Source organism: Saccostrea cucullata, unplaced genomic scaffold (assembly GCF_032062105.1).
Source record: "Saccostrea cucullata isolate Sc308-1 unplaced genomic scaffold, CSIRO_AGI_Scuc_v1 ctg387, whole genome shotgun sequence".
In the NCBI taxonomy this organism is placed as follows: domain Eukaryota; kingdom Metazoa; phylum Mollusca; class Bivalvia; order Ostreida; family Ostreidae; genus Saccostrea; species Saccostrea cuccullata.
Window position 1 is genome coordinate 94,983 of NW_026927209.1, and position 72,089 is coordinate 167,071.

Here is a 72,089-nt window from a genome sequence, read left to right on the forward strand (position 1 = left end):
CCTAACATTGTATAATTTTTAAAGATAGGGCTAGTGTTTTATACACAGTTAGGACCTTTCATTTGATAACAATAACTTTGACCCTTTGACCTTGACATTGGAGTTTGACCTACTTTTTAAGAAATTGAACGTTGACCATAACTTCTGAACGCTAGGGCTATAGCTTTCATGCTCTACATAAGTATTTTATGTGGCAAGACCTTTCATTTGATACTAATTACATTAACCTTTTGACCTTGACCTTGGAAATTTTTGTACTTGAACATTAGCTTACTTTTAAATTTCACAATTGTTTTCCAGTGAGAATACCCTACTTTTGGTGCCAATTAATTAAATTTGCATTTAAGAAAAGCTTAATCTTTGCTATGTTACCATACGGGGGCATCAGTGTTTTACAAACACATCTTGTTTTTAAACAGCAAAGAATTTGACTTTTTTCATATTTTTTACAGTTTGTTATAAATTTTCAAATTAAACAGCTAACATTGTAAATTGTATGAGTGTTCTATAGTTTTTTCGGCGCTTTTTTGTTTTTCTCTTTTTTTTGTTTTTGTTTTTGTTTTTGTTTTTTTTTGCTTAATATACATATTATACAAATTACTGCATAACTTCATCACCAGTTACATGTTTGATAACTGAGTGATTTTCATTGTATTGAATTGGATGTACACCCGAGTATACTTTGTAAACAGTTTTGTCTTTTTGATTTAGAAGTAACTTCTTCATCTGTAGCAGTTTGTTTTTATGGTAGAGGTCGCTGAAGTTTGTCGATAGGATAGCTACAGGCATGGCCAAAATCAGCATTCCAGAGAATGCACAAGCTCCTCCAACAACGTAACCAAACATAGACTTTGGAACCATGTCTCCATACCCCACGGTGGTCATTGTGATCACAGACCACCATATTCCTACGAAAATATCCGCAAAGGTGTCTGCCACACGAAATTCAGCGTAGTAGATAAAACTTGCAAAGAATAATGAAGTGACAAGAAATGTCAAGGAGAGAAGAAGAAGGTCTCTAATGCTCGCTCGAATCGACATCATCATTATTCGTAAACTGGAGAACAGCTTCATCAATCTAAACACCCGAAATAGCCGCAAAATGATTAAAGACCTGATCACTAAGTAAAATCGCAATGCTTCATAATGCCTCACCAGAAATCCCCGATCTTGTTCGAGGGCAGACGTCAACCACATGGCAACCACCAAGAGAAGATCAATGACGTTTAAGGGTGATCGAAAAAACTTGATTCTTCTTGGACAAGATACAAAATGAAAGATTAGTTCAAAGGTGAAGAAAATGGACGTAAACTTTTCACAATGTCTCAATGTTTCGTTAGGAAGTGATGTTCCGAGCATAACTTCTTTGGGGTTCTTCAAGTTGAGTTCTTTGAAAAAGCGAATGCTTCCGTTTGTAGTCAGGTATAGGAGTCTATCATATGTAAGCGTCTGCTCTCTGAATAGAGGGTGTAAACCTAACACAAAGGCTGCCGTGGAAACAAGTACAAGGACCAGGAAAACGTAGATAAAAGCCTGGAAACATAAATCATATATTTATGAATAAAAAAATTATACATATAGTAAATCCATTAAATACTGTTCTCTATTATAAAACCAACATATCCATGTATTTAAAATCTTGATTTCAATTTTTTTGTTTAGGAAAATATGACTTGAATATACTAGTCTACAAGGAGAGAAAAAAAATGTTATATACGAGGGTTGTCTGTAAAGTTCGTGGACAAGCTAAAAATTAAATAAAAGTTGTGTCATTGATGTTTATAATTAGCTTATTTCTTATTCTTTACTAAATGTGAAATGAAAAATGCAAAATTCAATTCAATTTCAAGTGTTTAATTACATTTATGGCTTCATAATAATATTCTCAATTTATTGTGCCAAACCGACCTTGGGAAAAGTCAAGGACATTTGTGAACTGAAACTAACACTTTTATATGTCATTTGAAACATGGAAGTGTATTGTTATTAAAAATCACAATTTGAATTACATACTTCATGCTGTGTTTTGTTGACCTCCTTCGAAATGAATGCGCTTGGAGGGCTAATTTTACACCAAGATATTTACGCGATGTTCAAATGCTATATTTCGAAACGGAAGAATTTTTTCTTAAAATACAAAATTAAGATAATACACATCAAATTTTGTTATCTATAAACATTTTTGAAACCGTTTAAGCACATTTGTAAAAGGAGTGTGGAATCTTTGATTCAATTATTAGTAAAAACAAAACAGACATAATTTTCATTTAAATGAAATTATTTTCTTTTTAACTAAATAAGTTGTATCAAATCTGATAATAAGCTAAATGATGACAATATTCCTTAAAGTGCTTCATTATTTGATTCTTTATTAATCTTCTCAGAGAAACGCACATTATTTAAAATTTAAGAAGGTAAAATATTTCGCCATTACCTGAATAGTTACGAAGTGTTTGTTTAATATCATGTAAATATCGCACATAGTTATCATACAGAAATAAAAATACAATTCAGGGAAACAATGATTAAATTATTTCAAATTATTGAATTTTATGAATTTTCTTATCTGTGTTCTTGATAAAGGGTTGAATTGAAAATTCAAGTTATTATTTATCCATAGAGGAATCATTTAATTTATGACCCCACCCCCCTTCCATCATTTAATCTACTGATCATTTCAAATGCTTAATTGCTTGTGAAAACTTTATCGTCAAATCTCAAAAACAAAACAAAGCTACCCCCACCCACCCCCTTTCAAAAGTTTGTCAAAAATTACAGTTGCATATTACATGTGCTATATAGAGCAATATACATTCTACGTTCATATAAAAAGTACCATTAAAGCTTAGACGCATACCTTCGAGAAGTTCTATGTCTAAGCAAAAACTTAAATGGGAAAAATTAGTTGCACAATTTAATACATGTATTTTTTGCAAAGCAACAGAAATGGAAATGGATTCAATTTCGACCATTTTCTAATGACACCCAACACCCATAGCCGTCTTTTTTTTTACCCTATCTGGTACCCCCCCCCCCACACACACACACACTAAATGCCTACGAAAAATGATATTTTCTTCTTCAAAATTTTTTAAGTTGACGATACACTATCAGTTCAAACAAACATCAAAATACAAACTTTAAGAAAGTTTTGTTTCAGATTTACGTTCCGAATGATAACGTGCATTACACTTAAAACTATGCAATATTAACCAATCGCTCAAAATGGAAACATTCGATCACTGAACCACTATTCTACTTGTGAATAATATCATGTCAATTCAATTTTCAAATTACACAGATGCACAAGATATTTAGTAAAAAATGTTCACCTTTGCATGTGCACTTCCATTTGCATTTCTGCACTCTTTTTACAGAAAAATGCCATTTTAAGAAAGAGTGTATTTACCCATGTTCTTCATTTTTTTTTTAAATCATAAGATTCTCTCGCAAATCTGTTCAAATAGCTTTAGAATTTAATTCTAATTTACTTGAAAACATGGTAACGTAAATATGGATAATAAATATCGGTAACGTAAATATCTTTCTGAGATTTATCGTAACTTTTCATGCTGTTCTTTAATTATTCTACTGTTAGTTATAGGCATATCCTATTGCTTGAGTGTAAGAAAATTTGACCCATATGGAACATTGTTGTTCTCTTACTAAATTTGTGAATAAATACTAACACGTAAATATCGATGTATTTTTTAACCATTAGACTCATAAGAAAAGGGGGGCTATTTTTAATAAATACAAATACACAGTGCCTTCTTTACCATTCCATGCAATGGATGAGGTGTTCATGATGTTAAAAAGTTAAAACTTAATCTTATTGAGTCAGTTCAGCAATCCTTCAAGTCCTTTTGAATTTCCAAATAGAAAAGCAATAATTTTGCGGTGACATCAAAATTTGACAAATATATTAAAATTTTTAAAAATTTGTGACACGCATATGTGTGAAGGGTGTAATATTCAGAAAATAAAACTCAAATGTAGAACAATCTTACCAAGAAAAAGATATGTAAAAGATTTAAAACTTTTTTGGTTTAAAATATAAACTACATAATGATCGGCGACAGTAACGTAAATATCGATTTCTGCTCTATAAAATGCGATTTTCTCCTAAGACAATCATTCAAGTTACAACAAACAATTGTTGTATTTTAATCAACAACCAACAATGGTTCAAATGACTGACAGAAAATAAAATTCATCTGAAATATTATATTACTTAAAACACGGTACATTATTTAAAGCGAATTGAGACTATACTTTGAGAATCAGTGAATTAGACTTGGAATGGAGATCCCGAGCACCGCAAAATTTCAATTTTAAAAACAATTACTTATCACTTCATAAATTTCATCTGTATTTCATAAAATTCTGCAAAAATCCTCAAGAATTTATCATGAGGTTGACAAAAGTTATCACGTCAAACGTGCAAAATTAGAACGTTCAAAGTTTCAAAATGGCTGAGCAATCAAAGTTAGAAGATATTAAGGGGACGAAGGATGTTTGGTCACATGACTCTGTTTAATTACGTCATAATCTGTGATAAAATATACACGAAACAAGATTGAAACAACAGTAATTGTATAATTTTTTGACTGTCTGTTTGAGTTCACCATCTTGTATGGCACGCCAAATTCACAAAAATGAGATAAACCTAGTTTCACATTTGATAAACTAGGTTTATCGACTGTAAACTATAGTTTTACAAACCGTAAACTATAGTTATAGTTTTCATCTGTAAAACTATATTCTAATGCAATTGTTTTGTAAAACACGTTTTGATTGGCTAAAACACTGATGTTTGAAGCAGTAAAACGAGCATTAACAAGACAGAAAGCTTTTCATTGTGACGTCATAATAGAGCGACGCAAAAACACAATGCTCCGTGACGTATTTCATGTGACAAAATTCAACAAAATAAGACGTAAACAACAAACAAAACGCTTGGATTGCATTAGAATGGGAATAACTGATCTTCTAATTTGGTATTTGCGACCGTTAGTGCTGATTTAACGGTCGCAAACATCCGTTTTACCGGCTCCGCTTACGCGTCGCCGGTAAAACTCAGTTTGCGACCGTTAAGGTAGGATTCTTCTCATATTTCTAATATTTAAAAATTAATGAAATGTTCACAGAATCAAGAAGACAATATCAGTAAGTGAAAGTATCAATGAGATTAAATTTGACCGTTTTATATTAGAGGCAAGGTCAGGTCAAGGTCATTATCTTTTTCCTTGACATTAAGAATAAAAAAATACTGTTGCTAATCATTTGATACCTACTTCTATTTCAAAAGTTTAAAGATTTTTCTTTTTGCACAAAAACATATTACTATATCGGGTCTATAGCATGATATTATCAAATTCATATAAATAATTTAACTAAACTGGATATTGGCTGATCCGAATTTTCTCTGTTTTTCTTCATTTTTTAGGATATCTTAGTTATTTTCATATGCTTCCTATATTTAACTTTTTCTTATTTTCACATATAATAAAGTAGTCTTATAAATGTACAAAATGATACAAAAACAATACATTTTGATCGTTTACTAAGAGAGAAAAAATACTTTTTTTTATGGATTTTTGTCTCAAATCTGCATTTTGATAGGAAGCGTTTGAAAGCTAACAAAGTTATAGTTTGTTTGAAAAATTATATTTATTTGATATATTTTGAAAGTTTAGTCCCTCATTATTAATTTAACTTACATTTGAAAATTTCTCTAAGTCTTCGATTGTGTAAAAATTATGACTAAATTCATTGTTCTATTATAATTTTGAGAGGCAGTATATATATTCATACGCCCATTCCGCCAAAAATATAGTCCCTGCTAGTTTTCAAACACAGTTTACCATTTCCATTCAAAGTTGTACAATTGTGATGAGGAAAGAAAAATATGGTCTTTTAAATTCCTTACACCTCAATATATAAAACATATATGCAAATATACTTTAAATGTTTCATCTAGTCAGAAACCAGAGAAGAATCCTACCTTAAATCAGCATTACCGGTCGCAAATACCAAATTAGAAGATAGTTATTCCCTAATTTAACGGTTGTTAACTATAGTTTACGAATGATAATCTAAGTTTATCTGTCTGTAATAAGCGTTAACAATAGATTTTGTTGATAAACATAGATTCACGTTTGTAAACTATAGTTTACAATCGTGAACTATAGTTAAGAGTTGTTAATCATAGTTTCACAAATCGTGAAACTATTTATCAGATCGTTAACTATAGTAAACCGTTTGTAAACTATAGTTTACAAATCGTGAAACTGTATTTATCAGATAATCTATGTTTTGCAATCGCAAATGATTGTTTTCAGTGTTAAGTATAGTTTACGGTTGTGAAACATAGATTATCGCATTAACTATAGTTTACAGATGTAAAATTTAGATTAACGTTGTTAACTATAGTTTACGGTTTGTAAACTATAGTTTACAACCGATAAACCTAGTTTATCGACTGTGAAACTATGTTTTGCTCATTTTTGTGAATTTTGCGTGCCATAATCTTGTATAAAAATATCTAAAAACATACAAACTTTCTTGCAAATAATATCAAATTACGGAATAGATTGATCCACTCATCTGTTTCCCAACACTGCGCGTCCAACGAGTCGTTGACGTCGAAGTTGACGTCACAGTGGATCTCTCAGTACAGTAAGATATATACACGGTAAAATGCGGATAGTATTATCATAAAAACGGGTCATGATTAGTACATGGTGGGGTATTTTGTGAACTAGAGAGCACAAAAAATATCTTTACATGGTTGTTGACGGAAATATTTTGTAGGTATGTCTTATTTCGTATATTTCGCAAAAGTGTGACGTCATAGTTGAGTTTTCCCGTACTCCAGAATTGTAAACATGACACGTTTTTCTCAAGCTCATGTCTTGTTTAACTATGTCCTTTGCAATATTGAGCTCAGCTTCACCAATCGATATTTTTACAGCTAATCAATAACATGACGATCTTCCATTTCAACGTAAATTTTCAAATATTGAATGATAGGATTTTTTGCAAATTAATTTTTTTTTGCTGTTTAAGTTGTCTTAAAAAGTACGTAAATTTCCGTCTTCAGATGCGGTCTGACAAAAGAATATTGCTTTTTCGAATTTTTAACCCTATTCATACTCTGAAATATTTTAAAAGACACATGTTAGCTGACATATCTTTTATCTATACTGAAAAAAATCCATTATGGACCGATTAATGGGCCCGGAAACATTGAGAATTAAAACTCCACGCAGACACTGTGGGGTATAGTATTTGTCACTCAATATCTCAAAAATAAGTCTAGAAATCTATTGATATATATGCTTTAAGGAATGTAGGACATACTATATTAGAGATCTACAAAATATGGAAAAAAAATTAAACGACAGGTATTTTTTCAGCTAAAGGTCCTTCTTCCCCTTAAGACATGATCGGAATTGTTCAAAAAGGGACGTTTTCGCAATAGGTGGAGCAACTGAGCAGTGATAAAATGTTGCGCAGACATCGGGAAAACACCTGTCGAGGGTTTATTCTACCTATTCCCACTTTTTTGAAAATCAGGTAGGAAAAGGTAAGAATTCATGTGGGAATAGGTTGAATTTTTGTCTAAACAAATAATTAACTATGAAAACAAATAACTACTATGTAAACAATTATCAACAATCATTAATGACTACCAGCTGGAATAGAGGACTGGTATATTTACTTTTAAGAATTATAAATAAGACTTTTTTTTTTACTAATATTATAAAGCAAAATAAGTGAAATCATTTTTCACAATGTTCATTTTTAAATCCAGCTATTTCAATGCCCCCCCCCCCCCGACAAATCTATTTATTTTATGTTCTAAAATCAAGATATGAAAGTGCTTATTCTTGTAAGACTTATTTCTTTGTTATTTTCTCAAATCCGTAAATTTAGTAATAAATGAAATAATTCATGTTTTTCATAAATTTATTCGTTATTTTCTGTCTTAAAATGTACAAAATACAGATCTATAAATCTAAGAGGGGACGTATTAAGTCTACTGTAAAAACAAATTAACTATCCAAACATCTATTGTCATTTGCAAGTGGGAATAGGTGGAATTGAAATTCTTAAAAAGTGGGAATAGGTAGAAGACACCGTGTCGAGACCAATACATTCTGTAAACAATCGGGAAAACATATTAAAAGAAGCCGTTCATTAGTATTTAAGTGGCATATAATATTTTCGGACAGAAGGAATAGTTAACAGGATGACATACGTGAAGGAAAACCATCATTCTGAGATTTCGGTGCTGTAAAAAATGAATTTACCGTATTTCCGTAAAAAATCGTCTTTACACGGACAGAGGCTGGATGATTGCAGAATATGAGGCAGGCATTGTAAGATATTATTTTACATATGAAACCTGAACATTTTGTGCACATTAATTAAAGCGACATAAGAAATGCAATGAGTTACACGGTGACTATGTTGAAAAAAATTACATGTACTCGTATTAATATTTTGACGTCGCGTAACGTCAAGAATATTCGTTTTAGTTCTCCGGGTATGAATGTGTGTCTTTTTTTAATCTGATTAAAATATAATTATTTGTGCTTTGTTTTGGTTGAAAACTTACATATTTATAAAATGAAACATGAATTTAATGAATATAATAGTTTTATACATTTCATCAATGTTTGTCCAGGCACGTAGTTTGGGGCATCTAAATCTAAAGGGAGCCCCCCCCCCCATTTTTCCCAACATTACTTTTACCATTGGAAATGTTCATTGAAATGCTAGTTGCCCCCCCCCCCCCCTCCACTTGATACTACAGAAAGTTGATATTAGGGAAATTTAGTAAGGAATGTATAAAAAAAAATTGTTACTGATAAAAGTTGGCCTCTACCCCCCCCTACAAATCCCCCCCCCCCCCCAAGAAATAGAATTTTCGATTTGGGCAATCCCCCCCCCTTCTTCTTTTTTTTTTGCTTCTCAACTTTTTTAGGTAGGTCAATTTTTTTTTCTGTGGCTGCCCCCCCCCCCACTTTCAAAAACGATGCTACGTGGCTGTTATCAGTAACTATTAATGTTGTCCACGAACTTTACAGACAACCCTCGTATGTGACCAAACTCCTAAATTCAAATGATTACAAAAAGAGTGAACAGGGCAATATAGTGACCCATAGAAAACCAGACGTGGGATATGGTGCCTAGAAGGAGTAATTATCCCTCATGCGCTGCACCTTAGCCTTCTGCGTTTTACTGTCTAATCATTAAGGTATATATTTATGAAGTTTACAAGAATATCGGAAAGTTTTGTCTCACGTGTAAATAAATGACAAACACCTCTGTAGCAAAAAAAAGAAGTTGCTATTTTTTTTTTCACCTACAGTACACAGAAAATATATATATATATATATATATATATATATATATATATATATATATATATATATATATATATATATATATATATATATATATATATATAAAGAATCTTAATTTATGTACATATTTAATCAAATGTTTAGGTTGAAACGAGTCAACAATGGTGTAACAGATTAAAAACCATGCTCATGAATAGTACAGCTGTATAATTGCTGAGAGAGAGAGAGAGAGAGAGAGAGAGAGAGAGAGCACCTTAGCTAATCTGGATGATGAAGGTTCCTCCAATGTCAGCCATATCTTCCGGAGGATCCTCTTGACTTGACTTGTACGACATTCTTCTTCAGTATAGTCCAGTACATATTCCTCAAACGTCTTCTTCAACATCTGTGTCGTCCGTATATCGGCCTCGGATTGAATATATTTTTGTAGACAACAATCTGATAACATTTTGGGAGAAAGTTCCCAAAAATCCAGTTCCTGTTTTATCATAGTCCACAGTAGGATGAGGGGAAATGGATCGATAAGATCCAAAATCGAGAGAAAAGTTCGGGGTTTCTGTTGAAAAATAACATTTTCTTTGGTTATCATAAAACTCTGATTTTCTTGAAAGTCTTCCTAGTAAAGTATCTGGGTATCGAGAGAGAGTTTGAGTTCTAGTTTCATACACCAAACCCCCTACATTGATCTTCACAACCTCCATCCTCCTCACTCACTGGGTGTAGATGAAATCTAACATTGGTAGTGCCACAACTTAGTCGAGAAATGAATGATTAATTATCATTGATTCTTTTTTAAACATTTTGAGCTTTTCATTGACATGAAAGATAAGCAGGCTTTCTTTTTTCCAAAATAAAGGTTATGATTTCAATATCCAGCCATCACTTGTATTGCAAATATAACTATACAAACTTCCGTTAAAATTTCGATAAAATAACAGCTTTTTATAGCGTTATTTGGTATTTTCGTATACACAGATACCAAATAGAACGTCAAGAAAGAAATAGAATAAAATGAGGTATGTGTTGTCATTTTGTGGTAAGAGCTAGTAAGTGGGAGAGTATTGAAGAAGTTATACTATAAACTAACAATACCCCTGAACACCCAACGGAAAATAAATAGAAATACTTAAGCAATATTGTATGGAAATAATGGCCCAACAATCTATACGAAAGACGTCAGTTAAAAAATTAATGACGTAATTTACAAACATGGTTATTGAATATTGTGAAGAAAAAAATGACTATTTAAGGAAGCATTATTTTTTTCTTTATCACCAACTTATTTGTCAATGATCTGTCCCGTTTAAGAAATCTTTCATTTTTGGAGAATATGTCTTCCAACAATCTATTGAAATTCCCATGGGTAACGACTGCGACCAGTTATTAAGTGTCCCAATTTTGTATTAATGTGACGCAAATTTTGTCCAAAATCTTTAGATATTCAGGCGACATTTAGATATATTGATGTATTGTCAGTTAACAATTGCTTCCATTCCTGTAGCGATACGATATATTCCTGTGAGCTTAAAATAAATGATACCACACAGAGTCTGACACATATATTTCATATCTGGATATTTTACTTGAAAAAGACGTTAATGGGAATCTAACAACCAAGCTCCATGATAAACGTAATGACTTTAACTTTTCTATCGTCAACTTCCCTTACTTATGCAGCAATATACCTTCAATCCCTGCACATGGAGTTTATATCTCTCAGTTAATTAGATGCGAAAGAACATGCTCTACGTATGAACAATTTCTAAAACGAGATAAATTATTGTAAAACAAGTTGATGAAACAAGAATATCAACAGTCTCGTTTAAAATCATCATTTTGTAAGTTCTATGGTAGATACAATGACCTTGTCAGCAAATACAATCTGTCGTGAAGTCAAAAGCTGACTGGCGTATTTCATACAAATGTTATGCCATTATGAACAACTAAATTATCGATGAATTTTTCCATTAATTCCTGATCATGACAGGTAGCACTTGGTGATGGAGGTGACCGGTCGACAGGGGATGCTCTATCCTCCATGGCACCTGATTCCACCTCTGATGTCCAGAGGTCCATGTTTGCTCTGCTCCGGACTTGTATTTTGAGCCTGAATATTGTTTGTTATCTTGGTATTTTCTTTGTGAAGATCACAGGAAGTAGCTTACGGAAAGAAGCATTTGCAGTGGTTTGGCTATTATTGGTTCATCGTCTGAGTATCTCCATCCTGACCACATCGTTGTTTAGTGGACGCTAAACAAGATTTATTCATAATTCATAGGCGATAGTCATAGTATATATTAAGATTTATAAAAAAAAATTTAATTAAGTATTTTAATTTAATTTTAAAATTCTTAATAATTTCAACACGCACAATGAGATATACATGTGCATTCACTGTAAAATAATGAACATCTGAAATATAATTTTTCACCGTATTCTTCATATTTTCTCTTTGCCCAAAACTGTCCGTCATTAGTCTAGTTAATAATGATGACCTTAACTCCCTATATATCTCTACTTAATGTAGATGTATATATATTAAAAATGGACCAACCATATTGGAACTCCTGCTGATCTTTCAACTAACTTCATTTCTCCATGAATATTATGAATTCAGTGAAAGATGACATCAAGCAAAGGTCCAAACATGAAAAAGAAAGACTGGCATATTGTCAGAAAGCACGGAGACTATCCAATCAATATTGAAATCTCACATCTGAAGCGATTCAATGACAATAAAAAAAAACCTCTTCTTCTATCTTCGTTTATACAGTAGTGAAAAAAATTATATTGATTACACAAGTACTGAGTATAAGTATAACAACTAATCCCAGTAAAACAGGCAATAACATTGTCTTTGTAAGTTTTTTATTCGATGTTAAAGGAGCTGGGATTTAATTCTGCGTATAGTATTCCAATTAATACCTCTTCTTTACTTTCTTCAAAGGAAAGTCTTCAAAATCATATTTTTAATATTTCCAACAATCAATCGATTTGAATACCACACCCTGTCCTGGAATCCTAAACCGTTATTTCAAAGGAAGATACGTTGCGGACTCCAGAAAATGTTCTACCAAGCCTTTATCTTTACCATTCTATTAAATATTGACCGAAATGAAAGGTAAAATTCAGAATCACAGGAAGTTTTTGTTAAGAAATGCTGTAAATCATATGAGTTGCATTTTTGAAAACTTCCTTTTGCTGTTAGAATGTGTTATTATGATGAATTTTTATGTAACTTTATGATCTAAAAATTATTTTTGACTAAAATAAATTGTCATAGAAAAAAGACTATTTATATATATATATATATATATATATATATATATATATATATATATATATATATATATATATATATATATATATATACTATTGTTTATACACAATCAAATAAACAGTTTTAAACAGAAATCATTATTGTACAGGACGACAAAAATGTAACTTTGATTCAATCGAAGCTTATAAATAATTCTTTTTGAGAATTTGAAATAACAAAATTTTGCAAAGCAAAATCGATAAAACTTAAATTTAAAATTCCTCAGAATAAATTAAATTCCAAGCTTTTTGATAACATAAACAGCCTCTTTTCAAAATTTTGAAAATAAGAAACGGAACTAATTAACTTACTTTCCTCATTATTGATCATTTGGAAAGTGACATCGTTAGACACGCTGATGACACACAAAAGTACTGCATTGAGTTGACATTGGAAATATGCTTTAATCTTTTATTTACAATTTTGGAGAATAATTCTTCTAAAAATTTGTCGGAATTTCCATGAGAACCAATTGCACTCTATTAGTATCAGTCTCTTTTTTTTATTCATGAAGTATTGAGATGATCATATCAGTATTCATGTCCAAAGTCCATTCAAAAATGCAAATCATGATGCAGAGCAAAGTGCTTGATTACTGTTAGTTTTATCCTCGATTTATACATACTATTTGTCTATAGAACGTATTTGTTTTTTAGAGAAATGGCGGTGTTCTAACTATGTCAATGCAGATATGATTATACACGTACTAAAAATTAGAAACAAAAAGATCATTTTGTTATATGTATTCTGGTTTAGGAACATATCGCTTTACGATTCAATATTCAGTTTTTGACAAAAATGCATAAATTATTGATAGGTTTTGTAGTAGAAAAATCAAAATTGAAAAAAATTATTTTTCGCTTATTTAATAATGTAAACCTGAAAAATTAAACAACGCCATAAAAAGGTCTTTTATCTTTATTTTTAAATTTTACAATGCATAAAAATAATAAACATTTTTGTTCGTGCAAATGCCCTCAGTTCACTATGGTATGGTTGCCTTCTTTGTGAGGTATAGCAAAATCCATCTGCAATTAGCTCCATGAATAAAACATTTTCTTTTACCTAGATGTTAAGATGCATGCATTCAAACATAAATCATTTGTTAAAATACGGTTTGAAAACCTACACTTTCAATTGCACAACTTTTGTTTTCCCTCCTACATTAAGACTTAATAATGAAACATAAGGAGAAAACGAACAGTATTCAATATCAAAAAACCATAAAACAATAGAAAAGAAAATAAGAAAAAAACTGGTTCATTATAATAAATTCATACCTACATGGGAAAGGATATGGTCATAATAGGTTATTAAATTTGTTTTATTTTGAAAGAACAATAAGGCAAGAATTTGAAATTTGTATGACATTTAACTGAGGTAGTAACATAGGTGTCAACTGTAAATGGTTCATATTAAGGAAGCTCACTAGAGAGCTTATATAGGGTAATGAAAATGCTTTAGTGATTGTCCTTAGAAGTAGGTTTGAAAAAATTCTTTTCTAGTCAATGAGTATTAAATAATTTAATTATTTTTATAGTTATATAAGCACCAAAAACCAAAATTAAACTCAGTATTTTCATTAATTTTCCTAAGGTAAGTAAACAACAGTGATATCTGTTCACAAGTAGTCCAATGTCTTTGAACATTATTCCTGCATAAATAAGGCAGGTACCCTATTTTATAAATGAATGAAACAGTCTCAACATGCACACCTTTATATGAAATTCTTTTCTCCAGGTCCAACAAGCAGGTTCTGTTAGTGTTTAGAGCTTCTTTACCAATTATTGTGAATTATATATGGTCTCCCAGGGAATATTTGTGTGTTAGGGCGGGGCTCTATTAGGGAATATTTAAAATGCAAGAAATTGTAAAATCATTTTCTGAGTATTTGAAAATCCATGGTGAATCATATCAATGTGGCGCATCCTCTGGACAAGTGTAGATACTTTATTTTTGTTCAAATTATTGTCTTTGTGTAAAAAGTGGTGCCTCAAAAGGCAAGCAAAATCAATATGATCAGGTTGATTGTGAAATCCAAAAAAAAAAATCAGTATGAACGTAATCAGGCTTAACAAATTGTACGAAAGACTTTGGTCAACATTCGAATAAATGAGATGTAATTTGCATACTTTGGTATTGTATCAATGATAAAAGAATTGCGAATTTTGACTTTAAACAATAGCCTTGATAGCCTTGTTATACCCCCCGCTTGAAAAGTGGGGGTATATGGTAATCGGGATTAGGTGTCTGGCTGTCCGTAATGATAATATGATGAAAATCTGTTACGCTTTGAAAATCTTTTTCGCAACTCCTCTTATATACAGATGAAATTTAATGAAACTTTCATAGTCTTTATTACATATTGCCATCGTGACCAGAATTTTACTTTTTTATTCCACACGTATTTTATGGTTTCCCATAGCAAAACATGGACATTGCCATTATATGTTTATATACGTCATATATATAGAAAGCTTCTGGATAACATGCTCCTTGAGTATTAATCAAACATATTACCGTAAAACAAATGTATAGCAACAATGGACATTATGGGAGACGGGGGGGGGGGGGGGTTCATTATAGTGAGCTCATTGCTCACAGTACCTCTAGTTTCATTTACTTGTTATGCGCCCGGATCGAAAGATCCGAGGCGTATATTGTTTTTGTCCTGTCTTTCTGTCTGTCTGTCTGTTTGTCTGTTTGTCTGCAAACTTTAACCTTCGCCATAACTTTTAAACCATGAATGATAGAGACTTCATATTTGGTATGCCTACTCCACTAATAAAGCTCTTTCAAATGACACCAGGGTCAATGACCTTGTGACCTTGACTGTGACCTATATGCTAAAAATAGAGGGTTTTTTTTGCAAACTTTAACCTTTGCCATAACTTTTGAACCATAAAAGATAGAGACTTAATATTTGGCATGCCTACTCCACTAATGAAGCCCTTTCACATGACACCAAGGTCAATGACCTTGTGACCTTGACTGTGTCTTATATGCTAAAAATAGCTTTTTTTTAACCTTCGCCATAACTTTTGAACCGTGGAAATAATACTTCATATTTGGTATGCATACTTCACTAATCAAGATCTTTCAAATGACACCAAGACCAATGACCTTGTGACCTTGACTGTGTCTTATATGCTAAAAAAAGCTCTTTTTTTTAACCTTCACCATAACTTTTGAACCGTGGAAGATAGAGACTTCATATTTGGTATGCATATTCTACTAATCAAGATCTTTCAAATGACATCAAGATTAATGACCTTGTGACCTTCACTGTGACCTTTATGCTAAAAATATGGGTTTTTTTTTTTAATTTGTTGCCGCCGGGCGCATAGTGTTTTACAAACACATCTTGTTTTTCAATGTTTTGTATTCTTTCAGAACTTGTCCGGAGAAAGAGCATGCTCTTGCGCATCGAATCACAGTGGGAAACATAAACACAGCTAAATTAACATTAATGTAAATCATCCAAGATAAAGCAACCGAGGAAGAGTTGATTTTTTTTTTAAATCCCACACAAAAGAAAATAGTTTCTCTCTTAACCATCAACTTGAAAACATATCAACGGAATTTTATCAACAGATTTATTTTTTTTAAACACGTTGATTCGATATCTTACTTAAGTCATGATAAAAGACAAAATGTACAGTCCGACTGGCAAATCTGTTTCATATTTGTTTTTTTGCTTTTGAGAATACACTTTTGGCAAGCTAACGAAAAGAGGTTCTGGTGATATGCCTAATCCTCTTTTTCACTCTTTATTTGGATTTCAGTTTCATGAACACGGGTTCTATTTAATTCTTGAAAAAATGTCCTCATGGTAAAATGATGATATATAGTTCATTGAGGTAGGACTATTGAGAAATATATAGGAGGTTTTGTCCTGCAAATAATAATCTTGCTAAATAATTAATAAAACCTGACGATTTTTTATCGACTTAAATTTGTAAAAATCATAAAAATGATACATTTTGTCAGTAATGGATACATGCCAAATACTGTTCTATATGTAAAATTATCAGACTGTTTGAGGCCCGTTACTGCTACATATAGAACGGTATGAGGCATATATCTTACTTAAAACATTGCCATTTAAATGTCCAAAAGTTACCTGGAGGAGTCGGATAATAACACATTGGGAGTTTAGGCATCAATTGAATAAGTAGACAAAAGAATGAGACAGTAAAAACAGTGAGTGAACTCTTGTTTCATTTCATTCATTCAGTGACAGTCGTTTAGATAAGCAGGACAGGGGTCCTGTGGTGAATGATTTCCCTTTTAAATTGGAACATTTTTATTTATTTTGTGCATAAATTGAAATTGTTACAGATTTCATTTTTGGTGATATTATTACCATCACCATGGAAAGTAAAAATCGGGATTCTCATCCTGGAGTTTAAGTTTATACAATGGAAATTCTCAGGTTTTAAAAGTGCAGCCATCTGGAAACAATCTTTATAAAATCAATAGATTTGCCGATTATTTCTCAGAAATGGATTAAATTCGCTTATTGAAAGAGCTGTATCAAAAACACTTTTAAAAGGTGGAAAGTATTAATTTTGAGGAAGGTTTAAACTCGATTTGTTCATAGAGTTGCTATTTTGTAGCAACTTGATTTCATTGCGATTGCTTTTCCTGATTTTTTTTCCTAACATTTTTTTTTGGTTTTGAACATATTTAACCTTTATTTCACTCTTCTTTTTGTTTCTTAACTATTGTCCGATTTTGTTATCATTGCCGTCCGATATAATATTATCAGATCTGGTAATTTCTTTTACCTAGATGTTAAGACGCATGCATTCAAACATAAATTTTTAAAATACTGCAAGAACAAAAAAAGGGCATAGACGTCACATCATGTTTTAAAAATAATTATTTGAGGAAGGTTGAAGACATACAGGTGTTAACATTTTCTGGTAATGTGATCTTGATTTTATTGATTTATTTTTTTAAAAGATTTTCTAAAACGCACCCCCAAAAAATAAATAATAATAAAAAAAAAAAAAACACTTGACAAGTCAGCAGTGCACTTTTGCACCTGATTAAATATATGCAGATAACGAACAGTACTCCAGCTCTAAAGGCGATGAAACAATACAAAATAGGAGCGGGGCATATATGAACCTCCAAAACATCAGATGTGGGATCAGGTGCCATGGAGGAATGAGCATCCCCTGCTGAGTGGTCAAAACCGTCTTGTGCTCGATCCTTGTCATAATCGGGAAATAGCGGGAAAATCCCTGGATAACTCAGTGTGTAAATAATGTCAATCAGTATGAAAAAAGTCAGTCAACATGATAAATTGTAGACTGTATTTACTGACAAGGTCGTTGTATCGACCATAGAACTTACGACTTTAAACTAGGCTGCTGAATTATTCTTGTTTCATCAACTTCTAAATACATAGAACATGCTCTAGCGTATAAAAAACAATTGAGAGATATAAAACCCGTATGCAGATGATGAAGGTATATTGCTGCATAAGTAAGGGAAGTTGACGATTGAAAAGTTAAAGTCATCTCGACTCGTTTGTCATATAAAGCTTGGTTTTTAGACTACCATTAAGGTCAAGATCTAGTAAATAAAAGGTTCCTACATATATCAAATTTAAGAAATAATTTCATTTAATGATACTTTATTACTTTGGCTTGGTCAAATAAAGTGCTTCGGGCATAATTTGAAGGTAACAAGATGAAAAATCATATTTTAAACTGTCATTTCCAATGAAAAATTAAGAAAAGCAGTCATGAAAATGGGAGGATTTTTTCCATATCAGACAACAAAATTGTATCCAGATTGCCTAGTCTTTCAGAAAACGGCAATTTGTATATTCATGACCTCTTCTTTAAAATAATGTTAAATTCAATATAGGTATATATGAATATTTCTCTGTACAGTTTGTTATAAACTTTCAAATTAAACAGTTAACATTGTAAAGAATATAGTTTAGTCATGAGTCAGCGCTTTCTCTGTTTCTGTCTCTTTTTCCTTTGTTTTTATGACTTTATTGTTTTTTTGGCCCCGTGACAGAGACATGGCATCTAGAAAATTTGACTTTTTTTATTGTTTCTGTCGTTAGTCTTTTTTATTGCTTAATATACAAATTATAGATATACAAATTACTGCATAACTTCATCACCAGTTACATGTTTTGATAACTGAGTGATTTTCATTGTATTGAATTGGATGTACACCCGAATATACTTTGTGAATAGTTTTGTCTTTTTGATTTAGAAGTAACTTCTTCATCTGTAGCAGTTTGTTTTTATGGTAGAGGTCGCTGAAGTTTGTTGCTAGGATAGCTACAGGCATGGCCAAAATCAGCATTCCAGAGAATGCACAAACTCCTCCAACAACGTAACCAAACGTAGACTTTGGAACTATGTCTCCATATCCCACGGTGGTCATTGTGATCACAGACCACCATATTCCTATGAAAATATCCTCAAAGGTGTCTGCCACACGAAATTCAGCATAGTAGATGAAACTTGCAAAGAATAATGAAGTGACAAGGAACGTCAAGGAGAGAAGAAGAAGGTCTCTAATGCTCGCTCGAATCGACATCATCATTATTCGTAAACTGGAGAACAGCTTCATCAATCTAAACACCCGAAATAGCCGCAAAATGATTAAAGACCTGATCACTAAATAGAATTGCAATGCTTCATAATGCCTCACCAGATATCCCAGATCTTGTTCGAGAGCAGACGTCAACCACATGGCAACCACCAAGAGAAGATCAATGACGTTTAACGGTGATCGAAAAAACTTGATTCTTCTTGGACAAGATACAAAATGAAAGATTAGTTCAAAGGTGAAGAAAATGGACGTAAGCATTTCGCAATGTCTCAATGCTTCGTTAGGAAGTGATGTTCCAAGCATAACTTCTTTGGGGTTCTTCAAGTTGAGTTCTTTGAAAAAGCGAATGCTTCCGTTTGTAGTCAGGTAAAGGAGTCTATCATATGTAAGCTTCTGTTCCCTGAATGACGGGTGTGAACCTAACACAAACGTTACCGTGGAAACAAGAACAAGGACCAGGAAAACGTAGTTAAAAGCCTGGAAACATAAAGTAAATATATTTATCAATGAAATATTATTCATATAGTGAATCCATTAAATATTGTTCTCTATTATAAAACCTACATGTCCATTGTATTTAAAATGTTGATTTCAATTTTTTTTTGTTTTAGAATGAAAAAATGTGAGAAAAAACGATATGTGATCAAACTCCTAAATTCAAATGATTACAAAAAGAGTGAACAGGGCAATATAGTGATCCTTAGAAAACCAGACGTGGTATATGGTGCCAAGAAGGAGCAAACAGCCCTTATGCGCTGCTAGGTGACATCCACATCCGCCCTAAGCCTTCTGTGTTTTACTTTCTAATCAGTCTATTCCATTAAGCTATATATTTATTAAGTTTACAAGAATAAAATTGGAAAGTTTTGTCTCACGTATAAATAAATTACAAACACCCTAGCGATTTTTTTTTTCACCTACAGTAGACAGAAAATATATCAAGAATTTTAAGACATGTACATATTTAATGAACGATTCAATAGTGGTGTAATAGATTAAAAACCGTGTTCATGAATAGTATAATTGCTGAGAGAGAGAGAGAGAGAGAGAGAGAGAGAGAGAGCGCACCTTAGCTAATCTGGATGATGAAGGTTCCTCCAATGTCAGCCATATCTTCCGGAGAATCCTCTTCACTTGACTTGTACGACATTCTTCTTCAGTATAGTCCAGTACATATTCCTCAAACGTCTTCTTCAACATCTGTGTCGTCTGGATATCGGCCTCGGATTGGATATATTTCTGTAGACAACAATCTGATAACATTTTGGGAGAGAGTTCCCAGAAATCCAGTTCTTGTTTGATTACAGTGCTGCAGTAGACCGAAGGAAAGTGTAAAATGCCCGTACGATACAGATCCAAAACCGACAGGAATGTATCAGGATTTCTGTCGAAGAAATAGCATTCTCTTGTGCTGTCGTAGAACTTCGATTTTTGTGAAAGTCTTCCCAGTAATGTCTCCGGGTATCTAGAGAGAGATACAGCAAAAGTTTCAAACACCGAGCCCCCCACATTTATTTTCACTGTCTCCATCTTGTGGTCTCCGTCTGTAGCTGACAGTCTAAATTCAATTGCGTAGTAGCAAAACGCAAGTCAGTTGCTAATACATGATTTATCATGCACCTTTGGTCTTTAAAAAATTATGAGAAAGAGTATTATTACATTCAACACGTAAGTTCTAAATAGAATGCTCTGGAAATTAATATTTATGAAATACATCAACTACATCTTGAAATATTGCTTTGATCCTGTTGGGTAAGAATATGACAAAACCTTTAGTATCTTTGATCCTATACAGGTTGAATGCTAACATCAATAGGGTTTAATTTTCGCATTAAATCATTAATAAAGATTATCGAAGGATGCTTTTGTGGAGAGCTGATCTCAATAATCAAGAAGCTAATGGGCCACGATGCTCGCCTTTTGTTCTTCAATATTAAAAGGAGCAAAAACAATAAAAAATTTATTCCTATCAATATTTTCAACCGTCAGTGAGGCTCCTCTTTAGCCCCAAATGGTTTATAACTTAACCACACTTGAATAAACACAAAAACTTCCATCCTATTCTTATCATGCTTATGGCCATGACTTGAATAATTTGAATATGCATTATTATGAAATTACCATAGAACTGCAGCTTTTGACTCTCATGTTAATTTTATGCAAACATCCTGAAATTGTGCAGTTTCAAAATTATTCCAATTACGACCATTAGAGTAGGGTGAAACAAAAAAAGATCTACTTGTACCTTTTTGGATAATTAGGAAGTGGAAAAGGCCATAGAAAATTAATGTGAAAAATAATGGCCAAACAATTTAGGCCAGGTAAAATTAATCTTTAGATTCTCATCCTAATTTGCAAAAAAATTAGGGCGGGTGGGCGGATTTTATTTTTTATTTTTTTATAATTGTTAAATTGTAAGTATTAACAAAACATGGACTCTTCGTACACATTTTTTCATTATGTTAATGCCAATATGAATAGATTTTATTTTTTTCATATTTTAAATATTTTAAAGAAAATTCTTGCTTAAATTATTAGATATTTATTGTTAATTAACAAATTATCAAGTACACATATACGTACGGCACACACAAAACAAAATGAGGTGGGGTTCTGATATCAGTTAATTTTGTATGCATGACGTCTCAACAGGTTTGATATTTAACATTTTCTTAGCACTAAACATTCTCTAAAGCCTGCCTACGATGTTTTATTTTTTTTTCAAATCAAAATCACACACAGTTGGAGATCGTTTAAACTTGACCAGGTGTCATTTTCCAAAATCTTTAAAAACTTGCTCATGAATGCCAGTGATGGTATCTAGATGTGTTTATGCTATCATTTCTTCTCTGCCTTCTCTATACTGACAAATAATCTTTTCCTTACATATTAAACTGATTTTATTGCCGATTTTTCTCCATTCTTCACATGGCTCTTTTGCTATAAATAGCGACACGCGACTTTTAATACAGACGGGAGATAACTCTTAAACTTCACCCAAATTCTTACTGAATAAAAATACATGAAAATGCCTTTAATAACACCCAAAAATCAAAATAAAAAACTCCGGGGCGGGACATTTTGAGAGGGGCGGGCGGGGATGAGAATCTAAAGATTAATTTTATCTGGCCTTATATGACAGACGCCAGTCAACATTTCACCTAATTAGTCCACCTGTTGGAAGATTGTATTTGCCAACAAAGTTAAGATTCACGTAACCCGCGAAACTTTTTCTTTAGAACAAGTCTGTCGATATCCTTGTTACATAAACTTATTTGTAAAGAGCTTGCCTCGTTTCAGAAATTTTGTTTGCACTGTAAAAAAATAACTAGATAATGTCACGAAGAAAACTAGTAGATTCACTGTCCATACAATCACTACCTTAATAGTAGTTTTACCAGATATTGGTATATTTACTAGATAAGACTAGTAAATTTAGAATTGATGAGTAACTTTCACTAGGTATCTAAGTATCTATACGACCCCGCTCCACAACTCACTATCTTAACCAGTAAACTGAAAGATTACTAATCACGACCAATTTGCTTTACGAAACACACTAGTTAAATTCACTAGGTTTTTCTTTCAGTGTAAAGCATAACCATGATATAAAGCATCTAGATATTGTGAAACGGCAACAGATATTAAGCAAACATTTTATTAAAATCTGTAAAATTTGATTAAATCTGTAATATAGCAACACGGACTCTATCAAAATAACAGAAGTGGGATCGGATGCCATTAAAGAGCAAGCATTCCCAACGACAGACCACATCCATCATCCACCTCCTGTCACGACTAGGAAAAAGAAACAGATGAAATCTCTCACAGACAATTGCTTTTTCAATAAAAATGGAACTTGTAAAACTTACCTTTTCAGTGGTCATCTATTTTGTTGACAAACATTCCGATTGTAAACACAAGTACTCTGAAGTTGATTTAAAAGGATTATTGAGTATCTACTAGTATTTGGTTTTTGGAGATCAGGTCTTCCAAAATTTTATTGGAATTTCAATATGGTACCTATTGCACTCCGATATTAGCAGACCTATTCTGTATTCATCTGAAGAAGAATCTGTCCAAAATATTATCAATTCTTTTTTTTTTTTTTTTTTTTTTACACCTTTAAGGGTTTTCTTTAAACTCAATTCCTTTTTCATACTTTTACACAATAATAATTACATTAGTTATGCTTTAAAATATTTTTAAAAGTTTCATATTTGGATATTCTACTTGAAAAAGACGATAGTGGTAATCTAACAACCAAACACGTTGATAATGTATGGCACGCCAAATTCACAAAAATTCGCAAAACATAGTTTCACAGTCGATAAACTAGGTTTATCGGTTGTAAACTATAGTTTACGGACTGTAAACTATAGTTAACAACGTTAATCTATATTCATGGCACGCCAAATTCACAAAAATTAGATAAACCTAGTTTCACAATTGATAAACTAGGTTTATCGACTGTAAACTATAGTTTACAAACCGTAAACTATAGTTAACGATTCGTTAAGTATAGTTAACAATTCGTTAAGTATTGTTTTCATCTGTAAAACTATATTTAACGATCGTTAACTATAGTTTACGAATGCTAATCTAAGTTTATCTGTCTGAATAAAGCGTTAACAATAGATTTTGTTGATAAACATAGATTCACATTTGTAAACTATAGTTTACAATCGTAAACTATAGTTAAGAGTTGTTAATCATAGTTTCACAAATCGTGAAACTATATTTATCAGATCGTTAACTATAGTTAACGGTTTGTAAACTATAGTTTACAAATCATGAAACTGTATTTATCAGATAATCTATGTTTTGCAATCGCAAACGATTGTTTTCGATGTTAAGTATAGTTTACGGTTGTGAAACATAGATTATCGCGTTAACTATGGTTTACAGATGTAAAATATAGATTAACGTTGTTAACGATAGTTTACAGTCCGTATACTATAGTTTACAACCGATAAACCTAGTTTATCGACTGTGAAACTATGTTTTGCTCATTTTTGTGGATTTGGCGTGCCATACAAATGATTGTTTTCGATGTCAAGTATAGTTTACGGTTGTGAAACATAGATTATCGTGTTAACTATGGTTTACAGATGTAAAATATAGATTAACGTTGTTAACTATAGTTTACAGTCCGTAAACTATAGTTTACAACCGATAAACCTAGTTTATCGACTGTAAAACTATGTTTTGCTCATTTTCGTGGATTTGGCGTGCCATATATATTTTACATCTGTACTTAACTATACTTAACACCAAAAATAATCATTTGCGATCGCAAAACATAGATTATCTGATAAATACAGTTTCACGATTTGTAAACTATGGTTTACATTTCTGAACTATAGTTAACGATCGTAAATTATAGTTTACAGACGTGAATCTATGTTTATCAACAAAATCTATTGGTAACATTTTATTACAAACAGATAAACTTAGATTAGCATTCGTAAACTATAGTTAACAACCGTTGAATATAGTTTTACAAATGAAAACTATACTTAACGAATCGTTAACTATAGTTTACGGTTTGTTAACTATAGTTTAGGTTGATAAACCTAGTTTATCAATTGTGAAACTAGGTTTAGCTCATTTTTGTGAATTTGGCGTGCCATTAAATGTGATGACTTTAACTTTTCAATCGTCAACTTCCCTTACTTATCATCAATAAACCTTCATCACATCCATACGGTTTTTATATCCCCCAGTTCATTCGATACGCGAGAGCATATGCTCTACATATGAACACTTTCTCGAGGTAAATTGTTGACAAGCACGTTTATGAAACAAGAATATTAGCAGTTTCGTTTAAAGTCATCATTTCGAAAGTTCTATGACTGATTTTAATTTTGCTTGTCAGCAAATTCAATTAATTATCAAGTCAAATGTTGACTGACGTTTTTCATACTAACTGTTAGGATATTGAATACACACTGAACTGTCGACGGATTTTTCTGTTTCCCGATCATGACTAGGAGCACACGGCAGGTGTGACAGGTTGGCAGGGAATGCTCACTCCTCCATGGCACCTGATCCCACCTCTGGTGTTTTGGAAGTCTGTGTTTGCTCTGCTCCTATTTTGTATTGTTTTATGGACATGTGAGCTTGAATATTGTTCGTTATCTCCATTATATTCCATCAAAAAGTAAAGGCCAGGAGTATTGTAAAAGTGCGCTGCTGACTTCTTTATCGTTTTATCCTTTTTATAAATTTAAGTTGATAAAAAATTATCAGGTTTCATTAATTATTTAGCAATATTATTATATGCAGAACAAAACCTCCTGTATATACATATTTCTAGTCTTAGCTGCTGCTTTTATTTCAGTACAACTGTGCTATCTTTGAGTAGTTTATATATATTGAAATATTTGTCATCAGGTAAATCCAAAAAATGGTCCATGTTTGCTCTGCTCCATTTTTTTCTTGTTAGAAGCAAGTTGAACGCGACAGCAAGTTTTTTTCCCTTCTCTTGAAGAATTTTTTAATAAATTCTGCTTCATGGGATTAGAAAAACAGGCTCCAAGACCATAAATTCAGAACAGACTTGTGTCAAAATTTCAAATCGATATAATTTTTGAAATAATTTTGATAATAAAACAGTATTTTTACCACATGTTGAAATATTATACATACCTGCATATTTTTGATAATGTATGAATAACAAATTATTCAAAATCGAAATTTTGACTTAAGTCTGCACTAAGTTTATGGTCTCCAAGCCAGGTCACCTAACACAAGAGCACAATTAGTGTCCATCAGCATTCCATCACAATATCCCAAGGACCTTTGTGCCATTCTGTGATTCCTGGTATCGATGCTCAACTCCTTTGAACTGAATGGCGAGGATAATTGAGTTCTCTTAAAACACTGATTTTTTTTTTTAAATTTGATATACCGGTATTTCAAAACTCCTGGTAAAGTATGCTGATTTTTGATGAAGATCATCTGACAATATCATGTTTTTAAACTTAGAAACTCCCAGAAAACTTAGTACAGAAAGTTAGTACATGCATATTGGTTCATGTTTCTAGAAATGTGTTCAATTCTTCCAATACTGTTACTAGTATTTTCTTTTTTCATCTTGAAAACATTCATTTCTCTTCGCCAAGGAAATAATAAAAATAAAAAAACAACCATTAAAATTAGAGCATATCATACTATACAATTATTGCTGTTTTTGAGGTCAATACGATGATTTAGCCACCTGAGGAGTACAATATTTACCGAGCCCGAAGGGAATATTGTATTTCGAAGGTGGCTAAATCATCGTTTTGACCTCCAAAAACAGCAATAACTGTTTTATTATATGATTAAATGATAGCAAACTCCTACAAGGCTTGCTTAAAATGAAAGTTTTAACGAGAAATTTCACCAAAACGCATTGTTACAGGAAATATGGAACAGAAATAGTTCCTTGTATTGACCTGCAATAATTACTTGTATTAACCTGGAAGGTCACATGATTCATGACACTGACCTGCAATAATTCCTTGTATTGACCTCGAACGTCACGTGCAGGTCAATTTAAGGTAGTATTTTTCTAACACTGTTGGATCTCAGCCAATCAGAGATGGGGAAATTATTCCATCATATAATAATCAAATTTAGAATGCTATAGAAATTATATTTAGCAGCTTGAGCAGGCTTTATTCATTTATCAGGAAGTTTTCCTTAGGCCACCCTTATTTTGGCACTCTTCCCAAATATAATATTTCATATATTGAAATTAAATGCCAATATATATATAATTTCTTAGTAGTCTACTTTTACTATCAATAACTGAAATCCAATTACAATGAATGACAAGAAGCTATGATGAAAACCATTTTTCTTTGGATTTTGGGTAGCCTTTGAATTTAAATAATGTTTGACTGAAACAAAAGATAACAATGTTACTGGTGCATTTATAGACTCTTTTATTTCTCTAAAAAAGAGTTATCTATCATTAGAAAATATATCTGTTATCTAGTACATCAAATTGAAAGAGGATGCAAATATAAGGGATACAAGGCGGATTTCTTTCAAATTAATATCAGAGGTATAAGACTATTACATTATGGGATCCTTGCTGATAAAATCACAAAGGTCAAAAATGTGCCAACTACATTATAAAAAAAAATAGACTGAGAGCTAAAAAAAAAATCCCTGAAATATCAGTGCATGATACATGTATCAATTTTTTTTCTTCAATTTTCAGCTTTGTGCAGGAAATTATTGTTGTTAAACATTTAACAACATTTACCCCCACATCCTATTAGACTTTCTTTGATCTTTTGTTTCTCTTTTGAGTACTACTGCATTGAATTCTACTTGTTATACAGAAAGAACCCCCACAAAGAAACTATTACCAGTCAGTGTATACAAAGGGCGACACTGGTAGTCATATTTTTTATACAATAACTGCTATCTAATAGAAATATAATTATTATAATCAATCAATTTTTAATGAATAATAAAAATATCATAAGAAAACACATTTTTCTATCTAAGACACTGAAACGATTGACACTAAATAGAATAAGTGCAACTTTTGATGAAAAAAAATAATAGAGGATAAAAAGTATAATCATTATGAATGATGTACTGGTTGAATTCCCCTTTTACCTTAACAAATAGATAAAGTTCCTAAAGTAAATTTTCATTTCAGAACAAGTACAAAGATTTCTGGAAAGCTGCGAGGAAAGTAGGTCAATTAAATCAGTTACAGCTAAAATAAAATTATACAAATTCAGCCGACTTCCATGGAATGTTCCAGAAAATCCATCATGGAAAACTATTTAAAAATTTATTATTTCTATGAAGAAGTTTAAAGGTTCATCATATACTTGTAAGAAACAGTCGCTAAGCACCCAGAAAGTAACCTTTACGTTGCTTGATGAAAAAGTATTATTCTAATGATTAAAGGTATACCTGAACTTTCAATATACATGAAAGAAAAATATCACAGCATATCAAATAAATATGAAATTTCAAGTCTAGTTGTAATGACCTTGACATACAAACAGAAATGTCATTTGAATTTTAATTATTTAAACTGGAATTTCAAATAATGAAGATTGTTTACTTATGATTATACATTACATTACAAATTTATCTGTCTAATGAAAACAAGGTCTATAATTATGTGATCAATTATATCTAAAAGAATCCATTATTAGCACTTACATTATTAAATTTCTACATTTCTGCTAGTTCACTGAATTATAAAATCCATAAACTTCAAAGTATACACTGAACTTAGAAAACTCTTCACTTAAAATTGCAAATTGTAGTGATCTAAATAAGTGACTCATTAACATGTGCAACAATCAACTTTGTAAATAAAAAAAAATTTACTCAAAATCAATACAATTATAAATGGACGGTTTCTACATATATTTTTAACACAACCAAATAAGATAAACATATATTGTACACTTAACTAGAATTCATGTAAATAAATAAATAAAGGTAAAAGGACGGAATGTCTCGGATATCATGATAAAAATACAATATATTTCTATACATACTGCATATTATATAAATATATTTTTATAAATGTGTTCAGTTCAAATTAACAATAAATTATTGATGATATATAGTATGCATGTGTTTACTTAAAATAGCTTATTTATAACACATTTTTCTAACAGTAAATAAAAAACATCAACATTTTAACATTTTCTGAATACTGTAGACATACTTTTTTTCATGGGGTCATAATTCCATGGAATCTCTATTTCTGTTCAATCCACTGATAGAAAATTATACGGATATCTTAAGACTCTCCTTATATTAGCATGAAGTTCCATGGGACATATTTCCGCAGAAAATTTGAGACCCCCTACATAGCGTAAATTAATACCATGCGGGAAAAAAGTACTTCTACAGTAATCAAAATATAAGGTGGATTTGAATTATTTGTTGGGGTTGAGTGCAGAGTATGTATATACAGTCTTTAATATTTTTGCCTACAACCTAAGAATTTCAAAGGTTCCCTTTTCCCATATGTGTGGTGTACATGTATTAAAAAAAAAATCATTTGAGGAGGTATTCAATACCTATTAAGATATTTTCAATAACACAAGATCAAAACAAAAAAAATGACATCGTGTAAAAATAATACTTCTCTCTTGCACAGTTTCTACCATTCTATCTATCATTCATCAATAAATAAGTTCTCTAATTCTCTGACTGGCAATAAATAACTGAGAACATTGGTTATATCACAGATTACAGTATACAGGAAGCTGTAATGACTTCTGGCTACTCTAGCTTATGCTTCGGAAATATTAGAAAATGACTGCTAATAGGAGAGGCACGTCAGTCACAAGCGGCCGGTGAGGGGGCAGTCACGAGCGACCGGTAGGGGGGCGGGATCTACGGGAGTGGGGAGACGGACTTTTCCCGTATGTACTACTGCGGCCACTGCTCCGCCCCGAGGGAATGGGAGGCTTAGCACTTGTCGGGGTCATTCTGGCTGTTCTGCTGTCCTGGAAAATATCCAAAGTATCCAAAAATAAATATCATTCAATACTCAGCAGCTTCATCAAACCATGGCCTAAACCACTTAATTGTATACCAAGGTCAATTTTGTTCAAAAAAAAGTTGGGAATCAGTGCTCTTTATCACTAGACTGAACACATCTTAAAGATCTCAAATTCCAAGCTATTGTTAAGTTCCTCTCAAATTCCTCTCATAAGAGTCTATAAATCTTTTAATAAGCCAAATAATTTAAAAACTATGAATAATTACAAAGTCAAAAGAAATTTGTTTAATATGATTTTTTTAGACAAGTGGGAGGAATTGAGAAAATAGCTGATAAATCAATTTAACAACATTCCTTTGGGTTTTTTTTTCACCTTGCTGCATCAGATTTTTTGTTGTTGCTTTTTTATGCCCTTGACCTTTGCTAATTACATTGTATACTTATCAAGCAGAAAGCAAATATTTGAAATGTATATTTTTTCTATGATATACTTGAGGAAAGATTTTTTCAATAGACATATACAGGTATGTTAAATTCTAAAATAAAGATAAGATATAGTCTAAATATATTATTAAAGCATTAATGACTTAGTATACAGCTATGATATTGAACTTGAGTAATATAAAGCACTGATACAGACAAGTGTTAATTGTAATCACATCACGTGACCCCTCCCACATAACATGCAACAACACTAACATGCTCTTGATTACAAAGGTCAAGGTCACTTACTCGACTGCCTTCTCAGCAATGTTTTCATCCTTATAAACAAAGTGTAACACATCAATGTAGGTCACTGTGTACAGTTATATCATATTAAAAATACTAAAAAGACTTTTTTCTATGTCCATTAAGGCAGCTTGAATGTTACTTATTTCCAGTAAATGTGATAAGCTGTTATTCTGTTTAAAGCAAACATGAGCAAACAACACCTTATTGAGTGCTACAGTCTACTCTAGTAGAGCTCTAAGAACACACAGAGATTTGTTTAACTACAAGGGTCAACACTAGTAACAGTTATTTTGATGATAATTTTACAACAATTCAGTACAAGTAATTTATAACTCCAAAGGTAAGTTCAACAAAGACGTATTGTCACACAGTGATAATAGTGTACCTACCTGAGGAACGGACTGTGAGAGGGCCCTTCCCTGGGCATGACCAGGACTTCGGAACCCCTGGGGTGGGGGTATAAGGGGCCCCGCTGTATCATCCTCCTCATTGATGACATCCTGTAATATGGTGTCTCCATTCTCTTCATTATGACATCCTGTAGCGTGTCCATTATAAAGGTGTCTCCATTCTCTTCATACCTAAAATAAAAAAGTTGAATACTTCTCTTCAATTTAACTGTCCATGTTACTGTTTTGAGTATAGGCAGCTAAATGTGTCACTTCTTTGTAAAATCCTATTTCTTATTTTCTCCCAATTTTGGATTGTTGCTTTACAATCTATGACATCTGTACTTTCTATTTACTAATAGAAATTTTCACATAATTAATTTCATTAAAGTCAATGGATGATTTTATCACACCAATCAGCCAAATTCATGCTGTCAATGGAATTTTTCTCTTCAAATAAGGATAACTACACCAAAAATTATATGAAATTTTGTCTGAAAAATCGTGTATACATAAAATAAACGTTAAATAGAATATATCTTTGAATAAAAAATATGAGCCCCACCTTCCACTTAACTGATACAGCATTTAATATGACTGTATAAGAAAGTTGTGTCATTGGTGTTACTATTTTTGTTTTTGCTACAAAGGAGTTATCATTCCTGATAAGAAAATATAAACAGTCCCAAGTCATATTACATCACTTCTCATCAAAAACAACAGAAACTGCTCCTTGATATTCATGATCAGAACATATTAATGGACTTCAGAAGTAAAAAAGTACACTAATACAAACTTTTTTTGTCAGTGGTGTTTCCATCGTTATTTCAAAACGATTTTAGATATTCATTAAACTCTTTTACGAAAGATATTCTTTAGGGAAACTAAAAGCAATGTTGACAAAACTTTTACTTTATCCAGGGTAAATTAGAAATATTAGATCATTTTATGACTAATACGTCATTGGTGTTATGGTCATTGGCATTACTTTCTAAAGTTTAACACCAATGACAGGAATGGTTACACCATTGACAAAACAAGTACTTTTGGATCTTATATTGAAAAATTATTTATTTGTATTCTACTTTGCAAACCTAATTTATGGTATAAAAGTTAAGGAAGTTTTAAATATCTGGTAATGCCAATGACAACTTCAGATCATATAAATGTAACACCAATGACAAAACATTTTTTATGCTCAAAAAATATATTTTCCCTTCTGAAAAATTCACTGGCCATGCATGAATGTCAGAGTTTATCACCTAAGTAAAGTAAAATTAGTCAAGTTTAACTTAGTTTGTATAAATCTCTCTACGAATAGTTAACTTCTATGGTAACACCAATGACTGGTGAAGTAACACCGGTGACAAGAGATTTTGATTAATACATTTTATCTACTAGTTCTCTAATAAAGAATGTGGGATTTAAAACATCATATCCTTCACAATTGAGACCCTTTTACCTTACAAACATTACTTTTTTTCAAACCAATGATTAACAACACTGCATATCTCTTGTCACCGGTGTTACTTCACCAGTCATTGGTGTTACCATAAAAGTTAACTATTCTGTCACTGGTGTTACCAGATTTCTTTTTGTTATAAGATCATTTTTATGAAATCCCAGAAACTTTTTTATTTTTGTATGTTAGCCATGCAGTGTATTCTGTCTTTCACATGAATTTTCATGTTATAGTATGTTTAAATGCTAATTCGTAAGTGCTAAGTCATTAGTATCACTAATTTCGATCATTGGTGTTACAGTTGAGTCAGTGGAGTAACCAACCTAAAACTTGTTATTTTTTACTTTTAATAAGTTTAAATGTAAGAAATAACTTTATATTACCTAATTTCACTTCTTGAAAAAAGTCATAAATTGTGTTATTTTGAACTGTACACACATGGCACCACATTTACAGCATAGTTTAGCGTGTGTCTTTTAATTTTTGTCTCATGTCAATGTCCAAATATGAATGAAAACTTGATTTTCATCACTGGACAATGATACTTTTGGACTTATCAGTAAACTTGAATAATCCTAGTACATGTTTATCAAGGCTTGCATTCATAAGTTTTTTAATTGATTCTACACAACAAAATTTTATAAGGTAACACCAATGACAGAAAAACACAATTTGATAACCGAGAAATTTCTGAAAAAAATAATGTTTGCTAAATGTTGTCCCAAAATAGTGTGCAGCTTTATCAATTTAGATACAAAAAAGAAACAGAAATATTTAATTGTATCTCCAATTTTCATATGAACCATTTAGCTGCTTTTTTTTTTATATTGACCCATATATTACTGATTCCTAACCTTGACTCATGCCTCTGATGTTGCTGTTTTGAGTGTACTTACCTTGACTTGTGCCTCTGAGGTTGCTGTTTTGAGTGTACTTACCTTGACTCGTGCCTCTAATGTTGCTGTTTTGAGTGTACTTACCTTGACTCGTGCCTCTAATGTTGCTGTTTTGAGTGTACTTACCTTGACTCATGCCTCAGAGGTTGCTGTTTTGAGTGTACTTACCTTGACTCGTGCCTCTGAGGTTGCTGTTTTGAGTATCTTGGTGCTGGGATTCCTGACTGTGCTCGCTGTGAGCGTATACTGGCTGAGGGGGGAGGATGCAGGGGGGCAGCATATCCCCGCGGTGGCTCTATGTCCATAGGTGGAGATTTAATGTCACTTTCTCTCTCTCTTTCTTTTTCCTTTTCTTTTTCTCTTTCCCTTTCTCGTCTCTTCTTTTTCTTTTTCTGTTCCTTTTTTTCAAACAAGTTAAAGGTTGGAGGCACAGGAGCATTCTCCAGTGGGGTAAGCATTGGAGGAGGGATTTTACGGCCTTCCACCACACCTTAAATATTATTGTAAAAATAAGTTGTAAAATAACAAGACATAGCAAATACAAGCAACTTTTCTTCTTTAAGTGTGACAATTCAATTTTTGACAAATTCCGACTTGTTCTTGCTTGCCATGCTTTCACTAGCATAGACATATATATATGTAATAAAATACCCTACTCAACATAACTGAATACTAAGTAAAATTTTACAGCAAGATTTGTAATTCTTCACACAATCATTTACCTATCTAACTTATATCTAGATGACATACCTGGAGGTTTGCTTCCTGAGTCTGGTCTATTCTGCTCACTAGGAGGCGAGGGCTTCTTTGTAAAGTTCTGCTCAGGACTCTCGGGACTAAACCTCCCCCTCTCCTGGTCTTTGTTACCAGAGTTAGGCCTCACCGGTGAGGGAGTTCTTCTGGGGGGAGGGGGTCTGGGGGGCTGCTGTCTGTAAATCTGGGCCTGGCGAGGGGCAGGTCTGGGGCGAGCTGGAGGGAAAGTCTCCTGAAGATTTACAGACTGATCAAAGTGTGGAGCAATCACTGCCTGGTTAAATTTGGGGGGAGGCTTGGGTTGCATTACTCTCTGCATTGGGAAGCCATCTTGATTTTCCTCTCTTGGTTTGTTGAAAGGTGGTCCCTGAAAAATTATTTCAATATTGAACTACATTCACTCTAAGCTCATATTCAGAAATTCAAAATCCTGATTCAAATTAATTTTTCCCTTACTGGTATTCAGGTGTTAGAAATTTTCTTAACTAGCTTTGAAATTCTTTTTACCTTGGCCAAATCACTGAATTAATATAAAAATTGATATCTTAAATGGAAAATAATTACTGAAATACTTTTACTTTTGATTGTAATGTATTGTATCAAACAGGAGGAGTTACCTCCCCTTATATAAAGATAAATTTTAAATGCCTGTGTAGTGTATACCTGTGGCTGGGAGTAGTGTTGTTTAGGTGGGCTGGGTTGGTGGGGGTATCTGGGGGGTGGGCGGGGCTGTAATGATCCCTGGCTGTTATAGCTCCTCTGACTAGCGTGACCCCCGGTCTGTCGGGAGGCCATAGACATGCTGTCGTGGTCGTGGTCCTCGTCCTCGATGTCTGACACGTCCATCCCCCCGACACTGACGCCATCAACGTCCTCCTCATCTGGAAATACAACACAGAACTACGTCATTACCTCAGTCCATACTACACAGAACTATGTCATTACCTCGGTCTTTACATCATATGTAAAATTCAACTTACAAAACTGTATAAACTGCACATCAAGATTTTAAAACGAAATTCAATCAATGCTAAATAAATTCACAAAAGACAACCTGACCTTGTACAGCTTCGTCATCTGACATCATGGGGATATCTTCCCGCTGGACATAATTGACCGAGTGGCCGTCTCCATTCATCAAACCCCTTCTCTGGTGATTAAGCTGAACCTGTATTTAGTAATGCCAAAAAATTAACATGTCTGTCATAAATCCCTAAAGAAAGGAAACAAATCACAACTTACTGGATATTGATATTAAAGAAGAATGAATTGCTTGAGGTTTCCTTTAAGCCCAAATATACAAAATAAAAATAACAAAGATGTGTACCCCAAGTACCCTGAAACAGTCACTGTTGAACAAGATGAAGTCCTCTCAACTACCATAAATCTCTTGATTTTCTACTGAAGCAATAATCCCCTTACCTCAATTCTCTCTTTTCGTCGGTTGTGGAACTCTCCCCCAGCGCTCGTTGACTGGCGGTTGTCCTCTGGGTAGTTAGAGGACTGTTTGGGTTCTGACAGGCCGAGACTCTGGGAGCGCCTGAGGGGGGTCCTGGGGGTGGACATGGTCCGGGGCCTCTTGGGGGGATGAGGAGGAGTAATTGGGGTCCTATAATCTGTGCTCTGACGGGAATTCTGTAGAAAAACATTACATGATCTATAATAGCAAGCAATTTTTAAGTATTGTAACAATACAAACACTAGAGGCCCATGGATCACAATGCTCACGTCAGAAATTATGATCCTTTTGCTCTTCATCAGCAGATTTTTTTCCCCAATGTATCACTATATAGAACTTATATCACATATTGTGACCCCACCCTATCCCAGAAAGTCATGATTTTAACAGATTGTATTATCATTACCCGGGGATGCTTCTACATAAATATATCAAGTTTTTTTTTCTTCGAAAGATTTTCTCCAAATATATTTCCTTGTATTTTTTTGTTCACCCATAATGGCCCCTCCTCCTTCCGAGTATTTTGATTTGAACAAATTTAAATCTACACAACACAAGAAGCTTTCTTGTTTATGTTTCAATTTTATGGCCCATTGGTACCTTAGAAGGTTTTTAAATGACCCCACCCATTTTTTTCACTATTTTTTAATTATTTCTCCCTGGAAGACAGTGAACAAATTTGAATCCCTTTTACCCATAGATACTTTGCCAATTTCGGACAAAATCAGCCTAGTGGTTCTGGAGAAGAGGATAAAAATAGGAAAACTTTACAACGACGACAGACACTGGACAAAATTTCAATTAGGAAAGCTGATTTGATTGAACCTTTGGCACAGATGAGCTAATATGACTAGAACTATACTGACCATCATATATTCGTAATCCAGATCTCCACTTCCCAACCCATTAAAACTGGTCATGGACAGCCCCATACGGTTTGGTATGGGTGTGCTAGGGTTGCTCTGGAGGCGTTGACGCTGATGTGACATGATGATCAGCTGACAGTAATGGAGCTGCTTGTTCCTGGCATAGTCCCAAGCTGTGGCATTAAACTTGTCCAGCAAGTTCAGATCGGCTGTAGAAACAGTCAAGTGTATGTCATATTATCATTCTTTTTTTTTTTTTACACCTTTAAGGGTTTTCTTTAAATTCAATTCCTTTTTCATACTTTCCACAATAATAATTACATTAGTTATGCTTTAAAATATTTTTCTGGCTGAAAAAAAAAAAAAATCTAATTTTGTGTCAAACTTTGCAATCTACCTCCATAGTCTAACAAGTGGTTAATGACATCCCCATGTCCATTTATAGAAGCCAGGTGTAAGGCTGACCGATCGTTGTTGTCACGGTCCACTACTCTTTGTCGTCCCGCTATCTCTAAAATTATCTTACAGGCCAGTAAGGAACCTAAGTAAATGTAGAGAAAGAGTTTACAGCAAGAAACAATCTATCTCTAAAATTATCTTACAGGCCAGTAAGGAACCTAAATAAATGTAGAAATAGAGTTTACAGCAAAGAATAGAAACAAAAAATAATAAATAAAACAAATTACAAAGAAAAATAATTCATTTAGCGATGCCGTTAGATTCAGTGATGCAATATTTCATAGTCAATATTTATTTGTCAAATAAAATTTAATACAAACACATATATGTAAATACACTAACATGTAAATTTGGCAGATTAATTGCTGAAACAATTTGAAGTAGAGTGTGATAAGATACCTGTCTCTGCAGCCAGCAACAGAACTGTTTTACCATTCTCATCTTTTATTTTCGCTGTTTCAGAGGTCAATAGAGTCTGCAATCAAAATAAGTTCAGCAATGAATAATTAGAAAGCCTACTGAAAAGCTGAAAACTAGTTTGAAATACAAGCATGTGATTTACCACTGTCAAGAATTTTAAAAAAAAACTTCATCTGAGAAAACAATATCAGATTGCATGAAATCATGGATCCTGCATTCATACTAGACCCAAGAAAAGGCTTTGTTTAGACGAATGACATACAAATGTTTTGAAGTTTTTGGTTTACCTGTAGGCACTCCAGGGGTTCGGTTCTCCTGACCGACCAATGCATCCAGGTCCTCCCGTTCAGATCTCGCTCGATACCGTCAGCCTCATCCACCGTGAAGTTGTCAGAGCTACTCAACAGTTCAAAATGTTTGATGTGATCTAGCCGACACGCCCACATACACGGTGTTATTCCATCTTTGTCCCTGATGTTCACGTCAGCATTGTGCTGTATTAAGTACTGTTATAAAACAGAAAAATTGTGCTTATTTTGTACTCAACACCTCAATGATAAATAATGAAAGCAGCTGACTTTCCTGACATCTGATCCATTACCTCCTTATTAAATTGTTTACTATCACACACTTAACTCTATTTTCCATCAGTCATGATAAGTGATAATTAGCCTTCTCATACATCTAGAGATGAATGTTAGTATGTATTTAACAATGTTTTAGTATACATGTATATTGAAATCTGTTTTGCCTGATCTACTTCCTACCTTTAAACACTCTGTGGATTTGGTTGTGACTGCCCAGTGTATGGGTGCTCTCCCATGACTATCTTGTATTGTAAAATCTCCACCGTACTGTAATAATAAACTGAGGGCCACATGGTTAGCATCATGACAGGCCTGGTGAAGTGCAGTGGAGCCATCTGTAAAAAAAAGTTATACACATGTACCATCATCATGTCTAAATAATATAAATAATCTACTTATAAACAGGGATACAAGAATAAATAATATTAAATATATTATTCATACTGTACATAAATGAAATTGGTTCCTTTCAATAAAATATCTTCTGTCATTTCTGGTCAAGAATGATCTTTATATCTTACTAGATTTTCCAGTAATTGATCTAGAAAAACATTATGGGTTTCATTCCATAAAAGTTATAAATAAAACTTTCATTTGGTTCACTTCCGTACTTTTTTGGCGGAGAGCCAAAAAGATACTATTTGTACATTTATAAGGGCAATATCCTGCAAATGGCCAATTAGCCATGTTCTTTGTAGATAATGATTATCTAAAAACTTCAATTATCATTCATTCAGTATATTATATACCATGGCCTGTAATATTGACATCTGCCTGATTTTCCAAGAGATAGTTCAGCATTTCATTCTGATGAAAATGTACAGCATAAGACAAAGCTGTCCTTCCTATTCCATCCTGTTCATCGATGCAATGAGGATCTGAGAAATATACATTATAAACTTCACAAAAGAATTCATATACTTTGTCCATATCCTATTAAAGCATTAAATTTATCATAAAAAGAACTCCGTCTAACTCAGTCTCTTACATGCTATAGCAATGCTTAACTTAATAAGTGATTTATATACCTCCTTGAACAAGCTCCATTAGTAGGTCTGAATCTTTCTGTTTCACTGCTTGCATTATTGGAGGCAGTGCAGTTATGTTCATGCTTTCATCTGTCATTATTCCTTGTAAATTTTTCAGGTTGTCCAAGTTCACCCATTTCCACTGAAATTTGTCAGGGGCATCAACAAAAGGGGTCATTGGACTAAAGCCCCTAGCTGAGAGTGATAATGTCTTTTCTGCATTCTTTTCATGAGACCTGGTTTGTAGCATGCGGTAGTACTTCTGCATGTGTAGAAGGGCCAGGTTCAGGGTGTCCCGTAACTCAGATCCCTCTGCATCTTCGTTGAGTTTCAACAGGAACTCGTTGATGAATGCAGCAGCTTTTTGGAAATCTTAAAATTAAGAGATTTTTTAGAACGTTCTCTACCATTGTTATTCCAAAATGGAATATTCTTTAACACTTTATTTTTAACAATTTTGATATGACGTACACTAACCTCGAAATAAATTCGAGTGAATAATTTAAAAATCGCATCAATAATGAATTTTACAATTTTAAACATTGTAATTTTAACAGCGCATTGTATTAAAAAATATATCGAGGGTTGCAATTTCGTATCGTCAACTGTTTACATTTGTTTACAAGACGGGACGTGAGCTGCGATACTGAGTGCTTACCTTTCCGTTTGATACCCATGCTGTTAAGGTATTGAAAATTTACCAAAACCTTCGAAATGTATGTATATAATGAACCTAGGAGGACTGCGATAAATCGCATGAACCCATGAAGGGTTTATTGACCTCCATCACATTTATGGTCCCATGCTAGGTGCCCTCGGCAGCCATTTGTTATTTTCCCATGATGCTTTAGTTGCGGAAGACCGTTCACTCTGTTATCATAATGTAGAAATTTTGCGCTGTTACTTGGATTAAACTTAATGTGTATGCATACTAACATAATAAACATACAATTAAGCGTTTATTAATTTTATCATAAATTGTTCAAACACATTGAAGTGGAAGTAAACATTAATGCACTATATTTTGTGATGTCCCTATGTTGCTATGTAATCTTCCGCCTTCGAAACGGCGGGAGACATGTAAGACGTGCAAAAAGTATTCGGACACTTTCGCTTTTCCTGATCATATCACATACTGCACCTTCTCTTATCTATTTTTGTACATTGGATACTTGGTAATTTGTTTAAAAGCTTTTTAGATGGTCATTTAAACCAAACTTTTATTTTTTATTACCATATATTTTTCCTTTTCGTCCTATCGAAATTTTTGACAGATTTTCTTCATGTTCTTCTATTTTTATCTTTTAACTATCTGCACACACTACTAAGAATACTTAAACCAGTGGGCATGGTGGGCGAGTGGTATTGTCTGAGAGATTGTTTAGTACGTCGATGATTAAAAAATCGCATTTATACCCCCTCCCCTTTTTTTTGCTTATTCCATTTCATGAAAAAAAGAAAGTTCAAGAAATACATTTCATGATCTTCCAAAGATGAATAACAACATAGATATATCATATAATCAATCTGGCTGGTAATATAACAGATAATTAAATCTTTTCATTTTCATTGGAAAAAAATATATCTGGCGCGAATAGAACATGATCGACTTATCTCGTAAACATCCTTCGTTACGTCCGCCATTTTCTTTCTTGTTTTGATTAGTGGGGGGAACCGGAATAAATCCACCATCATCTGGTTTATTTGAGCTCATTTTAGACGATTAAGATATTGAGATTGCAGTTCAGGCATTCTTGTTATGGCTGACACAGATAAACTTAATATAGACAGTATTATAGCTAGGTTATTGGAAGGTAAGTTTTGTTGTTAGATATGTCAAACAATCCACTGAAAGTCTTTCGGCTGAAAAGTTTATAACGAACGCTTTTTGCAATTCAGGTGGGAAGTTGAAGAACATATTAAAATTCATATGTCATGTATAAGTCTTACAACTCGCGTTATCTTCATTCATTGTGAAATTGCGCATTTTTGCTTTACGATGACAGCTCTGTTTTGAGAGGTAACAGGTTCGTTCGCCCGATCTACCTGTTCGCGGGAGTCCGTTCGCGCAGGGTCCGTTCGCCCAAAATCTTGTTCGCCCTATAAAAGTTTCGCCCAATACTTATATATTATAATTATATCTACTTATATATATTAAATTATTTGAAATAAAGATTAAATATATTTTTTTATTTCCATTACGAACTTGGGTTATTTTTTCTCAAACCAGGAACAATGTTTATTTAGTCTTAATTAATTTTTGATTTGATTCTAATGAATTTTTAATGATTTAGTGTTTGCACTATAGTTAATTAGATGACTAATATCAATGTTAATTGGGGGGATACACCCGTGTTGTTTTTACGAATTGGGCTATGTTTTGACAACAATTAAGGGACTGAGACGTTAATAGATCCCTTATAGAACTGAGCAGCGGATCTATATAAAATCTGGGCGAACGGACCCTGTGCGAACGAGAAATCGGGCGAGCGGACTCTGGGCGAACGAAAAATCGGGCGAACGGGATATCGGGCGAACAATTTTTAGGGCGAACGAACATGGAACCGTTTTGAGATCAAAGATAATAGAACTTGGGGTCAAGGGTATAGTTTCTGACTGTACAAAAATGGGATATGTAGTCATTTATGAAAGGAACTTATACATATGGATTTTATAATATTGGTTACTCATATATTGATTAAATAATCCTACCCTTTGAGGATGACAAATGCAAGTAAACGGTCATTAGCAGACACAGGATTGTTATCAATAAAGATACATGCATAATCTAAATGTACACAATTTTTTACCAATCTGAAAGAAATTGTTGTGCACGTTATCTTAAAATCAAAAGCCTTGGTGAACATTCAGTGTCTAGTATATTTTTGTTTCTACCAGTTACGGTTGAAAAGATTTGTATATTAATGTTAAGGAATGAATTTAATAGCTACACAAGTTATACTGTAAGTTTATATCCTTGGTTTGGACAGCTTACACATTATAAACTGTAGGGATGTGTGATTTTATCGGTATACCAGTATATCGCGATTTTTGTTGCGTGATACGTATCGTGATACGGAGACCTAAATACCGGTCTTTAGGTACATTTGATAAAGTCCAGAAAATATTCATTTATTTGTTCAATCTTTCAAAGTATAATTACAGAAAGTATAAAAAATGTTGTAAAAAGTGAAAAGAACGGCATCTTACAGTCCAAACATAACTGATTTTATATACATAAAAATTTCAAGAAAGTAAAATTTTGTTTTTCTAGCATATTTTTTAGAAAAATAATGACTTTTCATATAAAATCATTGTAAAAACTGCTTTTAAAAATATCATGATATTATCTTGATATTGTGGGAAAAAATTGTGATATATCGCGATACGAAATTTTTGGCAATACCCATCCCTAATAAACTGCTTCCAAAAATTGCGTAAACTGCCCCAACCTAGGTTATAGACGTATAACTTGTGTAGCTATCGAACTCATTTCTTGTAATTTAATATTTTATTTCATGTAACTTGAAATAAAGTCAAATTATCTTTCAAATACGTCTTTTTATATTCAGCAAATTTGAAATGTAATGTCAAGCGAATTGGTACGTTTTTGACGTAATTCATTGTGGCATAGGCAACACAGGTTTTTTTTAATCCAATCAACACATGATCAAATGATGCTTTATAACCAAAATTAAATTATATATATATTAGACCTATAGGTGATTGGTGGATACAGTTACACACCCTTTTGAATGTGATTTTATTCACTAATATGAAGCTATTTTATCTGTTTAGTAAGGGGATCAAGGCCAGGAAAGAATGTTCAGCTGACAGAGTCAGAAATCCGTGGTCTCTGCCTGAAGTCACGGGAAATATTTCTAAGCCAGCCTATATTGCTGGAGTTGGAAGCACCACTGAAGATTTGTGGTGAGTGCTTTTCATCAAGAAGTTAATGCGTTATTGTGAGAATTAAAATTTTGATGCTGACTGATTTTAAGGTTCCTTTTCTGTTTTAATAGGAAGTTATGCACCAAGTGTTTTTACTATGCAAGAGATTGGGTTAAAGAATCCAATTCTAAAGTGTATTTTAAAAACATAAATATGTAGAATAAAGTACAACAGGCAGGGCCCTTAAGCCTGTCCGATTGAAAACTATTTTATTATTGCGAAAAAGCATTTGTATAGTACAATTCTGTTTGTTCTTAACAGGAGATATCCATGGTCAGTATTATGACCTGCTACGTCTGTTTGAGTATGGAGGATTCCCCCCAGAAAGTAACTACCTGTTCCTAGGGGACTATGTGGACAGAGGAAAACAATCCTTGGAGACAATATGCCTACTCTTGGCCTACAAAATCAAATACCCAGAAAACTTCTTCCTTCTCAGGGGCAATCATGAATGTGCAAGCATCAACAGAATCTATGGGTTTTATGATGAATGTAAGTTTTCCATGTGAATTTATTTGAAGTTTTAATGAGTATATTGTGGAATGATTTCAATTCATGGGGCCAGTTTCAAAGGCAACAAAATTTTAACTGGTTCACAACATTTAAGTTACTGACCTTACTGTGCTTTTTCAGTTTTGTTGTATTTAAATTGTACACTTTTTCCATATTCACTGGACTATAACATGTATAAGATCACTGAATGACTAAGTAAGTGAAATGTCCTTTGTAAATCACCATCCGTTATTTCTGATTTTAGGTAAAAGACGATACAACATCAAGTTGTGGAAGACATTCACAGATTGCTTCAATTGTTTACCCATCGCAGCCATCATTGACGAAAAAATATTCTGTTGTCATGGAGGTTAGTAATAAGAGGTTGTAAACTTTGGAAAAGTAGGTTTAACTTAAATTCAACTAATTTTCCATTTCTGATGCATATTCAAACATTTTAATAAGGTCAGGAGTATATGTATGCAGGTATTTTAAAGATTAAACTTTTAAGGCCATATAAAATTGAAATCCTGGTTCTCAGGCCCACGTGCATCCGTTTTGAGGTAGCCGCATTGCCGATTTTATTGTATTTTTGATAAAATAAAAAGTTAGTATTGCGGACACCACTCGGGGAAAAAAAAATTCCGACCTCATTTGTTCAGTGATTGGGAAGGGCTTGCGCCACGCGCCATATTTGCATTGAAGTGAAAAATGGCGCATTAAATCAACCAATCATGGCGCCGAGGTGCGCATTCAATTTTTAGCGATGTTATTTGAAAATATTTAGTGTACGACTTTCTTTCTTGTTTTACTTTCGTTTTAAATGCAGTCAATTTAAAACAACAAATTTCATTGGTTGAACCTGTTTAAAAGTACTTCCGGTTAAACGAGGCACTTACATGAGGTACAATACTTCATTCCTTTGTATGGTAGGGCTCTTCCCTTTCAGAAACTGTCGTAATTTTAACACAAAATACGGGTCACTTATATTCTAAGAAAGTTCCTTTAAATTTACTGCATTTCATGTGATAAAAATCGGATTCGGTTAATTAAAAACGTGTTTTCTTTTGTATTTCATATTTGTTTGTCACTTTGTTATTTCTTAAAATGGCCCTTCAGATTATATTGATTGCCCATTCATTTTTGAAATGGCCCATCAAAAATGTTGACAGTTGCGCCATAGTCCCATTGACCATTTCGGCCTTCCCAATCACTGTTTGTTTCGTAGTTTAGTATTCAAATATCACTTCCGGTAGCCATTTGCAATGAGATTTTGGCTACTTCGTTTGAAAATACATTCGAGGACATTACCTACGATGTTTACACGCTGTTAAGCAATGGATAAAGCAGAAATTTTGACCAGAAATGGAAAGTATATCTGTGATTAAAAAAATTATCTTTATGTTAAAGAAAATTGGAAAATTAAAATTAAAAAAAATAACCACCCTCATCTACTTTATAACCAATAAAATGATAAATAAAATGCCGCCCTCCCGCATCTGTATTGGAGAAAATTGGCCTGAGAACCAGGGAATTAAATTTAGATAGCCTAACAATTCTTTCAATAATTCTCTTCAGAAAGCAAATCTTTCGAGTGTATGTTGCAGTTTTTTTTCTGACCTTAGGATAGCCAATTTAATGGAAATTAATTGTACATTCACGAACAGGTTTAAGTCCAGACCTACAGTCGATGGAACAGATCAGACGAATCATGCGACCTACGGACGTTCCTGATCAAGGTCTCCTGTGTGATTTGCTCTGGTCTGATCCAGATAAAGAGACCATGGGATGGGGAGAGAACGATAGAGGAGTGTCTTTCACATTCGGGGCGGAAGTTGTTGCCAAATTTTTACACAAACATGATCTTGACCTTATTTGTAGAGCTCATCAGGTAAGTTCATTATGTTTTTGTTTTCAGTTTTATTTCATATTGCCTGATGTATATACTATAGATGTGTTTTTAGAACTAGATTTACAATGTTCCTATAAAAACTTTGATGAGGATTATAATTCTGTTATGTTGTTTGTATTAATATAAGAATTGTGAAATATGAAAAATATTTCCTTGGGGATGTTTCATGTTATTAACGTCTTTTCCTTTAATAGGTGGTAGAGGATGGATATGAATTCTTTGCAAAACGACAGCTTGTCACACTTTTCTCTGCACCAAACTACTGTGGTGAATTTGACAATGCAGGTGCTATGATGAGTGTTGATGAGACACTCATGTGCTCTTTCCAGGTAATTGATCCATGTTTAACTCAGTTCATAACAGTGATGAGGCATTGTACATTTGAAAATGAAAAATATCAATATGGAATATATCAAAATAGTATTAAGTTCCTTTTTCTATATCATAATATTTGCTATTATAAAATAAGCTTCAATGTTGTTGAAATCTTTGTAGATACTTAAACCTGCAGACAAAAAGAAATTTCCATATGGCGGACTAAACGCAGGCCGACCAGTCACCCCTCCCAGGGGTCAGGCCAAAGGCAAAGGAAAAATATAAGAGACCTTCAGCATCAAGTTTTTAGTGTAGCTCTGACAACACACAGAAATGTATACACCATATCACAGATTCATAGAATTTCACCGTACTCATCTGACAGCAACATAACTTGGCTTATTTACATGGAACGGTTCAGTGAAACCGACACAGAGTTGTCATTCTTGGTGAATACATTGTGATTTAAGCTCGGTCCTGGCAGTCCGGACATAGGGGATTAATCATTTGTTTATACATTATACACGTGTTGTACAATTGAGGGTTAAAATTTCGCATAACTGTAGCTTTGTGTAGTGTAAAGTTTTGTAATATGTAGAGCTAGGAGCAAACCCTCAATAGAATCTGACATTATTAATAGTCCGTCAGAAATGTGGACCTGGTATGAGAAAGCAGATGGTTGAATTCAGTATATTTTATTATAGTGAAGGCTTGGGCTCTCCTGCTTTCTCACAGGTCCTCACTTTCTGCTGTGTCTTTATGAACTGAGATCTTGTGAAGTTGATGTTGTACTCAGTACATGTAGATAAATCTGTACACGTTTGTAACTTTTATCCTAAATATAAATCAATATTTTATTTTCTTTGTAAATAATTTTCTTCTCAGTATTTATTGTATTAACTGCATGGTAATTTTACTGCATTCCTGGAGTAACCTGTGTATTAACAAGTGCACAATGAAATTAAAGGTTAGCCAAATTACATGAAATGTAAGATTCATCTCGTGTTAATTATCATGTCCTACAGTATATTAAGCAACATGTATGGATGTACTTTGCCGTTGAAAGAAAATTTTTATTAGTATGATGGAAGAACAAATAAACAATGTTTTCTACTTTTGTTATTTTACTTTTTATTTCCATGTAATAATTGAAATGGTTGGCTCATGGAAACAGAGTTACATTTATTTTCAGTGATTGATGTGGATTTTTCACAGGTTATATGTCCAAATGCCAAGCTTTGAACTAATGTTTCTTAATTGTAAGAATGTGTATGCCCTTGTGGTTTGTAAAATATAAGGCTCAAAAAAACTTCAAAAGGGTTGTAGATGTACTTTCATGACTTAATGTTTAGGAGTATGTTTTGTGAAAGTGTGCTTGCTCTTGCCTAAGTAATTACTCGTTAAACTTGTCTACTTTGAAATTCTTTCATATTAAAACATTGATAAGAAGAGTGAAAAATTCACTGAAACTTTGGTGCAAAGACATCATAAGACATGTAGTGAGCAATATCATAGATTTGTGTATCAGTAATGTTAAAAATCTCTTTACATCACACAAGCCATTTCAAGAATCCGCTAGGAGAAAATAATGCCCCAGCTACGGTACGTTTTCCTTTTGAATATCTGGGTTTCCTGCTGGTCTTATTGAGATAATATATTGACTTTAAAGTACAGTGTAACTATAAATATGAGAAATCTTGGATTAAAATCACAGACATTCACTTTAAAATTGAATTATCTTCCTTGGATAATTGTGAAAAATGCTGCACTATTTTAATATATTTTCACCTTTGAAAAGCTGTTGTTTATACATATTTTGAATAAAAATGATATTTTGTCACAGATTGAAAATAATAAATGTGACAAAACTTCCCGCAGGCCTGTTTTAAGAGAAAAAGAAAGAGGAAATTCTTTTATTATGGTGTCCAAAGTTTTGACCAACTTGCATCAAAATCCTTAAAGATGCTGAAAGATGTTTAAAATTATAAAATCTTATTATGAACTGCAACATGGTAGTGTAAGTCATGAAGCTCTCGCACATGGATCTTCATGCCAAATCATAAAGCTGGTGCACAAGGACTTTAACTCATACAACAGCTCACCATTTCCAACTCCGTAGCTAAATATAAAGTCAGTGACCAAAAGTTCTTGAAGATCTTAATCGTCTTATGTCTCATACATTTGATTATTTCACAAAGAATTCAAGATGTGTAAGATATTTATTTACTAACTGGATATCTGGGAGACAAATTTGTCCCGGATCAAGCAGGACTTGGACTCTTCTTCCAGCAGTTAAATTATAGAAACTCTCAATCAATTTCAATCAATACAGATAAATTTTCTACAACTGGTCAGTGTTGGACTTCCACAAGATGAAGACATCATTAATCCATGTCATAGACTTCAGTCAGACTAAGGTACAGTACATTGTATTCAGCATATACAGTGTAGTCAAATGAGACTTACCTACAGCATGACATTGTAAACTAATGGACTAAGCTTAAAACACTCCACTGGAGAAATGTCTGCCCACACATCTAATAAGTTACTGACAAGGTAATGATTTTACGTTTCTCTGTGTGTGTGTCTGTGGGCTTACGTGGAAAGAAGTAGAAAGAAAAGCAAAGGATAGGACTGGGTGAAGGAACTGTGTGGCTGCCTTATGTGCCACCTGGCATGAAGAGGCCTAAGTAAGTAAGTAAGTAATGATTTCACAAGAGTAGTTTAGTTTAAATAAATTGAGCTGTAATCCCAGGTTGTTGAATAGTTGGTTTAGTAAATTAAATAACTTAAAACCAATCTTCTCACTGATTAGCAGCCATACAAAACACAACTACATAAGAAAATGACAAATTTTTATAATGAATTCAGACAAGTATTATCCAATAACATTATGCAATGTAAAAATAATTGAACATACAAATAAGAAGCATTTTGTCGGACCATTACCAATTAAATTTTATTTCTAATTTCATTTGTGATGAAACTGAAAGTTTAGTTATAAAAAAAATAGCATAAAACACTCATAAGATATACGTATTAACTGATACAATACCTTCTTATAAATTTATACATGACATACAAACTAGATATCAATGACACATTGTCCAGCTCTTTTTTAAGCCAATGTAAATGGAATAAGATTTGAGAGGAATGTTTTTTTTCCTTTTCATTTTGTAATAAAACTAAAAAATTACTACTCATATTTTCTTTATGTAGAGAAAAAATATTTAACAACAATTTAATGAAGTAATGGCCACCAGTCTGAGAATAAAAGCTTAAAATAATCACAAGAAGATGAGGGATTCATAAAAAGATCAGTTTTGACCTTGATCTCTGACCTAGAAATTAGGTCACTTTTTACCCCTGGGAACTCTTTTATTAAGGAAACTTCAACAAGCTTGGACCAAGGAAAGAAAAATATATGGATTGGACAGTTATTTTACACGTACAGTAATAAATCAAGGCTTATTTGTCAAAATATGAGTAACTGACTAATTGACAAATAATTTAAAATAAAGAACAGGAAAAGGAGTGTTTAGACAATATATAAACATAAAAATTAAATTCAAAACAATCCTCTTTGTTAAAGGAGTTCTAGTGAAAAAAAAGTTGTAGTGCAAAGTAGTTACAGTGTAATGATGTTGTAGTTGAAATGTAGTTGTAGTGCTGTGAAGTTGTAGTGTAGTGCAGTACTGTTGTAATGTAAAGTACTTGTATTTATACAGAAGTTGTAGTGTAATGTACTTGTAGTATATGTCGTGAAGTGTAATGTAGTTGTGATGTTATTTAGTTGTTATGAAGTTGTAATGTAGTTGTACTGTAGTGCAGTTATAGTGGAATGTAGTTTTTCTCTAATGCAGTTGTAGTAAAATGTAAATGTAGCTGTGTTGTAGTTTTAATAGTGCAGTGAAGATGTTATGTTGTAGAAATGTACAGTCAATTCTCGAATTATCGCCATTCGATTCATTGCCATTTTCGCAATACCGCCATGATTTCCCAAGAACGTTTTTCCTGCTGTATAAATTTAAATTCTCTTTATAACGCCAAATTCGCATACCGCCATCCGCCACCCTGTTTTCACAACAAACGTCCATTTTTAAGTGTCATTTATCTCGATATACCGCCACAGGTGCATGTGGTCAGTGAAGCGCGGCTAATTGGTTGACGCTATCCCTGTTGTAAAGCATGCAAACGCAGACAAGGTACATGCAATTAAGTAATTAAACAACAAATAAATAAACAATAATTTTAACATGAACTGTTATAATAATTTTGTTTTCTGTTTAATATAACCATTTAGTCACGGCTTCGCCACGAAAGCGGTCGTTGTTAAAGTACGCCGATAACGATACTATTTTGATGATCTCTGCTTTAAACAGTGCAAAGTTTGCTGGAAAAAATAATTATACGTTATAAATTGTGAACGTTCCATCAACAATGATACCATAAACAATGAACATATTTAAGGATCCATTTTACTTATTATCGGCAATATATAACGACGATCGGCCCAGTATGTTTTTTTTTCAGTATCGGACATGCAGATTTACATTCATATACAAATATTTGTCTTTATTTCATAACTGCACATTTTGTTTTAGTGAAATTGTACATTAAAAAAATTACTTGAAGTATTTTCAATCAGAAATATGTTTTTATATACATGTACATGTATAATAAGAATAGAAACGCTAAATGGTATTTCTAGGAACGATAACTCTACTTCTTATTTTCTAAAAGATGGGAAGTTCAATTCATCGCCAAATTCGTTATACCGCCATGATTTCTAAATTACAAAAGGTGGCAGTTTATCGAGAATTAACTGTAGTTGAATTGTAATGGTTTTAATAGTTAGTGTAGACAAATATGCAATTTAGTTGTAGTGTAGTGTTGCAGTGTTGATAGGTCTTCTCTTTCAAAGATGAAAAAAAGTGTTTTGAACATACACTGTATTTACCAAATTAAATCTTTTCTATTTGTAATGATTTATAAATGAAAAAGAAATAAACAAAAAATTGTCTTACACGAAAAAGCAACACTACTATAGGGCATGCTTTTCAGAACTTCAAAATTGAATCCACAATACAGCAGGTTGAACAAAATGAAAATTATTCCATTTCTTAATCTCATCAATTTGTTGGTAAACGCAGTCATCATATTGATCAATATTTGTGTACCTGAACCAGTACCACTGTGTTCTGTTTCCAATTAAAATAAAATATAATTCATTTTTCAAGTAGGACTAGTTTTCTCCATTTGGTCATCACTTGAAAATCTTTCCATCACAAAATATTTAATTATTTAACAATCTGTATTATGTACAACTCTGTCTGTACCTTTTAACATATAAAAATGTTCATAAAATAGATTTAAATACATTGATCAATTAAATAAAAATAATTTTTACAAGCATTAAAACTTAACAGTCTGATTACACATTTATTTAATAAAGAATCAAAGTACAATCAAATTGTACAATCACTTCAAAACATATACAGACATGTAATACCAGTTTACAGTGAAATGACACAGAGGAATGTGAAGCCCAGTTATCACAAGGGTAAATAAAAAACACACTGCCATGTTCAGTCGGCCATGTTGAGTCGGCTATGTTCCTGCCTCTTTTCGTCTCTCTTCAAATGTTTCTACAGCTGCCTGCTAATCTGAGATCAGGGACTTGATGCACAATGAATGCTGGGATTGTAAGTCACAGGGAATTCTGGGAGATTGTCATGTGGTGTCTATCCTGATCATCCTTAGCTTATAATTGTCTGCCAGCACACAGGCCGCCTCATTAGATCCACCACAATAATGAGAAGAGGAGAACACAGTCATCAGTCTACCCTGCTGCTGGACCTTTTTTCAAAATTAGAAAAAAATATTCTTATTGAACACTAGGTCCAGCACAAAAGATAAGGACAATGCAATGTAGCTGTACTCTTAAACTATATAAACGATTCTCAAGGGACAACACTGCACCCACATCTGTTAGATACATTTTACATACCTGAAAGCCATTTTCCTGCACTTCATGAGCTCTTATCACATGAGACAAGCCATTTTTATCCAGAAAAGACATTAAGGCCTCACAGCTGAAGAAATAAGCTGTTCCTCGCCTTGTGTTGTAAATAAATCCATTGTGCTCATTTAAATCCTTGATGTTATCTGGAGTCATCAAATCCATGCTACAATGTACATGTACATTAACATGAAATATAAATTTATTTCTACACAGAAACGGAATCAAATGATCAAGACAGTAAATATTTTTATTTCAAGAAATAAAGAGGAATATCATTATATTTCACTGCAACAAAATGCACATTGAAACTCTATACATGTACAGTGTAGATGTCAGTTTTCTTTGACTTGATCCAACCACCTAACAACTTTTCCACTGGAGGTCACACAATCTACACCAACTCACCTGACAAGCCAAGGTCACTCCACATGATCTACCACGTCAGTGGACTTCAACTCACCTGACTTGGTTAATCAATATGACCCCCAGACTAGGAGACTTGAACTCACCTGACTAAGTCACTCCATATGGTCTACCAGGTCAGGGGACTCTATTTACCTGACTGAGTCACTCCATATAATCTCCCAGGTCAGGGGACTTGAACTCACCTGACAGGGTCACTCCACATGATCTCCCAGGCCAGGGGACTTTCTATAAACTCACCTGACAGGGTCACTCCATATAATCTCCCAGGTCAGGGGACTCTATAAACTCACCTGACAGGATCACTCCACATGATCTCCCAGGTCAGGGGACTCTATAAACTCAATGACTCACTCCACTGACAGGGTCACTCCAGGGTACTCCATATAATCTCCCAGGTTAGGGGACTCTATAAACTCACCTGACAGGGTCACTCCACATGAGCTCCCAGGCCAGGGGACTCTATAAACTCACCTGATAGGATCACTCCACATGATCTCCCAGGTCAGGGGACTCTATAAACTCACCTGACAGGGTCACTCCACATGTTCTCCCAGGCCAGGGGACTCTATAAACTCACCTGACAGGGTCACTCCACATGATCTCCCAGGCCAAGGGACTCTATAAACTCACCTAACAGGATCACTCCACATGATCTCCCAGGCCAGGGGACTCTATAAACTCACCTGACAGGATCACTCCACATGATCTCCCAGGCCAGGGGACTCTATAAACTCACCTGACAGGGTCACTCCACATGATCTCCCAGGTCAGGGGACTCTATAAACTCACCTGACAGGATCACTCCACATGATCTCCCAGGCCAGGGGACTCTATAAACTCACCTGACAGGATCACTCCTCATGATCTCCCAGGCCCAAAATGCATAAACTCACCTGACAGGGTCACTCCACATGATCACCCAGGCCAGGAGACTCTATAAACTCACCTGACAGGGTCACTCCACATGATCACCCAGGCCAGGGGACTCTATGAACTCACCTGACAGGGTCACTCCACATGATCTCCCAGGCCAAGATCTATAAACTCACCTGACAGGATCACTCCACATGATCTCCCAGGCCAGGGGACTCAGTACCTGACTCACCTGACAGGGTCACTCCACATGATCTCCCAGGCCAGTCAACACTCTATAAACTCACCTGACAGGATCACTCCACATGATCCAGGCCAGGGGACTCTATAAACTCACCTGATAGGATCACTCCACATGATCTCCCAGGCCAGGGGACTCTATAAACTCACCTGACAGGGTCACTCCACATGATCTCCCAGGCTAGGGGACTTTCTATTTCTGGATCCTTCAGAGGTACAGGAATTTTGTTTATGTTCTCAATATTAATGTCAGAACAGGGTATCCCTCCGTGAACACAGAACACCTAGAACAAACAAAGGTCATAATGTAATGAACAATAAACATGATAAAACTACAATTTTCTTAAAATCTTCCAAAAGCAGGTGACTAGAAAACTGACCAATTGGCAAGGGTATATCTAAGAATGTGTAACCCATTACCAAAATATACAACATCACAATTCCTAAGTATCTAAGACTTAAAATTTACCTTATCATCGACAGTAGCTGCTATTGGCATGGCATCAAAACAGTCATTGACCGCCTCCCACACCTGAATTCCTACTGACTCCCCAAACTTCTGTACACACTCACTGTAACAAAGAATAGACTTTATGTATACTACTTAGAATAATACACTCATTGTAACAATACAGAACAGATAAATAGTCCGTGTAACCAAGAACAAAATTATACACTTTTAATATTAAATCACAGAGCCTGGAACAGAATGATAACCCACCGTAACCAGGAGAAAATTTTTACACTCCGTGTAACAAAGACATAAAGATTTATACACATAATGTAGCCAATAATGTTTTATTCATTTATTGTAACTATAAACAGATTTATCGACACTTGTTGTAAATATAAGCAGCATTGGCAACTTATCTTAACTACAAGCAGCTTTATGAACTTATTAACTTAAAGAGAAGTATGACCTAGAGAGTTAGAACTCACTTTTTAAATGAGAACATTTCCTGAACAGATCTGAGCTCGTGGTTTCCTCTCAGGAGATAAAATTTGTTCTGGGCAAGCATCTTTTGGGCAAACAAATAGGAAATGACCTAGATAATAGAAAAGGTGTTAGTAGTTATCATACAAGTCTGAGTTAATATTATAAAGAACATTAGGGTTCTAAAAATGAACTTTGACAGTTTATATCATTCATCTTTAACCCCACCTGAATGAATTTTTAAAAGCTTAAAATATTCATGAGAGAACTAGAGTACATGTATTGATTGCTGCTTCTGATCTCACCTCTACTCCATACTCCCCTCGGTCCACGTAGTCCCCCAGAAACAGGAAGGAGGCTGGGGTTAACAGAGGTCCCATCCTCCATAACGCTTTCTCAAAACACACCAAGTCCCTGTAGTTCCCGTGGATATCTCCTACAAACACAAGTATATCAACAGGTTAAAGCTGCCCATTGTAACCTGGAAAATACTGTAAACTAACTATTATTTGAGTCATATTTTATTCACGATTAGTCAATTTGAACTCAATCCACAACAGTTAATTTTTGGGACTCTTCTCAAATACAAAGCAAAAAAAAATTGGTTTGCAGTGATGAATATTCGCAAGATAAAGGTCACGAAACACAGGGATATTTCTCGAATGTGAATAAAAGTTGGTTTTACAATTTTGTGCAAATTATGATTGCATTTTTTATATAAAATACAGTAAAACTCGGTTATAGCGAAGTCCTGGGGACCTGTGAATTTAATTTGCTATATCCGTAATTCGTTATATCCGTATAACGAATTCGTATAATCATATATCGCGAATTCGCAATATGCATGTTTTCCTTCCAGTATTACTACCAAATATGTTAAGGAAGCAAAAATTACAAAATATAACCTTCGATAACCAAGGTTTTATTGTGAATGGAATTTTATATACAAATGCTAAAAGAAATAAGGTCAGTTCAATTTATTAAATTTTAGTATCTTAAAAAGTTCGTTATAAAAGATGTAAATTTCATTACACTTAACCTCAACGGAACTCAAATTCAGTTCACTATATCCGTAATCTCGTTATATCAGAGTTCGTTATAACCGTAAAATCTTACAAAGATTTGTTAAGAATTAAAAACTTCGCTATATCCATGAATTCGCAATATCCGTGTTCGTACTAAACGAGTTTTACTGTACCATAAAGTACTTAATAAAAAGTCACTGTGATTAATTGCATTCTGTAGAGATTTTGCTCTTGTTTTTTGTACATGCCCAAAACAATAAATGTCTGCTGTCAGTAAGATAGAAATACAAGTATCCTTTCAGCATTTATTTCCAACGCTGAGAAATTTTTTGCCAAATTAAGATATACAAAGTGATCAATACACAATTTATATCAGATGGCTGAAATATTCTAAAACCTTTCATTACATTCTTCATATACATGTAATTTCAATTAATGACTTGTTGCAAAACAAAAAAAAAGTGTACAGTAAAACTCGTTTAGTACGAACACAGATATTGCGAATTTATGGATATAGTGAAGTTATCTTGAATCCCCAGCTATATACAGTTTACTCCACTTATATTGAACTCGCTTATTTTGAAATTCCGCTTATTTTGAAATGAAAATAAATCCCCAGTTTTTGCCTCTTATATTCTTTGCATTAAAATAACGGTTATACTGAAATTGGCTATATTGAAATATCGCTTATATTGAAGCCACTGATCGGTCCCCACAAGTGATAATGAGTTGTTTTAATAACGGTTATATTGAAGTACTCCTTGGCGGCTGTTGTTTAAGTTGGCGACAGAAATTATGCATGAATAACCAGTTGATATAAAAGGTGTGAATAATTAAATTTTCACCTTATGTGTTTTTATACTGCATGCTCTTACGAAATAAACTTATTCACTGTTAAATTCTATGTTTCCACGTACATAATATTGAGAAATTGATGCTAAATGTAATATAGTAACCCTCACAGATCTAGAAAAGAAACCTTAACTTTGAAATTAAACGTTAATGGCTATTGATAAGTCTAAATTCGAAATAGCTGAGGGATTAACCTGAGCACACTTACGATGGAATCAAGCAGAGTTCGACAGTACTCAACCGTTTAAGTCCTGTGATTTTTCTTCAAAATGTAAATAAAAGCGATCGTGGAATAATAACGAGGGTGAAGATTGTCTTTTGAATGTAACAGAAAGAAATAATTTTATTTAAACTTTCAAGGACTTATATTCTATGTAATCTGTTTACTGTTAAATATAAACGCTGACAAAATTAATTTGTTCGGGTTTGTTCTTCTTTATCTTATATCGGGATTGAACTTAAAAAATGGCGACGTCACGATTTCGCTTATATTGAATTACGGTTATATTGAAATAATTTGCATGGTCCCCTGAATTTCAATATATCTGGAGTAGGCTGTAATGTTAATGGATATTTATACGGAAATAACGAATTACGGATATAGAGAAGTAATTTCACTGGTCGCTACGACTTTGTTATAACCAAGTTTTGCTGTAAATATAAAAGTAAATTTTACCGAGAATGTAGACAGGGGATTTCAGCTTTACTAATCGTGGTTCCAGACACAAGGAGTCCTTAAGTTCACGACACAAGGTCAACAGACATTTAGCGAGGGCATTAGTGTCCACTTGTCCCCAGTCAAATCCTGGCTGCAAATAAGACATGAACAATCAATGTAAGTTCATGTACAAGAATAAGAAGTCTTGAAAATTGTATCTGAAAGGACAGTAAGCAACTTGATAATTGTCTGTACAGTGTATCACTATTAACCTTTGTTGGTCCTCCATTATCTCCCTTGATCGCCCTCTCAAAATATCTCAGACCGGTCAACATTTCATTGGGATGAGATCTCTGTTAAATAAAAACAAGATGTATCAGTAATTCAAGAAAACGAGACGTTTGTGAAACACTTATCCCCCCCCCCCCCAATAAATGAATTTTTCCTAAATTTAAGGGGCATAACTCTGTTCAAAATAACTTGATCGTACCCAAAACAAATTTTGACCTAGATATTCTTATGATAAATCTGTATATCAAATTTCATTTCAGTATGTTCAACCTTAGCAAAGAAAATGAACGTAAACTGAAAAATAATTGGAATTTTTCTAAGTCCAAGGGACATAACTCTTTCAAAAATTGCCAATCATAACCAACACAGAACTTGACCTAGATATGCTTATGATTAATCTTCTTGGAAGGGGGGCACAATATTATAGAAATTCATCTTAATGAATTAGAAGTAGGCCTAACTATCTTGTTTGCAAATTTTGTTATAAGGTTTTCTTTTCAAAGCCGTCTTCGTTTTGGAATACACTTACAGCATTAAATGAGTCTATTGACGGCATCCTCTGAAATCGTGAAATGTCTCCCTCTAAATGACAGGCTGCACTCTCTGTCACAGCGGGGGTCCCTAAACAACAAACACTCATCAGAAATAAAAATACAGGACATTCTCTCTCTACACTTAGTTATTCTATCCCTAAACAACAAACACTGATCAGAAATAAAAATACAGGACATTTGATACACACATAGATTCTGTCCCTATAAACAACAAACACTCATCAGAATTAAAAATACAGGACATTCAATACACAAATAGATTCTGTCTGTACCTTGTAAATCCCAGAGTTTGACGACATCAGATAAGACCCCTGTCCGCCGTACTTTAACTGTGTGTGTGGCAAGTTCATATCGGATCTGGTGCATAAATCTCCCCGCAGATAATGGACGACCTTCTGGAAGCTTGAACACGTCCATTTCTGTATCTGTCAAAAAATGTCAATGTAGTCTGCTTACATCTGTGATATGAATGCATGAAACACGTACAGTGTATGTCTCTTTGTGATAAAAGTTTCGACTCTCTTGTTTTCTCTAAAACAATACTAAAAGAAGGGAATAGATACCGTTTTCTAGTTTTTAAGTCACTTGTTTTAATCTGAGCTTTTTACCTGTAGCATTTAACTTTCTTGGTGGGGATGATTTGACAGAATCCAGAAGTTTGGGGCGGCATCTCTTTAAGGGTGGTTCCATTGTCTCCCCCGTGTGATTTAAGTGGTTCTCATTCCTACAATCAGGTACTAAGATCAGTGTCATACTAAAGTACTCTGACAGAATTCAAAATATTGAAATTAAAGCTCAAATTTGTAGGTTTCACATGGTAAACCTTGTTAATTAAAAGTGCAGTTTAACCTTGTTACTTCATAGTGCAGCACTCTTTTTTATACACATATAAATTCACTATTTGACATATAAACTGGGACTGACACAATCTATATTGTACATGACACACTTTATCATTCAAAAGTTTAACTTTATATCTATACTTTTACCCATCAGATACAATACTTATTACAAGAGATCACCATTTGTACACACAATACATACCCTTTAAGCCCTGACACACAGGACTGGGGTAATCTGAACAGTACAGATGTCCCTCGGAACTTCAGCTGTCCCACAGCTGTCAGAAATTCTCCTAAAGGGAGCTTATTCTTTGTCTCATTTCCAAACAACCTGTACATAGAAAGAATTTCATATCATTTAGAAATAATTTAATTTCAGTGTAGACAATAAAACAATTTATCCTCCTAAAATGGCTTCAAATGGAAAATATTTTAAAAGTAATGCAAACAGGATTAATATGTTTTAGGCATAAATCATTGTGACACAGGCAACTTATGTTATACAATATAAAATAAATCTTTTATTCAATCAAATGAGATGTTACAACTAAAATTAAATTATTCATTAATATTAGACTCTTTTTCTTATATTTTAACTTCCTTCTTTGTTGAGATATTATTGGTTAGAAAACTCACTTGGCACTTTTCTGAGCATCTTCATTGACTGCTTCATCATCCAGAGACAGACCTTTGATTTTACGTATGTCCCTAACCATACATCTAGAGAAGAGAATAGGAGAACCTGTTACTACTAACTACTCATGTCCATTTTTTCTCCAAATCAGGCCATTGTTTGAATGATCAGTAAGACTATCAATCACAGGCTTTTAAAGACTTAGGTAGGAAATAATTGCTCTACCAACAAGCCATAAAACCAAATTTTAGATAATCCCAACTCTTGAGACTTTGAAACCTAATCAGACAACCATCATCTTACTTAAATTCTTCAAACTGCAGGAAGCCATCAACGTTGTGATCATAGAACCTGAAGATATATCTACATCTCATTTCTGCTGGCATTCCGCCATGTTGTGTGGAGGGCTCAAGGGCTGCCAGGCCAACTAGGACATCCTTAAACTGTAGAATCCTCTTCTTATGCATATCAAAGGCCCTAAAATTAGCCAGGAATAAAGTCATATCAAAGGCCCTAAAATTAGCCAGGAATAAAGTCATATCAAAGGCCCTAAAATTAGCCAGGAATAAAGTCATATTAAAGGCCCTAAAATTAGCCAGGAATGATGTCATATCAATTGCCCTAAAATTAGCCAGGAATAAAGTCATATCAAAGGCCCTAAAATTAACCAGGAATAAAGTCATATCAAAGGCCCTAAAATTAGCGAGAAGTCATATCAAAGGCCCTAAAATTAGCGAGAAGTCATATCAAAGGCCCTAAAATTAGCCAGGAATGAAGTAATTTGAAACATTCGAAATTGTATAAACCTCTTCTTATGCATAGTAAAGGCCCTAAAATTGGAATGAAGTATGCGCGCCTTACATATGTTTAAGTTTTGTTTACATTTGTAATACCCTTGAGGTGATTCAAACATTCGAAAATGTAGATACCTCTTTTTATGCATATTAAAAGCCCTAAAATTAGCCAAGAACGAAGTCATTTCAAACATTAGTAAATGTAAAAATCCTCTTCTTATGAATATCAAAAGCCCTACAACTACTGAGGATTGAATTTGACTCGTTTTGCCCCTATCATAATGTAATAATACTTTGCTTTTTTATCTAAACAGGGCACATTCCTCTACTGCACCTTTGAGCACAATCAGCAACATGAACAGGACATCTTTTTAATTTTCTTTTGTCCTTAAAAATGGCATATACCTGTACATGTACTTGATACTATCTTTATCCTCAACAGGTCGATTCTTACTTAAACATGGCCATCTACCCAATCTTTTTTTTGTCCCCTACAGGGTGTTTCCTTGACCCATTTCTATCCCCAAGTGTACAGTGAATTGATGTACTGTTTTTACCTGAACAGGGCCTCCACCTGCTCTTCCTTTGCCCCCTTGTGTACAATGTACTCCTTGAAGACAGTTTTGTTCATCATAGAGCAGGGTAAACACCAATCCATGAACTCCTGATACAGAAGGTCTTGCTCTTTAAAAAATAATATAAACATGGCAATGTATTACATTAAATCCAATAATATAAAGATAGCAATGTACTACATTAAATCCTATAATATAAAGATAGCAATGTACTACATTGAATCCAATAATATAAAGATAGCAATGTACTACATTAAATCCAATAATATAAAGATAGCAATGTACTTCATTAAATCCAATAATATAAAGATAGCAATGTACTACATTGAATCCAATAATATAAAGATAGCAATGTACTACATTAAATCCAATAAATCAGATTTAGAAGTGACCATTAAGGAATTCGGAATCATTAACTTTCACTTCTTATCTTATCCAGTTTTTATAAATTCCTCTTTGACTTATATTAGTGATAGTGTAAGTATGTCATCTTTATGACATTACTAACCTTTCTTGCCGAGTTTGGCCGACTTGATGACGGCCTCCTGGGCCGAGAGCTGTGATGTATCTTCTTTGTCTGTGTCAATGTATTCCACTCTCATCTCACTTAATACATTCATTGTCAAGGATGCTGAAGAAAAATGAATAAATTAAAATGATGCATTTAATAATTTATTAATGTTAACATCATCATTTTTTATTGTCAATAAAAATAACATTATCATGATTATGCAATATTAAGGTTGATACAATAATTTAGCCACCTGCGGAGTACAATTTTCACTAAGCTCAGGTACTCACTGTTATTGAGATGTTTAGCCAGGTTGATTGGCTCCAGTCCTAGCAGCCCTGGATCTGCATGAGTTTGTTGTTCCATTTCTTCCACATTACACCAAACAGCCTCATCAGAACACTACAACAAAATCAAAGGTAACAACATTATCTCATACAAAAGAATTCATTGAAATACCTGTGGCTATTTTGAGAACACTTTTAAAATCATCAAAACCTATTTTTTCAATGATATATTTTTATTGATGAAAATTGTGTTTTACATATACATGTATCAGAATAAAATCAACTTAATTTTGAATGTTTCTTCCTCATCATAACCATGATAAGAAAATGATAAACATATAATAAGTTCATTTTTAAAAGAGTGTTGGTATTTTGATATTTGCTCCTCTTGATATGTACCTTGTTTGTTTCAACATGCTACTCATTATAGTTTTCATCAAGGGATGAGATTTTTGTAGAGACAATGTTAAATGCTATAAGTTTTGGATGTTTTGTTTACCATGTCACAGTCCTCTGTGTTACTATCTATAAGTTTTCAATGCTTTTTTTACCGTGCTGCAGTCCTCAGTGTAAAGAGCTATAAGTTTTTTTGATGTTTTGTTTACCGTGTCGCAGTCCTCCACAGGCTGTGTCAGGAACACAATGTGTGTGGCAGCGGGGCTAGAGCTGAAGTGGTAGAAAATCATCCTGATGATCCCTTTACATGGCCCTAGATCCTGGCCTGTCACCTAATGATAAGCAAATATCTAAAATTATACAATGGTCAAACATCTGACAATTCCAACTCCTCTAGGATCTTAACATTCAAAATCATTAACAATGTCTAGAATGATTTCATTTCATAAGTACACGGTATGAAAGATAAAAGAAGTGTAGCAAAAATTTCATTTCCTTCCCTTAGGAAACATGGACAGGACTTGTTATAAGATAGAGTAAACAAACAATTCTGAGAGTCTCAGTTAATGAACTCTAGCTCTCAAAATACAGCAGTTTTTGTTCTACCTGGGTCGGATACTGCTTTAGTTGGGAAAAAGTGTCAAAATAGAACATAAAATTTTCTGTTATATCCGATTCAACAAATAATACTTATGTTGTGCTTTTTCTAACTTCATTACCTATTTATCCAAGTTTCAAAGAATATAAACAATAAGTATTCATTTTTCTCATATTTGTGTCCCTTGTTCTCACATTTTCAGGCTTCTATTTTGTCAAAAATTTACAACACTAGGCTGTCTACAACACATACCCAACCATATTTAATATGACTGATCTCAACTTTTAATTTGACTTTTAGAGGACTTGAAACTTTTCATCAACTTATACATTTTTTCATATGAAAAAAATATGATGTCATCATAGTTTGATCCATTGGCGGTTGAATTGGGAATTTTTAGGCTTATAGTTGGGAAAATTTGGCATTTTTTGGCATTGGGAATGATACTTATATAATAGTGTTGCATTATGCATGTACTATGCCTAACCCCCCCCCCACTTTTAAAGGATGCCACACATGGTTAACGTATAGCTTTCTGGAGGCGAGTGCACTATGTGTCAAACCCTGCCTTTATAAAATAATTTATTAGGCATAAAAAATGCATAATGCAACACTATTGTTATTATTATGCTGACTGTTGTTATTATTTATGCGGCAATCCATTTGATTTTTTCCTGAAAATAATGGTGGTAACAGCGCACTTGCAAAAACTCATTCAAAATCTCCATGTTAAAATCAGTTGCATGCTTAATAGTTATTTTGGTTACTAGTATTTTCTCTAAATAAGTCAGGATTTTCTGTCCCAAAGATCTCATCTTTATTTGTCTGTTTTGTTAGTAAGACTGATTTGTTTACAGACGTGGATTCATATTGATAATTCTCTTTTACATCCTTCAATCAAGCGCTATATAAAAAGCGTTTTAATGACCCCATGATATCAATTCATCAAACGATCTGTATGTAATTAGTTTGAAACTTTGTTGTACACATTTATATAAGATTCCTTAGAATAAATATAACTGTTTTCAAATAATATTTGTCTATTTTCTCCTTCTTGTGTCAATTGTATAAATTAAGTTTATATATTTAATAAAATTCTCCCAATCAGTGATCGTCTCTGTGGCGTAATCGATAAGGCATTTTTCTGGCAACCTCATGGTTGTGTTCTCACATTTTCCGGTGTGTGCATTGAAGAATTTTACAGAAAACAAGGTCGTGCACACATTTCGGCATAGTATGCTTACGCTATATAAATCCTTAGACCACTATGCGAGAATAGTAGGGTATGGGTTATATAGAGACAAACTGACAGAAAGCATAATAATGTTTAATGGTACCAGTTATATAAGGGGGATGTTGAAATCCATATTAAAATGTTTGTATTCTCATTGTCACTAGCTATGACATCTACATTGATCAACTATTCCAATACGAAAAGGAAGAGACAAAAAGAAAGTGAAAAATAAATCAGAAAATTCAATATTTTGTAGGCCTAGTTGGATATGCAATTTATTCTTTAAAATATGAATCAGGATTTTTAAAATATATATTTTCACCCATGCTTCACGTTTCTGAAAATAATTTTTTATACATCCTATCCCACTCATGAAATAAAGTTCAAACTTGACTACAATACATTGAATATCTACAATATACAAAATAAATGGATGTCTTGACATGAAAAGCCAAAGGAAATAATATACCTCTGTTATTAATTTATTTGCGACACTCTGAAAGGTTTCTACATCATGTCGAAATGCTGTTGGCATCCATAATCCCTTGCCGTCTAGATTTGTGAGTAAAATTCTTGAATCTATTTTCCTTGGAATAAGAACACTAACAAATTCTCGTGAAGTTTGACCTGCCATTTTTCCTTGCTACCACAAACGGAAACAGAGATGGTGTACGTCCTTAAACATTCTACAATAACAGCGAGGCTATCGTCACTTCCAAATTACACGACCAAAATATCTCTTATCTAATGTGAAATGATGAAATCGGAGATAATCAGATCTTTGGCAGCGTAAATCACTCCTGATTGATACAGTCCAAAATTGGTTTCACTTTCATGACGACCAGTTTAACTTTTGGTAATACGAACATGAGATGATTCGTAAACATTATGATATGCCATTACACGCCCATGCCCTCTAATTTTTATATAATTTCGTGACCCAAATTTAATATATAATCTTTTTTTCAAACTATATTTATATTTATTTACTGAGTTTCAGCATATGATTTGCATCAAATTAACGAACACGTTAACAACATTTACTGGTTCGCAAAGGTAAAAACGAGAAGCGGGCACCAGCAAATTGTTGCGAAGCTAATCAATCCTGAAGGCTAAGGTGCGAACAGGTGAGTATTGTACAGTATACTCAATAACTCAGTGCTACAACTAGTGATCATAGTCATTCGTGAATCTGTAAAGAATTTAAGACATCAATTTTATTTTTATTTAAAGAAAAGAAGTTGTTTACTTAAAAATATTGATTAAGAAAAAAAAAATGGGGTTCACAATCCATGTTCACGTATTCTCAAAGTAATATTTTTGTGAAGTTTGCTGTTAAGTTTGTGAAATATTTTAAATTTTCCAATAAAACCCTCTAAATGAATTAAGGGGCGTAAGGTGTTTCATAGTGAAATCTAATAAGGAGTCCTCTGCTCCAACATGATATGACCCCCCCCCCTTTCGCCCACTTCTAGTCCCCTTACCAATTCTTGGTATAGGCCTGAAATTTCATGAACACAAAGGAGAAATTTGTCTTTATTTAGTGTATTATTCAAAACTTAATAAAAATTATGCTAATATGCCATAGGATAATATAAATAGGCGAAAGGTGCAATTAATAAATTGACTGATGTGCACAAATTTTTGCAGGCTATTTATCATGCTGAAAATTTTAAAGAAATTACAAAATATAAACCAAACAAGGTATGGTTATGATAAACAAATGACTTTTCAACTTGTCCAGTATTTATTAAATCAAATAACAAAGTAGAATCAGTCAACTGGATCTATACAATTACAGCTGTTAACTGGTTAAATTCTCATTGCTTTCAAATGATGAGAATGTACATTCACAGAAAATTTGTGTGTAGCATTGTTGCTTCTATCTAATGAAGAAATGCATTTGAATTCTCCTTTTTTGCAATGTTGCAATACTGTCTACAAGTAGAAACTTAGATATAGCCCAGAAATCATGAATAAAAACTGACAACATGGACAAGAAGTAAATTTACTAAAATGAGATAATTTTATATGGAAAAGTAGAAAAGGTAGTAGATTTTAGAGAAATAAATTAAATATCAGTTTTCTAAGTGTTGTGCAGTGTGAACACTGTTGTGAGCTAGTGATGATTATAGGACCAGGTCCATATTTTAAGTTAACATCTCAACTTTTAAAGTGGTGCATATATATGCAGTGAATTGGTTCATGATGAGTAGGCCTTAGGTTTTCTTACTTAATAAGCTGTGTGTTTAATTTCTTTTATAAACTCCCTCCTTAAAATATATACATATTATGTTGCACTTGATGATTGTGACCTAAAAATAAAAGCTTAATTTTTTTTCATATTTTGCACTCAAATAAATATCTTTAAATGTGCTTGTAATTATGCCATGGCTTATCTTGTATTTTACTTCTTTCAATCTCACAGATTTCCACATTCGTGGGATACATTGGGAAGAACATTGATTTCTTTTATAGATAAGCCTGACTCTGCTGTAGCAGATAGCAGGAGATAAAAAAAAGCATTAGGAGATCAATTTCTTCATCTTAATTCTTAGATTTGCTACTTTGTATGCATTTACCCAGTTTAAGGATCACTTAGACAATTCTGTGTAAACGCCTCTGATCATAGGTAAACAAATTAATTTATATGGCTGTTTAAGATCCTTTAACATGTTTAACATGTGTTTAAAAGCTGAAGCTAATAAGGGTTACGATGTAGAGTAGAGAATCACATTGATTGGTGACATTTTGTTTGTGCAACCAACAAAAAGTTAACTTTTGGGGGATGAGTGGAGTGGAAGGGGTATTTTGCTTTCTATCATTTTTCTGCAAAGTAAAAAGTACATGTCTTCAGGGAATATATACCTGCATGGCTATATTAATATTAACTAGTATATTCTTGATGGTATGTATGTGTTTACAAAAAGACAGAGATTGAACCTGTCCATGACTTATAATGAATAAGAGAGATTCCTAAAATTACATTGTTTTTGATCTTCATATTTTTTTACAGAAACATGATTAATTAAGTTACATTTCAATTTTAATTTCTAATATGTACTTTACCTGAAAAAACAAAAAACCAAAACAAAAAAAACAGGGACTTCAGTGGAAGAAACTTTGCATGGAATTAGAATATTTCTGAATATAATTTTAAAATATAGTTCCTTCATCAAGATCATGAAGATATTTTTAAAATCCTTAATATAAGGGTATATACCTAGAAGTTTTATAATTTTATGTAATGTTGTTTGACTTTTTAATTTTGTTTTGCTCAGTCACCTTTTCATTCACATTACACACATTTAAGTCCATTGGAATTCCCCAGTTCTGTAGTTTTTGACGAATTTACATATCAATGCCAGGTTTGCATTAATAAATGGTAAAAAGGTCAGAGGGTTGTCTTAAGACTGGTCATATTTAGAGAAGAATTACGGTTTTAAGAGCTGATACTCTACTTTCTTTTCCAAATACCTGAATTCTGTTACATTTTAAAGAGCTCTGTTTTCCATTTAAATGCTTACGTTCTTCTTTGTAAGTCTATTTTGAGGAAGATAAGACTGGCTGAATAAATAAGAAGTCTTGAGAAAATGTCTATGTATTCTGCATTGTGTCAATATTAAATGCCAATATATGTGTACACACAGAAAAAAATCTAACTGCTGCGTCTACTTAAATTTCCCAAGGTAAAGTCTATGTGTAACAGCCTGTGTAAGGTACGGTCATACAAACGAGCAGCATAACATCTTATTCAGGTTTCCTAATAGGGCTAGGGTGGTAAAACAGAAGGGATATATTTGGATTATAATTCTTTATAGTACGTTTATGATGTAAGTTGATGTGGTTTATCCTGTATTTATCGGAGTTAGGTTATAACTTTAATGTAAACGGATACCGGGTTACAGTAGTCTCTTCTCACATTGTGTGTGAAGATCAAACTCATAACATTAGAAGGTAAATATTTCGTTACCTGTTCATTTTTGTCTGGAAGAGGAATCTATTTACTAAAAGAGGGATTAGATCTCTCAATGATTCATACTTGTAGATTCTATAAATTGTATATATATGCATATGTGTATACAGCTTTATAAATTTAAGTCTAAAACTTAATAAATAAAAAGAAATGGTTGGACTATGCAACTTTTTTCTTGTCACCCACTTGGCGCAGTGGTTAGAGCGTCTGCTGCTCTAAAGTCACAGAGTAAGGAGTTGATCCTTAATTACGTCAAGTGTTAGAATCCCACTGTGGGAGGTGGATACCGGTCCTTCAGATGAGACCAATGCATCAAGTGCAATGATGATGATATTAACTGAGGTTCTGTGTCCCAGTTTTGGTACTGGCTTTTCCCTCACTGCTCAATGCAATACATGCCTGTACCTCCATCATGATCAAAACTAATCCCCATAATAATGACTTCCCATGGTCTCTCTCTCTTTCATTCTTTCTCTCTCTCTCTCTCTCTCTGGAGTTCTTTCTGCACAACTCCCACTTTTATAAACCTTTTAGTCAAGAAGAGAAGCATTGGACACCTGGATTTCTTTTAATTCTTTCTACCTTTAAGTGATTATGACAGATGATTTACCTCTTTGAGAAGTTACAGGGATACAGACAGTTGAGGATTTTATCTGATACTAGGAATTTAAATGTTAATTCGGAGTTATGTCATCAGCCCATTGTTGGCATACCTTTAAAGCCCTCTGACCTTCAGTCTCTTTGTCATTCAGAAGTTAACCAGTTCCAGGATGTACATTCAGAAAGGATTGACTCTTAATCTCTTTTAATAAACCACTTTTTTGTGATTTTTTGAGCCAGGGGTGGATTTGTGTATATTCAAAGGACAGTATTATGTAGTTTCAACAATAGGAAAATATAAAGAGGAAACACGAATGTAAGTTTTATGAAATATCCATAATTGGTTTTGGAGATCAGGGTTATGTTACATTTATGACAGCACAGACATATTTTTTCTTTTTAAATGAAAAATGCATTTAAAGGGAAACAACTCTTCATATCTTTTCACGCACATTCCTTCTTTGTGAATTTTAGAGAGTGATTGAATTAGCATGTTTATAGTTTTCAGAGAAAACATGCAGAATAATGTTTTAATGAAAGAACTGAAATAGATATACCAGGTAAATTCGATTTTCTTTTATTTCTGTCTTCTAATAGCATCAAATTCACTTGCATTAATTAATAACATTATATTAAATGTATATTAGTTTATTGTGATCAGTGCTGATTCAAGAGTTATTTCCCTATATAACACAATATTATCCCCATATTAGTGGAGAAAAATTTTAAACTATAATACATGTACTTGAATAGCCTGCATGTGACATGACTCATTTAAAAAATAAATAGAAATTGCTTCATTGCAGATCAATCACACACTTGTCAGACATAATGTGTGCTCAAAGCATTTTTTCTGTGGTTATAATTGTGTAGATTTAAATGCTGAAAGATATTTATATCTTGTTCAATAGATTAAAACTTGCGCCTTGGCTTGCTTGCATAATTTTAGCGCTGTTTGTTTTCCTAAACTCCGGGTTATTTGAATATTGATTTTCCATGTTTGGAATAAACAGTAGCCTGAATTCGGGCTTTTCTTCTTAGAAATTTTATGGCATGTTATATTGACATCTTGAGGATTTTTTTTGTCATTTGTCATATGTGTGGGAACAAAAAGAAATTATGAGTAATTCACTCTAGTTCAGGCATATGATAATTTCAGTGTTCTAGTGCACTTTATGAATCCAGTTATGCATAAATTTACAAACATACTATGGCCCCAAGGAGAAGCACTTACTTCAACTAAAGTTTCTTTCAATTTTTTGCAAATTTTTCCAGTTTCTTGTTACATTTCATCTTATCTGTATAAACTGCTGTACATCCCTCAGTCCGCCTGTATTATTTTATTACAATGTAAGTAATATGTAGATATGTGTGTACCTGGTGACAGGTAGGACAGGTAAATGGAAGTTACCTGTATCAGCTGATGTTATCGGCCGGGTCTAATGGAGGGAGAGATTTAGTCGGCATTGATACGATTTATATTCAGCAGATGATTAAATTCTTTGTAGAGGGATGTTTAGTTACTGGATTTCAAGGGTTGATCGGATTGATACAAAAAGAAAGTGATTGTACAACTCACTGACATCCATACTAAGTGGTGGACTGTCCTCATAAAAACTACAGTGAAATATATAAAGGAATGTTTTAATGATGCTTGAATGTAAGTCTACTAGAAATATAGATTTTATGGAATTATATGATATACATCATTTTAATAATTCTATTTTGATATATAAAATGCTGTACAACACTCAGTCATGCAGCTTGTATTATTTTTATAAAAATATGTACAGTGATGAACATATTTAAAAATGTATATATAATTTTGGTAAATGTTAAGACATACTGCTTGATTTATATTTGACTGGTTACACATTACATATTCTGGAGGGTGTATTTTTTGGAGAACAAATCTAAGTTGTACTCTGACATTTTACAACTTGTGGATGGTGTGTCATCTAGTGGTGTATATAATTATCACTTTGTTCATTAGTCAATCTACATGTGAACACTTTGGTGTGATGTAACAACTCGGGTTTATACTTGTAAGAAATTAAGGAGTAAATCAGTCTCAAAGTATCATTTTGCAGTTTTGCTTTAACATGATTATGAAAAAAATCATTTTTATGTCCTTTTAGTAAGCGATGTCAAGTGCATCAGACAAGATACTCATAAATAGAAACATAGGGAGCCAGAAAACAAATATCCTTTTTCCTGTGCATAGACACGTCTTTCCTGTACAGAACATGTAAAAAAAATAATATGTAGACAACTGTAATGTGACTGCACAACCCTAGTGATGGACAACATAACTCAGACTACTATAACCCCACCCCTGGGCAGGGGAGACTTAGTTATAAAACTCACAGGGGGATCAAAGATATGTTTTGGTGTAAGTGGTCAGGAATTTTTATGAGTTGCATTTTAATGTTGCCACTTTAAAGACCTTTAATGTGCTCCAATAATATCTTTGTTATGTAAAATAGTCTCTAAATTGCCAAATATTTTTTAATGCAATATTTCATGAAATACCAAGAAGAATTCAATTTGTTTGTAGGTAAGCAGTTCCTGTCATCATTTCATTGTGAAACTGAATGTTCTTATACTTTATTTTTAAAGTTGTTAGTTTTGCATGGATTGCACTTAATATGAGAAAATTTGAAGGAACAGGTTAAATAGATGAGATGAATATATGGTAGTCTAGAAAGATACACTGGATGTGAACGACAGTGGTAACCTATTGAATGAAAACTTTTTGAAATCAAGGTATAGATCAGCGATGACAATAAAGGGAAGGATAAGTCAGGAGATGGCAATAGAGGGAGGGATAAGTCAGGAGATGACAGTAGAGGGAGGGATAAGTCAGGAGATGGCGATAGAGGGAGAGATAGGTCAGGAGATGGCAATAGAGCGAGGGATGAGTTAGATGATGGCAATAGAGGGAGGGATAGGTCAGATGATGACAATAGAGGGAGGGATAGATCAGGAGATGGCAATAGAGCGAGGGATGAGTTAGATGATGGCAATAGAGGGAGGGATAGGTCAGATGATGACAATAGAGGGAGGGATAGGTCAGGAGATGGCAATAGAAAGAGGGATAGTTCAGGAGATGCAATAGAGGGAGGGATAGATCAGATGATGGCAATAGAGGGAGGGATAAGTCAGGAGATGGCAATAGAGAGAGGGATAGTTCAGGAGATGCAATAGAGGGAGGGATAGATCAGATGATGGCAATAGAGAGAGGGATAAGTCAGGAGATGGCAATAGAGAGAGGGATAAGTCAGGAGATGGCAATAGAGGGAGGGATAGTTCAGGAGATGGCAATAGAGAGAGGGATAGTTCAGGAGATGGCAATAGAGAGAGGGATAAGTCAGATGATGGCAATAGAGGGAGGGATAGATCAGATGATGGCAATAGAGTGAGGGATATATCAGATGATGGCAATAGAGTGAGGGATATATCAGATGATGGCAATAGAGAGAGGGATAGTTCACGAGATGGCAATAGAGGGAGGGATAGGTCAGGAGACAGCAATAGAGTGAGGGATAGGTCAGGAGACAGCAATAGAGTGAGGGATGGATCAGATGATGGCAATAGAGAAAGGGATAGATCAGATGATGGCAATAGAGAGAGGAATAGGAGTTAATTGTTATAATTCAGCATTGATGCACTTAGGTTTGTATTTTGTTTATTGCTGTGATGCAGTTTCTCAGTGATAATAGACTTTATGAAGAAGTGTCTCTCTGGCATATGAAAAGTTTTTTTAGCGTATTTAAAAAAAAATCCCAAAGTCTATTATATGAATGCTTTTCTGAAAGTGAAGTGGAGTAATTTAATACTCTCTGATAGTGATATGTACCCATTTTGAAATTCAATTATTTTCCACGCAGTAAAAGGAAATCCTGTTATAATGACAGTTCAAAAAAGTTTCATTTATTCTTTGATACTATCCAGGTTACTTAAAAATCCAATTACCGTCACCTCACAAAGTAAATAGGAAGCCATTATAGGTTCCCTTAATGACATGCTTTGTATACTTTTTATGCCAGACTTCCTATAGCAAGCAGTCACTGACCACGAAAAAAAGTAGTTGAATAAATCTGACTTTATTGTAAGTTTGTTTGTAAATTTAGAGTCGATGTGATGAATTTATACACATATAGACAGGATAATTTGCAGTGATTATAGCGGGCCCTCACTAACTGTCAGTGGTAGTGTTTGTTGAGTACTCTGTGGTCTGACTTATGTCTGAGGTTGACGGTCCCGACGG

General features: G+C 33.4%; 6 protein-coding genes across 11 annotated transcripts in view; 2 read left to right on the top strand and 4 right to left on the bottom strand.

The window, feature by feature from the left end:
• Positions 1-597: 597 nt before the first annotated feature.
• Positions 598-9,867, bottom strand: LOC134273730 (potassium voltage-gated channel protein Shaw-like). Its single transcript, XM_062755940.1, has 2 exons — positions 9,631-9,867; positions 598-1,533 (listed from the first exon to the last, which is right to left on the bottom strand). Exons 1-2 carry the CDS (start codon positions 9,865-9,867, stop codon positions 598-600), a joined length of 1,173 nt encoding a protein of 390 aa, XP_062611924.1.
• Positions 9,868-18,783: 8,916 nt separating this feature from the next.
• On the bottom strand, positions 18,784-20,817 carry LOC134273718 (potassium voltage-gated channel subfamily C member 3-like). The gene is made up of 2 exons (XM_062755919.1): positions 20,356-20,817; positions 18,784-19,764 (listed from the first exon to the last, which is right to left on the bottom strand). The coding sequence occupies exons 1-2, from the start codon at positions 20,815-20,817 to the stop codon at positions 18,844-18,846; spliced, it is 1,383 nt and encodes a 460-aa protein (XP_062611903.1). The 3' UTR covers positions 18,784-18,843.
• Positions 20,818-27,197: 6,380 nt separating this feature from the next.
• LOC134273719 (uncharacterized) lies at positions 27,198-39,697 on the bottom strand. Its single transcript, XM_062755920.1, has 16 exons — positions 39,483-39,697; positions 38,825-39,196; positions 38,546-38,674; positions 37,977-38,131; positions 37,497-37,715; positions 37,189-37,264; positions 36,728-36,871; positions 36,331-36,539; positions 35,428-35,640; positions 35,065-35,173; positions 34,669-34,886; positions 34,003-34,372; positions 33,418-33,742; positions 33,253-33,317; positions 30,895-31,043; positions 27,198-29,777 (listed from the first exon to the last, which is right to left on the bottom strand). The coding sequence occupies exons 1-16, from the start codon at positions 39,580-39,582 to the stop codon at positions 29,637-29,639; spliced, it is 2,994 nt and encodes a 997-aa protein (XP_062611904.1). The 5' UTR covers positions 39,583-39,697; the 3' UTR covers positions 27,198-29,636.
• Positions 39,698-40,446: 749 nt separating this feature from the next.
• On the top strand, positions 40,447-46,607 carry LOC134273724 (serine/threonine-protein phosphatase alpha-2 isoform). The gene is made up of 7 exons (XM_062755927.1): positions 40,447-40,638; positions 42,623-42,754; positions 43,037-43,267; positions 43,533-43,637; positions 44,935-45,158; positions 45,374-45,508; positions 45,675-46,607. Exons 1-7 carry the CDS (start codon positions 40,584-40,586, stop codon positions 45,777-45,779), a joined length of 987 nt encoding a protein of 328 aa, XP_062611911.1. The 5' UTR covers positions 40,447-40,583; the 3' UTR covers positions 45,780-46,607.
• Positions 46,608-50,322: 3,715 nt separating this feature from the next.
• LOC134273725 (uncharacterized) lies at positions 50,323-64,088 on the bottom strand. The gene is made up of 19 exons (XM_062755928.1): positions 63,713-64,088; positions 61,621-61,743; positions 61,019-61,130; positions 60,726-60,848; positions 60,200-60,326; positions 59,152-59,325; positions 58,851-58,934; positions 58,417-58,545; positions 57,981-58,096; positions 57,645-57,797; positions 57,348-57,439; positions 56,800-56,880; positions 56,546-56,678; positions 54,298-54,428; positions 53,998-54,104; positions 53,528-53,630; positions 53,209-53,342; positions 51,505-51,682; positions 50,323-51,353 (listed from the first exon to the last, which is right to left on the bottom strand). Exons 1-19 carry the CDS (start codon positions 63,875-63,877, stop codon positions 51,228-51,230), a joined length of 2,391 nt encoding a protein of 796 aa, XP_062611912.1. The 5' UTR covers positions 63,878-64,088; the 3' UTR covers positions 50,323-51,227.
• A 213-nt stretch (positions 64,089-64,301) lies between these two features.
• Positions 64,302-72,089, top strand: part of LOC134273726 (myb-like protein X) — a 21,999-nt gene continuing 14,211 nt past the window's right edge. For 3 of the 6 annotated variants that reach the window (XM_062755929.1, XM_062755931.1, XM_062755930.1), the window contains exon 1: positions 70,064-70,211. In XM_062755929.1, coding sequence (XP_062611913.1) covers positions 70,119-70,211 — 93 coding nt within the window. In that variant the 5' untranslated portion in view covers positions 70,064-70,118. Of the gene's footprint in view, positions 64,371-69,327; positions 69,480-70,062; positions 70,212-72,089 lie in introns of those variants that run through there. The other 3 variants (XM_062755935.1, XM_062755936.1, XM_062755932.1) reach the window with 3 other exon arrangements.

Bases quoted from the DNA above. Each gene is read 5' to 3' on its own strand.
- LOC134273718 (XM_062755919.1), bottom strand. From the start codon at position 20,817: ATGGAGACAGTGAAAATAAATGTGGGGGGCTCGGTGTTTGAAACTTTT. The intron at 19,765-20,355 runs GTGCGCTCTCTC...TTATGTTTCCAG, and splicing joins CATCATCCAGATTAGCTAAG to GCTTTTAACTACGTTTTCCT.
- LOC134273730 (XM_062755940.1), bottom strand. From the start codon at position 9,867: ATGATAAAACAGGAACTGGATTTTTGGGAACTTTCTCCCAAAATGTTA. The intron at 1,534-9,630 runs GTGCTCTCTCTC...TTATGTTTCCAG, and splicing joins CATCATCCAGATTAGCTAAG to GCTTTTATCTACGTTTTCCT.
- LOC134273724 (XM_062755927.1), top strand. From the start codon at position 40,584: ATGGCTGACACAGATAAACTTAATATAGACAGTATTATAGCTAGGTTA. The intron at 42,755-43,036 runs GTGAGTGCTTTT...TGTTCTTAACAG, and splicing joins AGCACCACTGAAGATTTGTG to GAGATATCCATGGTCAGTAT. The intron at 43,268-43,532 runs GTAAGTTTTCCA...TTCTGATTTTAG, and splicing joins CTATGGGTTTTATGATGAAT to GTAAAAGACGATACAACATC.
- LOC134273719 (XM_062755920.1), bottom strand. From the start codon at position 39,582: ATGCGATTTATCGCAGTCCTCCTAGGTTCATTATATACATACATTTCG. The intron at 38,675-38,824 runs GTATATAAATCA...TATATTTCTCAG, and splicing joins AATGGAGCTTGTTCAAGGAG to ATCCTCATTGCATCGATGAA. The intron at 31,044-33,252 runs GTAAGTACACTC...GACACGCTACAG, and splicing joins CCTCAGAGGCACAAGTCAAG to GATGTCATAATGAAGAGAAT.
- LOC134273725 (XM_062755928.1), bottom strand. From the start codon at position 63,877: ATGGCAGGTCAAACTTCACGAGAATTTGTTAGTGTTCTTATTCCAAGG. The intron at 54,429-56,545 runs GTAAAATTTACT...TTGTGTTTGTAG, and splicing joins ATCCCCTGTCTACATTCTCG to GAGATATCCACGGGAACTAC. The intron at 53,343-53,527 runs GTAAATTTTAAG...TGTTTGTTCTAG, and splicing joins CAGCTACTGTCGATGATAAG to GTGTTCTGTGTTCACGGAGG.